The sequence below is a fragment of the Pinus tabuliformis genome, chromosome 1_2 (genome assembly GCF_031772625.1).
Source record: "Pinus tabuliformis cultivar Carrire ecotype Pingquan chromosome 1_2, CPIR1, whole genome shotgun sequence".
Classification (NCBI taxonomy): Eukaryota; Viridiplantae; Streptophyta; class Pinopsida; order Pinales; family Pinaceae; genus Pinus; species Pinus tabuliformis.
In genome coordinates this window covers 95,315,294-95,387,382 of record NC_142298.1, presented here as the reverse complement: position 1 = coordinate 95,387,382, position 72,089 = coordinate 95,315,294, and positions in this window count along the sequence as shown.

The following is a 72,089-nucleotide window of genomic DNA, read 5'->3' as shown; positions in this document are numbered from 1 at the left end:
AAGTATATATTAATATTAATATTTTAATTTTTTGAAAGCCATGTTTCTAGATGGGATTTTTAATGCTTCTATGGTTTTCTTGTTTTTTCTACGCATGGGTGCATTGATTGAATACATGGGCAGATGTGTACTCAATGAATTGAATGCTAAGAGAATTGGTATTTACCCCAAGTGGTGTTTTCTATTAACCATATAACATGCATTGATTGAATACATGGGTAGGTGTGTACTCAAAGAATTGAATGCTGAGAGAAAGAATTGAATGCTGAGAGAACTGGTATTTACCTCAAGTGGTGTTTTCTATTAGCCATATAACAGGCATCGAAATGATACAAAATATGGATGATGTCTTTATCTTTGTAATGTGTTTCAGATGCAAAATTGTAGCATGTGGTGATTTTTATGGAAACGAGCCTCAGTTACATTTTTGTAATAATAATAATAATAGTAAATACTATTGACGAGATAGATATTGGAATGATAGAAACGTTGAGATGTCAACTTTATCTTAGATACAAAGATTTCATGACATATGTCAGATGCAAAAAGGTAATAGGTGGTGATTTATAAGGAAACGAGTCGACAAGCATTTTGAAATCATTGAGAGAGAAAGGAGAGAAGATATTTTCCAATATCAATAGAATCTTATTCTAATCATTTACATATTTCGAATAATAGATTGTGTAAAGTTCTCTCTTTGTAAATTACATTTAAAAGCTTAAATTATTGCCTAAGCTTTTGGTACCTTAAATAAACTATTACCTCTGAGGCCTTTGTTGGTTTTACATGTAGTTCAAACTCATTTTGTATGGTAAACATCGGTTTCTTATTATACATATAACTGTGATATTAAATCAGTGGAAAAGTTTATCTTTGGTATGTTCAATTGCTAATTATTGAGCATGTCATGTGTAGTGGCCTTCATACAAATAATAGTAAAACTATGGGAGAATGGGTGTGCGAAGAAAGGAATATATTTTGTATGGGCGTTGTTGAATTTCATAGAAAGAATATGTCATTATAGGTTAAAATTTGAATATTGTAAACATTATGTTTTTAACAAATTTGTAAACATAATAGTCATAAGATTTTTTCCTTTTGCATAACTTATAATGAAGGTACATATGTGGGGTTTGGATACATTGTAAATGTTAGTTTATGTTCCCTCACTTGTGTAGTTTACTCGTAGTCGATGGTATTTTATTTCGAATGAATTCTAATGTTAAATGGAAACTTGCGTTGATATAGTTGTCATTTCAAATGTTTCCTGATTCGCTTGTCTAAAAATCACTACGTGTTACTATTTTTTCTTTTGAAACATGTTACGAAATATTTTTATTATCAATGATAAAGCTATCATCCGGAGTTTTTATTGTTCCAATGATTGTTCACTTGTTAACACAAAACATCATTGCAGCTAAATACTAGTGATTTTGGCATTCAATTTACCAAGCACATATGTTTGCACGTGTTTATACAATATACCGATGCACACAAGGTATCAACAATTCTCGACTTTGCTGCACACATATGTTCTCTCACAACATAATTGTTGGAATTTATTAAAAGGACACTTCATCTAATATTTCATAGTAGTAGTCAGTATTTGATCCACAAAATATTTGTTATTTCTAGTTTACAAAATAATTTTTGCAATTGTGTCTATATTTTTTGCTAAGTAAGGTTAATCTATTAAGAGGAAAAAAGATATTTACAGAGAGGAACTGGCTGTAAATGAAAACAACCTATCTCAGCTTGCCGAAGAACTAGTTCTAAGACTGCCCCAACAGAGGGGAAACCAGTTTGATAGTGTGGGAATTACAAAAAGAAGGACATCATTGAACATTTTCCTCAGTTTTCTGAAGAGAGCTAAGAAAACAACATAAAACCAGCAATTCATCCTCCTGGATGCACCTACGTGGACAAAAAAGAGGTGGAACCAAACGTTAGATGAAGTGCCACCTCGCATTGGTAATTTGGTTGATGAACTCCTCCGTGGCAGGTTCCTCCACCACCGGGCAACTCCAATCTTTGCGGTTATCTGGCTGAGATTGGTCGCCTTCTCCTCTTCCTTCAACCTGCTGCATGCTCTCCTCGGTCATCTTGCCCTCTTCCATGGCTAGCTTGACACGCTGAGGCTCTGAATCCTCTTGCCTTTCCCTCATAGCCTCCTTCCCTTTTCGCTTGGGTTGTCCACCATGCGCAATTGCCTTGTCTCTTCTTTCATTCTACTGGTCTCTGTGATGACTGGGCCTTGCTTTAGGCATATCGCCTCTAGGGCAGGGCATCTAGGCACTCTGAATCGCTTCCTCGAAGAAGGAGATGGAGATGGTGGTAGTGATAACTGGTTGGTTGAGAGTGTTGCGGAAGTGGAAGAGCCTAGTATGGGGGGAGGGGTGCTGGGGCAGAGGAAATGGAGCTAAGCGAAGGCCTGCTCTACCTCGTTCGCTTCTAGTGTTGGGGTAGCGAGGATTTTCCACAGAGGAAGAGGGAGAGCCCGAGGTGCTTCACCTCCGAACATGCTATTGAGAGCTACCACCTCTCAAACCGCCCCTTCTGCTAATTAACCGTTGTCTCACCATCACCATGATGGGAAATGGAGCAGAGAGAGTGCACAGGTACTCCGAGAGTGGAGAAAAGAGCAAATTTGGAGCTGGCGGAGGGCACGAATCAGAAGCCGAGCGTGAGCCAACAACGTCCCATAACCCACCTTCGCCCGACCAACAATGCATATGAAACTTCCAACCGAGTCCATGGCTATACATGAAATTGACTACCACCAGCTCTCCTCGACTATCCCCCGCCATAACTTCTGCAATAAATGGAGTCGAAGCCCAGCTATACCTGAAGCATGCGGAGGTGATGGTCTGGTCCAGGTTCCGATTGTGCATGTTGTCTTCCCAATGCTTGAGGCCATGTGAACGCACCCTCCTCTGTATGGGGCTCGTCCCATCCTTATCCAGGTGGTGCTGGGCTGGCAGGTGTCATCCTGCTTTGCCGCACCTCTGTCCCATCTCCTTAAATGCCAGCTGAAGCACCCGCATCCGAGGGCAATTGTGTCTATTACATGACAAAATAAAGTTTTTTTTTTCTAGTAGTCAAATTATTTTCATGTCCAAAAAATAAAAGAGTTTATAATTAAATCCATTTTTTTGGAGTAAGGTCCCTACTGCATCGAAAATGCATGTCAATTTTTGCAAGAAATAGGTGTGTCGAGTTGTTCATAAATCAAATTCAGTTCAATTTTACATAGTAGTGGGGACCAACTATCAAATCGATTTGTTGTAGAAGATATTTGAATATGTGTTGGAATAATATTTCTTTGTGAGTTTCGTTGCAAAATTTACTATTTATAGATATTATTCATAGTTTTACGATACTTAAAATTTGAACAAAGAAAATCAATGGAAATTTTGGCACGTTCCTAATATAATATGGCTGATTTTTTTTTGTAAATCCAAGTTACAGCTCTGAAATTTCACGACCTTGGGTTTCAATGGGGTTTTCAAAGGATTCAAACACTCAGTTGTTGGGATTCTATTGAAAAGGAAAAAAGTGCTGGATTACGACAATTTTGGTCGTGCAGGAAAATTTTCCAATAAGGTTTTTGGTGATGCTGAATGCATTCCCACTATAACAAAGTGTGCAGGAAAATTTTCCTGCTTGGTAGAAAAAGTATATTATTGTATATCAATATTTTCTACTTCTTGTGACACATATATCAAAAATCTTGAATCATGAGCAAAGTGCGAAGTAAATGGACATCATTCTTTTAGAATTTCATAATATTTTCCTATTACTTTCCATAAAAGTTACCTTTGGTATCTTTAATTTCTATTTATTCAGAGTATCATGTGTAAACATTTTCACATGCATAATAGTAACAATGAGTGTTTGTAAAGAAAATAAAGAATTGTAAAGTGAAATGGGATTTGAATACATTATTCATTGACAAAGTAATTTTTGTTGTAAAGCGAAAATGTGTAGGAGGTGAAGGAAAGAGTCTATTTGTTGTGATATAGTTAACTCATTAGTTGACATCAATGATAGATTTGAATGGAAAACAATGTATGAGTGACATTTGTTGGATAGCGGAGGTCCTGTGTAATGATTTTGGGGTAGAAAGCCCAAAAAGTAGGATTAAATTATTGTAAAAAGTCCGAAGTATGTGGAGTGCAAATTATAATAGGTTGAGTCAAAAGGTAGTCCGCCCGGAAAATAATATAAAGAAATATAAATAGAGTCAGCCCGCACAGGGATCACGGGCCAAGAAAGGGTATAAATAGAGTGCAGCTCTGTGAGGGAAAGGCAGTTCTTTTTGGAATATGAAATTTAATGGGTTTTTGAAGAAAATAGTCTAAAAGTGTCTGTAAGTCTGAGTCGAGGGTTGGGGTAGTAGGTAGAGGCTGTGACAGAGGCCTGGAAAGTCCGCAGCTGTGTGCATGGACCCCTACAGTTGAGTGCGCAGGGTAGATCTGGATGTATTGGCGAAGAATAATAATAAAGATAATTTGCTTCCGTAATTCTGTGTTATCATGCATCTGATTTTATGATTAACTTTTCTATAATTGTTTAATTACCAATGCAATGAATGTATGCAAATCTGGGTTCATTTAAGTACCCGAATGGTTAAAATTGTTCAATGTTTTCTTAAAGACCTTGCTAAGAAAATCTGATACGCTCCATTAGTTAGATTAGATCAGTAATAAACATGGTAATAGAAAGTGGAAGTTGCTCCATATATGCGCAATTGCAGAGCAGTGCAAAGCAGTAGAAGGGTGCACAAGTCCCCTAAACCACATCTTGACAGCCCTAGGGTGTGGAAACCTGGTTCCAGGACCCTCCCCTGCTACCTCGAGTGAGACCTCAATCCACGCTCCGCAGGCTGTTGCAAAAAGGGCCGGTAGCTAAGGGATTTGTTTGGCTAAATAACTCTTTCGAACCTGGGTCAGGCCCATATAAGCTAACAAATGCTTCCGTTTCCAGGACCAGGATCTCCATAGGGGGTGTCTGGTGTGGAATGCAGGGACTCTATAGAAAAGAACATTGAAAAATTAAAAGGATTAGGGATGGTAATAGAGTGAGGGTAACTGTGGCAAACACAATTCAGTTACCAGTGTTCAAAGGAGCAAGAGGCGAAGACCTGAAACAATTTTGATTTGTGCTAACATTAGTATGGAATGCACAACAAGTCGAAAATGATAATATCAACAAAACCATCTTAGTAAGCGCACTACAGGACTGAGCGCTAACATGGTACATGAATTATTCAAGCATCAACCTAATGGTAGGGATAGAAGATATCCATACTGAATTAAAAAATGAGTTTAGCCAGCCAAACTCAGAAGCGCAATCGATCATAGGATTCAAAGAGATCACGATGATGCCTGGTGAGACCCCATGGGATTTGGATCAGAGATTTAAAAGAACCATTCACGAGGCCAACATGACCCTGACGGATGCATAACATCGTGCTTAGTTCATCGCATCATTAATGCCATATCTGAAGTCGGCTTTGTCGCAACAGAATATCTCAACCCAAGTGGAAGCACTGGAGGTAGCAATGCAACTGCACAAAACCCCAGTACAGGACCTAGGGTTGGGAATTCAGCAAATCCAAGCACGGGTCCAAAATTTGTGCTTGGGAATATAGAAGTTAAAACAAGAATAAACATCGTGTTCAGAAGTCCAGGAGGAAGTATGGACTGACACCATTGCGACCAAAGGCACAGGCAGGGTCAAGCGCGATCATCCCACTCTGGTGTGCAATCTGTCAAGTAGGAGGAAAGCACAACACTGATAACTATCATCTATTGACAAAATACAACTAGACCCCTCAACAGCTATTTTGCAACTTTTGTAGATCAGTGGGTCACGAAGAAAGAGATTTCCATAGCTATCAAATGTTGATGGACCGGGCACCTGCCTACAAAATGCAGACTGAGGTGCGAGGTCAGGATCCAACTGCGGAGATTGTGCGCAGTGGGTTCCTGGGACGGGTTCGAGGACGGGACAGAATGCGACTAGGAAGGGGTCACAAGCAACTAATCTGTTACAACTGTGGAGGACTAGGACATTATGCATAGTATTGTACAAATCCAACCTGAATATCATGTCCTTATTGTGAGAAATTCGATCATGAGCTGCTAGATTTCCCCATGCTGATAGCATAGATTCATGAAAAAAAGATAGCGCCTCCTACAACAACGCAAAATGTGAAGATGATGAGATCTGAACCATGCGACGACGAACCCATGGTAAACACGGTATTGCGGAGTAGTGTAGCCACAAGAGAGGTCAATAGGGAGACCAATATGGAAGCTAGGGAAAGCTTCATAGGCATCTCTACACGGGGTAGTAGGGATTGGCTGGAACCAGCTAGGGATCCCTCGATGTTGACTACCTTTTTAGAGACATGCATAAAATTGCTTCGTGATAATAGGGTAGTTAAAGGGTTACAGGAATTGATTAATAGATGCATCGGGTGGGGTGAACCTCGCCTAGTCCGAAAACTAGGAAGACATGCATCATGGACGAGTCGAGAAATGAGATTAACAATGCAGATTTGCGACTACGAGATGGATCAGGTCATTCTGGACCTAGGTTCAGATGCAAACATAAGGCCTAAACATACTTAGGAGCTTATGGGTAAGCCTACACTACAATGGTCTCCTATCCATTTGCGGATGGCCAATCAGCAGAAGATCTTGCCCATGGGAAGGCTGCAAGGAATTGGAGTAGATATTAATGGTGCAAGTACTCGGACAGATTTCGAAGTTATTAAAATCATGGATGAAAATAGTCCATACCATGCGTTGTTAGGGATAGACTGAGCCATTGAAATGAATGGGGTTATTGACCTCAAATAGAAAAAAGATGATATTTGAGAAGAAGTTGCTCTATGTAGTCGTTCTACTAGATCCAACAGACGGACTGTGCTACACAGTACCTGTGTGTAATGAAGAAAGGGACGATGCATTGGATTGTATATATAAAATTGCTGCAAATAGGCTGAAGGAGGACCAAAGACTCTTGCGGGGTACGTTGGCTCATACACCAGTGATTCAGATGAAGAGGATGAGTGACGGCGAAACAGGGTGAATAGGGTAACCACATTACACTGTAATATGATGAAAAAATCCATGTATTGCATTTAAGCTCAAAACCGCGAGCTGCTGATGTATGATAGGCTGACAGTAGTGGATGAATTCCTGGTTGAATTTGAAAGTGTGGTACTAGAGTACCAACGGATTGATGCGCTAAAATGGACATTTCCTTCAACACCAACACGATGGTGGGATACCCATGAAGGAACCTTCGAAGATTGGCGAAGCTGTAGGCGCATGATGCAGATAAGATTTGGGAAGCCAGAGCTATGAATAATGGAGAAATATGATGGACAAGATGATCCGCGCATGCACTTGACCAAATGGACCAAAGCTTATGGTGCAGAGCCTCAACCAGAATGGGTGCACTTATTTTATCATACCCTGGATGTCATTCCAAGGAATTGGTATACGGAAACAGAGCTCTGACATGGCACCGGCGAGTGGGATATCCTATGTGAAGGGTTTCTGTCAACATTTCTCTTTGAAGACCAATGGATGGATACCATGGATGACGCATTACAGCTAGTAAAGATCACCATATTCAGAACACCACCAGAACTAGAAGAAGTTCTGTCATCAGATTGGTCGCGACAATTGAGACAGGCCTTAGCATGATACAATTTACAAGTAGAAGATGATGAGGATGTCCCACGTATCATCAATATACCAAAATTCGAAGGGAGTCAAGAGTTTAGACATCACGGCACCATTGAAAACAAAGCAAGTAAATATCGGAACAAAGGAAGAGCCGAAGTATGCTACACTTGGGGACTTTTGGGATGATGCCATGGTGGAAAAGGTCATCGATTTTCTCTGAGAATACCGAGATTTATTCCCTACAAAAATTATGAAGCTAAAAAGGATTCTAGGAGACCTAGGAATGATGAAGATAAATTTGAAGCCAGATGCGAAGCTAGTGAAATGGCGACCCTACTGATTAAATCCAAAATACAAAACAAAGGTTTGTGAAGAATTGGACATGATGTTGGCAGCAGGAATTATTGAACCAGTCGAGGAGTCTGATTGGGTAAGCCCTATGGTCATGCAAGAGAAGAAATAGAAGGGTGAGATCCGCATCTGCGTAGATCTATAGAAGCTCAATGAGGCTTGTGTTAGCAATGCATTTCCAACACCCTTTACAAATGAGGTACTAGAAAATGTGGGCGGGTAGGAAGTGTACTACTTCACAAATGGGTTCTCTACGTACGATCAGATCAAGATCACGCCAGAGGATCGGAGCAAGACAATGTTTGCTACCGAATGGGGTTGTTTTCAATATACAGTAATGCCCTTTGGGCTGAAAAATGTGCCAGTGATATTTTTCTGTATTGTGGTAGCCCCATTCAAGGAATTTATCCACAAGTTCTTAGAAGTCTACCTGGATGTCTGGACCGTATTTGGCTTGGTTATGAAACATGTCGCGAGCTTACGATTGATCCTGGATACCTCCTGCTGGCACCAGATTATGCTCAACGTAAAGAAGTGTATTTTCCTCGTCCCTTTCTGTAACTTGTTGGGCCATGTGGTTTGTAAGTAAGGACTGATGATGGATCCAACGAAGATCATTGTCATACTAAATCTACAAGCACCGCGAAGTGTAAATCAGCTACGCGCTACATTAGGACACACTGGTTACTACCGGAAGTTTATAAAAAGCTACGCCTAGATCACTGCTCCAATGGAATAGTTACTGAAGAAGGATGCTATGTATTGTTGGAACGAGGAATGTAAAAAAAGCCCGGAAATGCTTAAGGAAAAGATGGCATTTTCCCCTATCATAGTCTTTCCAACTCTTAAGGAAAAGATGACATCTGCCCTTATCATAGTCTTTCCAAAGTGGGGTGTTGAATTTCATGTACATGTCGATGCGTCATGTATCGCATTGGGAATGGTACCCACTCAAGAAGGAGTAGGATGGAATTGATCACCCAATTATGTTCAAAAGTCACAGGTTTTCTAAAGAAGAAAACAATTACTCTACTACTGAGTGAGTATACGTGCTCTAAAATATCTGTCACTATCTGCTCAAAGGACATTTTAAGATGTATACTGATCACTTTGTGCTCAAGTACCTAGTGAATAAGCCTGTGTTGGGGGGCGACATCTGTCAATGGTTGCTGTTGTTTTAAGAATATGACTTTGAGGTTGTTGTAAAACCGGGACATCTGAATGCAGGTCCAAATCACTTTTCCTGAATTGAGACCGGCGAAGAACCAACAAATCTAGAGGAGGGACTCCTGGAGGCCCAGTTATATGCCATATAGGTTGGATATGGCCACATTGAAGATATAATCCACTTTTTAACTACAGGCACTGCACCACAGGGGTATTATGTCCAACAAAAGAAGGAATTGGCGATCGGAGTAGCAGATTTGACCATAATTGCAGGCCACCTCTACAAGATGGGCAATGATGAAATATTGCGCAGATATGTACCAGAATTCAAGCATGGATAGATCCTAGCTTAAGCACATGGACTTGTTGCTGGCAGACATCATGTGGGCCACACCACAGCCCAGAAGATTCTTCACACCAGATTATGGTGTCCCACACTACATCAAGATTTGAAAGCATATTTTTGGGCCTGCGATGTATGTCAATGGACGGGCAAACCATCGTGGAGGGATGAAATGCCCCTTCAGCTATAGATGACGCTATAGCAATTTGAGAAGTGGGTAATCGACTTCGGCGAGCCTATTGAACCGCCAGGAAAGATGGGCGCGCGCTATATCATCATTGTGACCGAGTATTTGACCCGATGGACAGAGGTGTAGCCAGTTAAGGATTTCACGGCTGTGACAACACCAAAATTCTTGTTTGAGAGTGTAATGACCAGGTTTGGCTACCCCAAAATTCTCATGAGTGATAGGGGAACACATTTTCTGAATTAAATAATCAATGCACTTGCGGAGGATTTCTAGATATATCACCAACGAAGTACGCTCTACCATCGGCAAGCAAATGGGAATGTTCAAGCATTCAACAAAATTTTGGAGACTGCATTGACTAAGGTCTGTAATGCGCGACGAAATGACTAGGACTTGTGCATCCCTGTTGTGCTATGGGCATACCGAACTACGTGCAAGAATTTGACAGGCCAAACACCGTTTCGCTTAGTCTATGGTAAGGAGGTTGTTATGCCTATGGAATATATTATGTCTAGTCAGAAGATCATGAGAATCACAGGTATGGCAGACCGCGGGGCATTGGAAGAGAGCCTCGCACAACTAGAAGAATTGGAGGAGGAACAATTTCTGACTGGATTCCATCACAGGTATAGAAACAGCGCGAGAAAACGTGGCACGAATGCCATATCAAGGTGGGTACCTTCAAGGAGAATGATCTAGTATTGCTCTATAATAGTAAGTTTGATAAATTCCTAAGTAAACTCTACATGCACTTGTTGGGACCCTATGTCATCAAGGAAGTTACCGATGGGGGTGCAGTTTAGCTGGCTAAACTCAATGGAGACCCCTTCCCATGAAGAGTGAATGGCAGTCACCTAAAGCTCTACACAGGCGGTCCGACCGCTTGACGAGATGTTCCAAGGATAGTCTCACCACTCCAAGCAGTTGAAAGAGAGAGTGGGATGATAAAGCAACCTGGGGGACACAGGCGTGAGTACCTCCGTGCATGTACATTTGACCACACACAAGGGTCACGGTTACATGAGAAGGATCATGTGGATGCGCTGATAAAATGAATGATGACCATTAATATCACTATTCCTGACAAGATGTCTGCATTATGGCAAAAGGGAGTGGGAGATAGGAAATTAAGAGAAACAGTATGAGCGAGATGTGGAATGAGTGGCCACAGATTTTACACGAGAAGTTTACACGAGCTAGAACAGGCGGAAATCAGTGCATTCGAAATTCACATGGCTTATAAATCACCAAGGCGAATCCACTGGGAAGCCTACACTTTGGAAACACATATGGAGCTATTAATTATCTCTACACATGGCATGTGCCTGAAGGTAGTGATCTGGTCGATGGAGAAGCAGGACTCTCAGGAGTATGGTGTTTATAGCTGTTGGCATCCCGCAGGCTGCAGCACCACCAGTAGGGGATGTACCGGAAAATAGGGAACATGAAGCAGAATTGGTCTAGATGTTGTCGCCTCGCTAGGGGCAGGACAATGCACTACAACAAAAAAACGAAAGAATCGACAGACGACAACCACACATAGATATGCAGTTAATATGTCGTCTCTGATGTCCCTCGAAGATTGGGATCTTATGGATAGCAGCTAGGATCTTGCAAAATTGAAACAAAAGCTGCAACAGACGGTTCGAAGGGATAATACGAAGGTCAGAAGTGGCTACGATGGTCATATGACATCTCGTATGCATCTCAACCACTTGTGCTACAATCCTATGAGGGGATGTTCTGTGTTAACCGAGTAGAGCGGAAGCTAGAGCTGGACGCAGCGTGCAGGAGACAATGAAGGAGTAGCATGATGACGAGCGCCACTCAAAGGGAGGTGAACCCCAAAACCAAGGTAAAGTATCTAGCCGTGCTGGTGAGTGACTCGAGACAAGTCACGATGATTGTGTTTGGGGACTGTTGGGTAGCGGAGGTCCCATGTAATGGTTTTGGGGTAGAAAGCCAAAAAAGTAGGATTAAATTATTGTAAAAATTCTCAAGTATGTAGAGTGTGAATTATAATAGGTTGAGTCAAAGGGTAGTCTGCTCGGAAAATAATGTAAAGAAATATAAATAGGTTTGGCCTATGCAAGGATCGCAGGCCAAGGAATGGCATAAATAGAGCGCGGCTCTATGAGGGAAAGGGAGTTCTTTTTGGAATATAAAATGTAATGGGTTTTTGAAGCAAATAGTCTGAAAGTGCTTGTAAGTCTGAGTCGAGGGTTGGGGTAGTAGGTAGAGGCTCTGCAGCTGTGTGTGCAGAGGCCTGGAAAGTTTGCAACTGTGTGCGCGGACCCCTGCAGCTGAGTGCACAGGGTAGATCTGGATGTATTGGTGAAGAATAATAATAAAGATAAGTTGATTTTGTAATTTTGTGTTATCGCACATCTGACTTTATGATCTACTTTTCTATAACTGTTTAATTATGAATGTGATGAATGTTTGTGAATCTAGGTTCATTTTAAGTTCATGAATGGTTAAACTTGTTAAATGTTTTCTTAAATATCTTGCTAAGAAAATATGATACGCTCCATTAGTTAGATTAGATCAGTGATCAGCACGGTAATAGAAAGTGGAAGTTTCTCCAGATCTACATGATTGTAGAGAAGTGCGAGGCAGTAGAAGGCTGCGCAAGTCCTCTAAACCACATCTTGATAGCCCTAGGCTGCGGAAACCTGCTTCCAGCACCCTCCCCTACTGCCTCGGGTGAGACCTCAGTCCATGCTCGCAGGCTGTTGCTGAAAGGGCTAGTAGCTGCAGGATTTCTTTGGCTAAATAACTCTTTTGAACCTCGGTTAGGCCCATATAAGCCAACAACATGTCAATCTATCAATGGAAGAGAAAACAAGCAACAAGATTCAGAGTATTGAATTAGTGAAAGATGGTTGTGTTCTATAGGTCCTTGATTTCAGAGAAATTGTTTATCTTTCTGCAATTAATTTTGATTAAATGATGAGGACAGTTAATCTAGGAGTGACAAAGGTTCATTTATTTATAACACATTCATATGGTTACTCAAGTTACACAAACTGATCAAGCACTTATAATTGTTTTTGTGAATAGTTTCATGAATCCAAAATGAGGCAAGAATTTTGGAAGAATTCATTTCTCCAACATTTTTGGTTCCTTCCAATATTTCTCTTGTAGATATTTCTTTGTATAGGAAAATGTTTAGATATTTTTTTTTTGCCATTTACCCATGTAGTAGGGCAATAAGGTACAAAAAATATTATGAAATTCATTTTCTATGTGCTTTATGAGACAAAAAAAATAATTATATTTTCAATTAGGTTTATGTCATTTCTAATGAATAAGACGTTATGTTAGATTATCAAATAAGAAGAGATTCTTTAGGATGCCATATTTGATAACAACCCTCGTGTCAAGGCATGTGTTTGACAGTTTACCGTGTAATCCTAAATTCAATTTTTGGAAGGAACCAATGCAGTTATTCTATCCTATATTGTTGAAGGACAAAGATTATTTAAATTTTTGTTTGATTCAAGATGTGTTTGTAAGGAAAGTGGATTGCATGGTATCTGTAAAAGATCCTCCTCAAATATCTGCAGAAGTTAAGGTTTTTTTATTTTGAAAAGGGGAACATGAGGAAAGAGAAAGAAATATGGTTATAAAAAATTACGATTTAGAAGATAGAATATTGTTGTTGCCAAAATTTGTTATAGATATGTATTTAGTTTCCGAAGTATGCAGGAAATACTGTCTTTGGATACTTGCATTTGAATAGAAAAAGAAAAAACAATTTATTTCTTTTCCATTTAGTGTTTGGAAAGTCACTATGAAGAAGACAACTCACGCTAATGTTTTTGCAAAGTCTTTAAATGATTTTAACATAGTTCAAGTTGAAGATATTTTAGGCTTTGATAGAGGAATAATTTTGATGGACCACATAGAGTGTATGAGATATGGGAACTTTTTTCCAAGAACTAGAGAGCAGAGTGAGGAAAGTCATAGTGTATCAACAAAAGATCAGAAAATCCTAGTAGATGTTGAAGAGATCGAACAAAAAGAGATCATTGGCATGGGAGGAAGATATAAGAAAAGAGTTAAAATTTCTATGAGACAATCTCAATATTTCACACACAGTACTGGTGCAACACCATCTAGAAGCCAAAGAGGAAAACGAAGTATTTAAAGCGAAAAACTAGTTGGCGATAAACTATCAGATGACATGGATGTTGAGGATCCTCCTCATAGAGTAACTCCATAAATAGCGCACACAATTCAATCAACTAGATCTAGGAGTATGAGTGAAAAAGAGAGCATTGAAGAGGCCATGAACATGGAAGTTGATAGTGGTGTACTAACTTAATGGGTTTGTACTTCTATCAAAGAAAATAAGAAAATAATTGAGGAAATTATAGAATATGAAACTATTAGTGATGATCATTATGTTACATTGCGGGATTCAAATTACGATAGGGGTGACAAGAGATTGAAGATTGAAAGGGTATAACTTACCAATAAAAAGGTTGTTGATCGAGGAGAAATGAATGTTAATCTGTTTGGGGATGTGACATTATGGTTTATGAAATTGCATCAAGCTAGTGGTGAGGTGTTTGCAGATTCTCTTAGTCGACAATAAGAAGAAAATATAAACCTTAAGGAAAACTAAAATAGCTAAAATATACTCTCTGCCCGAGTCCTTTGTTGAAGACTCCATTAACAATAATGGATCATCATAGATTTGAGAAACCTGTCAATCTTCTTAATTTAGGGAAATTATATACCATTAGTAATATATCTAAGAGATTACAAATTATTGAATCTGCATGGTAAGTTTCTTTTGATATAAAACATTTAAATCAAATAACTAAGTCTCTTGTTGAGTTGGTCAAACCTAAGCTCTAGGTAGACAAGAAATTTGTAGACAATGTGTTATTAACTTTTACTCGGAAGATTGATTTACTATATGAACTAGAAAAAGATAAATAAGGGTTGTTAGCTATTGATAATATAAGGAAGACTAGAGTTGTATGGTTAAAGAAAATCAGAACATTGGAGGATATTATTTATGAGTGTTGAGGCATACAAAATTGAAGAGTGGATGTGTATCTCAAGGAAATAGAAATTGTTTTGGATTTAAATAGTTTGTACATTGGATGATTCTAGATTAATTTTGAAAGACAAGTTGATGGATGATTTAGAGCAGATGAAACAATCATAAGTAATAGAGTTCAATGATTTAACCAGTTTTACTATTGAGGAAATTAGCAAATGGATAATTAATTTTGTTAGTGTTAACAATCAGTACTATGTATTGGATTTGCAATGGAAAAAAGAAACAAGAGAAACTAAGGATGAGATATTCATTGAATGTGTTAAAGAGGACATTATTGTCAATCTGATGAAATAATTCATTGAAGCTAAAGTGAAGGAATTGATTGCAAATATCCTGATTTCTAGAGATAGTTGAGCACTAAATAATATCAAGTAGTGCTTTTGCATATTGTAAGTGTTTTAATACGTTAAAACATTTGTTTTTATTTTCAAATCATTTACTTATTTAAATTTTCTAGGTATGTTATGATGGAATAGTCTACTTCCTGAAGGAAATTGCTTGTTATTTATTACAGATGAATTTTATAGATTATGATCAATGGGATCCCAATCACAATCCAAATTGGGACGAAGCATTTAGTTTTGTGACTTAATTATTAGCATTTTCATAAATTCTTTATGAAACAAAGGCTATTTTCTAGACCATGGCTTTGTAATAATAACTTGTTTGAATTCTGATTACTATATTTTATATTTCTCAGTATGTTTACCAATTATGTAAACAATTCTAAGATAACTTTTCAGATGGGATGTTGTATAGACTTGAGTTTTGGAACATTGTGCAGAAACCACTAATTGGACATGTGTTTTCCAATATTTTCTTTGAGCTTTTATATATTAGCTAATGTTCTGTAATGAATGATAATTAAAATGGATTTATTTTTACTTTGTCCTAATACTGAAATTGTTTTCTAGTTATATCAATAATTCTTAGATGATGTTTTACATATGAAGTTGTATTACTCTAGATTCTTTAGCATTCCTCAATATCATTGATTGAACATAAGTTCATGAGACTATGATTTTGAGGTTTTATATTCTATTTAATGGTGTGAAATTGATGAAAATGAAGGTGAACGTCTAGGACGAGTTCTGGTTCAGAGATATCTATTGCATTTGTGATGTTTATTTTAATGATAGTTATAGTGATTAGGATTTGAATCTAAATAAAATTGTTGTTTCTCTAACTATGTTCATTACTATTCAAGGATTGTGAAGCACAAAGACTCATCACTCTATTCCAATTATGTTTACAATAGAAATGAGCGATCGACAAAAGTTTTGGTTGTCAGATATATGTTGCATCTGTTATGACTAGCATTTGAATATAAATACAATTACAATTGTTGTAACTATGTTGATTACTGTTGAAGGTTACTCAATGAGCAACACTGGTTATTATTCTCCAGTTGTCTTGATTTATAAATGCATGTACAAAACCAAGAATTGCACACATTAGTGTTTCATTGTACAGGGCGTATAATGTAAGTTTTCATTGTGCTTAAAGCTTTTAAACAATGTGTAGAATTTTTTTTGTGTGGAGCTTTCCTAACAATGAAATCACCACACAAGAAAAGCTTCGCACAAGTCTAGTAAATATTTTTAAGGCTTATTTCTTATCATTGGCTAGGTTGCTAAGTAAGAGATGACTATTACTATTGCAAATCTCTTTTCAATGAGAAACACTCCTTATTTTGTCCCAACTGTCTCTATTCAATAATTTATGTATAAAAGTGAGAATTTCACACATTAATGTTTCATTGTAAGAATTTTTCATTATACAAGGCTTAAAATGTAAATTTTAATTATGCCTCAATTTTTTAAACATTGTAAGGAGATTTGCATGTAAAGCAACGCGCAGAGCTTTGAATGCAAAGTTGTGTATGGGGCTTTTCTTGTGTGAACCTTTCAACACAATGAAAGCTCTGCAAAAGCAAAGCCTTGCACAAGTCTAGTAAATATTTTTAAGGTTTATTTATTAGCATGGATTGGGGAGCTAAGGAAGAGACAACTACTAATTTTATAAATTTCCACAATGGTGATGGAATTATTGAAACTATTACTTTAAAGTTTTATTAAATTCATGAAATTAATCATATTTTTACCAGTTAAATTTGTTTCTAATTTAATTTCCATGAAAAGGCATGGTAATACAATTTAAAAAACATCGAAATAAAATGATTAATGACTCCAATAATAATAAAAAATCATATAATCCAAAAACCTCATCATTTCTCTCGTTATTTTTTCACAAGGATCTTTGTCATCTCATAAATAAACCATAAAAATATTTACTAGATTTGTGCAGAGATTTGGAACCGATGCTAATAGAATTCAATAATTTTAATCAATGTGGGAGGGCACACTGGAAATGGAACGAAGTTTTGTCATTTTTATCCATGGCATAATTAAATTAATGGTTTAGTATCCTTTTGGCGAATGGACGAATCGACACGTAATCAAGAACATAAATGCTATTACCTGTAATCTGACATCAATAAAGTAGTGGATATGATTATTGACAGCCTGTAAGATAGCTGTCATTATTAAAAAGATTTTGTCTTGTACATAGAGTAAATGGTTCTTTAATTTTCATATTTGTTTTTAAATTATGTCCAACATTTCTCGAAAACGTCGAATTTTTTGTTTTTGATTTTCTATTTATTAAGAATGTCTCGTCAAACATATTTCACACACAAAATAGTAACAGATAACGGAAACAAAAAAAAATAACTTTTTTTACTATAAAAAATTACCCCAATACCGAAAATCCTTAATCTTACCAACTATAATTTTCTTTTCCAAAAATTTTTCCGAGGTTTTCTAAAAACCATGTCGAAATTTCCACTATTCTTTGGGTAGAATTGTAGTTTGTTTAGGCTATGTGAATTGATTATATTATTTCCCATAAATGTCGACTTTGCTATTCTAAATTTCTATTTATTGAGAGTGTCATGTAAAAGATATTTCACATGCAGAATAGTAACAGGTGATGGTTTTTTAGCACATTGATAAATCTATACCTAAAGCACAGTGAAAACATTGTTGATTGTGAGGATGTTTTAAGAGTATAGAGAAAAAATGGTTGTGAGGGCAATGGAATAAGATATTTTAATTGATACAATTAACTCACTTGTGCTTATTGATTAGATGTTTTAGTGGTTGATTGTGTATTAGTGATATTACAATCTATCTATGCAAGAGAAAAATATCGATAATATTTGGTCTACCAGATTAGAGAATGTTGCATGTGCTCCAAAAGTATATGAATCCAAAGAAATAATTTATTTTGTCACAAAGAAAATTGATTTGAAGATGAGAACAATTATGCTATCAAAAAAAAGTACTCTTATTTCTTTGACTTCAAAGCCATTCAAGAACATATTCAAGCTACCAGTTTCGGATATGTGCTGAAATTTTTCAAAAGTGAATAGTTTTTTGGAGTCATATGAAGGTGACTCGAACATCATACAAGAGTTTAGTTTGCCAAATTTTGAGGTTCCTTTTGATATTTCCTCCCTAGATATTACTTTGTTTATAGAACCATTTAGAAAGTTTTTCTGGTTGTATGTTTGTTTAATGGACCGAGAAACTATGACAATTGTTAAAAGATCCATTCTTTATGCACTCCATTATTCATATCTAAAACTTGTGTATTCGACCGGGCTAATATTATTTCAATTGAATTGGCATTTTAATTAGTGAATTTATTCAAAAGTAGTATATTCTTGATGAGGGCATATCTAGTAACAACCCACATATCAAGTCATGTCTTTGATGATGTGTGGAATAAACCTAACTTCAATTTTAATAAAGAATCAATGTAGTTCTACTATCCCATATTGTGGAGGAAAGAAGCTATTTCAATTTCTTTTCTAATTCAAGATATTTTTGTAAACAAAATTATTTGCATTATAACTAGACAAGAGCCCCATTGAATATCTAGCAAAGTGTAATCTTTGCTATGGGGAAAATGGATACATGAAGAAAGAGGAAATAATATGATTATTTGAGTTTATGGGTTTCGAGGTAAACCATTATTGCTTTTGAGAATTATTATGGATAGGCATTTTGTTGTTGAAGTGTGCAAGAAATATTGCTATTGGCAAGTTAAATTTGAACAAAAAAAGAAAAAAGAGTTTATTCTTTACCATTTACTATTGGATGAGTAATCATGAAGAATGGTGCCACCTTACAGAGCTTGTGAAGTATTTTCATTGTTTTAATTTTAAAAAAGTTGAAACCTAGCGAAACGTTAATGCAAAAGGCCTATTAATTACAGATCTAGGTTCTATCAAATGTGAGAGCTTGTTGAAAAGACTTGCAAATGAAATTTAAAATATTCACAGTGCTCCAAGCAATAACCAAGAACTAGGAATGAGTACTAGAGAAATTGTTGAAGAAGCAAGCATCAATGCTAAAACAGATGGAAAACAAAGAAACATAAAACCTGTGTAATCTTTAGTTTTCACATTTAGAGCTACTCTGTCTTCATATTCAAGTGAAATAAAATGAAAATATACTTAACCAGGAAAGTTTCTTCATGGTTTGTTATTAGCTGGCAAGGATTGCAAGCAAACTCATTGGACATTCATTATAGAGAGAATTCACATGAATAATTTGGAAAAGTCAAAAATTCCCTTGGAAACGAGAAGCATTCAAGGAAATATCAATGTGGAAATTGAAAGTGACCTGCTACCTAATCAGGTTATTTCTTATTTGAACTAAAATAAGAAAATAATGGAAATTTTCAAAGCAGGTTCTATTTTCGTTGATCTCTCTATCACTTTTCAACATGTAAACTATAATAGGGACAATAAAACATTGAAACTTGAAAAAGTAAGGGTGCATAGTAAAAATGTTATTGATAAAGTAGAAATGGCTCTTCATATGTCTGGAATTATAGCTACTGGTGTTATGAGATTCCATGAAGCTACTGAAAATTCAGTTGCAGTGCCTAATGAGTAACATGAAGCAGAGAACTTTGTATTGAAAGAAACAATATATGAGTTGAAAAACGATTTAAATATGGGTCCTATGTTGATGGCTCTAATTGCAATACAAACGTTTCGATTTAAAATTCCCACTGCTAGCACATCTCATGGATCTATTAGAGCTCTGAAAAACATTAATGCACTGAAATTCCATATTGTTACCAATATATGATAGAGGTTATAAATCATCGTACACGCATGTCATATCATTTATTATCTACTATGGTTAGCACAGGAAATAAACCCATTTCTAAATTTGGTGAGAAGTAATTTAGTGAATTCAAGCATTTTGTTAACAATGACTTACTTTCTTTTAGTCAACGACTTGAATTTATTTTGAATCTCGATACGAAAAGTAGAGAATTACGAAATGCTAATCAAATGAGGCAAATCAAGGCTCAATGGTCCAAAAGAATCAATAGACTAGAAAACATTATTTCTAATTGTTAGAGCATAAAGAATAGAAGAAGTGATGTGTTTCTAGAGGCAATGAAAATTGTTCAAGATCTAGATGACCCATGCATCATACAAAATTATGAATTGATCACAGAAAATATGCTAACATTTTAATTGGAAAGATAAAATATTCAATGGAAAAATAGTTTGTTGATACAACTAAATTCACTTCAGAAGAAATTATCAAATGGCTAGTTTTCTTTTTGAGTATTAATGATAAGAAGTTTGTCTTAACTGCTCAATTACAAGAAGAGGCCATGGAGATCAAAAAGTAATTATTCAATCAATATGCTAAGCTACAAATTAATATAGGTCGAACGAAAGAATTCATTGAAGATAAGTTGAAAACATTGGTTCAAGCGACGGTCGATGCAAAAGATAGATCATAGTTAAACAATTAGCATATATGCTTTCACATATTGTAAGTGACCTTAAATCTTCACATATTCAATTTTTTTTACTAGTGTTTAGTCATCAGAATTAGTTAATTTTATTAATGTCACCTGGCCTAGTTGTTCAATGCAATTGCTTTTTTTTTGGAGTTTCCTCTTTCCATATAAACAGTTTACGGGAGCTAAATCTCAGTTCATATTGGGATGAATGCATTTACTTTTCTAGAATGCAAACGCTGGTAGTTAAAGGGAGGATTCTAGAATAACATATTGGGTGAGCCAATGAGCATTTTCATTACCGATATAAGTGATTCCTACTGAGAATCAATGTTCTTAATGGTTTTCATAAGATCTTGCATGCATTTGTGTTTTTTCTATTTATTTTAATTGTAGCTTTGATGATTGAAATTTGAAATTTGAAATAGTTCTTGTCACTGTGATTCTATTATTTAATGTTAGAGACGTATTCTTCAAGGTCATGTATTATGTCATCGGTACATATATTCCAACAATATGAAACATGAAAGTGGTTTTTTACAATGTGAATGTTGAATAATGTTGATTTTCTTCATATTTTAAATTTGTCTGAAGTGTTGTGCTGTGGAAAAGGATTTATATTATGCTTTCCTCATATCTCTCTACTATAATAATGGAAGAAATTTACTGTATTTCAAAATGAAATTGATATATTGATTTTATGCAATTTTTATTTTGATTGGTTTCATGCGGCATTACACAACCTTTAACCTATTAATTAAAGGTGGAGCTTTATGCAGAGAGCTTTCATTGTGCAGAAAGATTGCATTATGCGGGGAGATTTCATTATGAAAAAAAAAAATATTTTAGCACATTCTACCATAACAACGTAATGCATTGTGCACAGTGAAATATTTACAGAAGGAAGTTCGCTATCCCTCAATCTATACAAAGAAAACATTGATTTTCATGTCGCATTATTAAGTCCTCTACATCTCCACATTTTCCTATAATTCTATGGCATATTGTTAAGTGGATACATGTGTGAAGTGGGTAACTATTGACAAAACCTATATGCAAAGGCAAAAAAAAGTGCCAAAAATGCTTCATACAATAAAAATTTTGAATCCACTCCCACACTCCGCACTAGACTCATATCAACATTAGAATATTAGTATACAAATATTAACATGTTGATGGTTCTAGACCTACCAATATGTAAGGGGATATTCCCGATAATAAGTCTCAACTAGACCTCAGATCATTTGATGTAGCAGTCCCAGTAGTGGGTCTTACAATATCGCCTTGACCACACGATACCCTGTTAGTAGCAAGGGTCTGACATGCATAGAAAGTAGAGGAAGGTGCATGAATGGTTCTAACACATGGAATGTGGAATGACTGTGCCCCTTGAAAACCTATGTAAGCACGCAGCTTGGAAGGGAACAGACAAGAAAAGATGCATCACAAGATGGAAGGAAGGTGAACCAAAAATCCAAAGTGATGGTTAAGCCAACAACAGATCTTAGTAAGATTCATAAATACATATACATAAAGAGTTTATACATACACGCGTAAGAAAAAATATACATATATTGTTAGAGTAAACAAGTTAACTAAAATACAGTAGCAACATATGCATGAAACATGTTGGGCTATTATATTAAGAAGTGAAAGTTCCAATCACATAGCACAACCATGAACAACCACTAGTCCTAATAATGGAACGTTATAGTCACTATTGCCTTGATCCGAATTGGATCCATCAAACACTGGCAAAGAACCATGACTATATCAAGTCAGGACGAGTCTCTAAAAATTCCAAAAACATCGATCAAAGACACCCTGAACCAGTGGCAATGGCAGCCAGCATGGAATGACGAGGACCTCGGTCAAAGTACACTGGCTGAGGCCCATGGAGACTGCGTAGGAGGTCAAAGTAGCCCCTGGGAACCCGGGATTGGGAAAAGGAGGTGATTTTTGATGAGCGATTAATCATGCATCGCTGGGCGAATAGGGCCGAAATGGGGGAAGCCTGAGCACTTGGATGCATGGTGAACCAGAGAACCGTGAGCGAGAAAGGCAAAAGAACTAATCATACAAGGCAGGACCCACGCTCTGGAAACCGGCAGTATTGATCGGGGCGCCCTCAAACGGTAAACATTTACGGAGAGTGTTATCACCTAGAACTACAGTCACATGTATATAATTTTTGTCCAAAGTTCACTGTCAAAAATTGGTGTCAAATGGGTTTTGTCCTATGTTTCTTACTTAGGGGTCATGTTTCTAAAGGGTCTTGATGTGAATCATTATCTAATACTATTGGTCATCCTCCATCATGATTGCATAAGCCATGTCATATCTTGTACATGTCACTGGTCCTTTCCGTATTTTCGCAGCGCAGTCTTATTGGTTGATTTTGCAGCGCAATTATGTTTTAGCCATTTCGCAGCGCGTCAGCATCCAGTCGTTTCGCAGCGCATTTTGCTAATTTATAACTATCTGCGCTACGAAATCACAGATTCGGGCATTTTGCAGCGCAGATTCCTAAAGGGTCACATCTGGGGATGAGTCATTGTCTCCGTCCAGTTATTGTCAGTTGGCGTACCTCCCAAACACTTATGAGCCATCACTCCACCAATAGATTCATAGGCATGCACATAAAAATCATTCAAACGGTTTTATCATGCATGGATGTTTTATGATGTTTGTAAATGATGCATAAAGTGGCCAGCTTGTGTGATAAGATATTCGAATTGCAAATGAGCCTGAGTTTCTTTTTCAAGTGAGCCTGATTACAAGCGAGCCTGCGTTCTAAAAAAATGAATTTGCCATTTGAGCTGAGGCTGGGGGTCATTCTCTGTGCAAAAATTTCGAAAGCAGAATGGAGAGGAAGGAGCATAGGTCTGGAAGATGTCAGAAAACAGAGCCTGAAGGATTGGACCTTGCATTGAGAGATGAAGGTGTGAGGAAAGCTTTCAAGGATGTTGGCTGTTGGAATTTCTGTGAGAAGCTGCAGGGTGGTCATGCTCAGGTAACAAAAGAGTTTGCCTTAAACTTTACAGGTTTAAATTCTAAAGTATCTATGTTGGAGGTTCAAGTATCTCCAAGGGAAATTGCTAATGCAACTGAGATTCCAAGAGGGGGGCAGGAATGGTTCAAGAACTTCAAATTTGATATGAACCCCTGCAAAGAGTTCTTGAAAGAGGCATATGTGAATGAAGATCTAACAAAGGCTGTGCCTATAAATTATGTTAAGGAGCACTATGCCCTTCTTCTTACTTGTATTCAAAAGTATTTAACCTGTGAGGGGAGATATAATAAGGTTTACTCCTATCATTTTAAGTTGTTGTTGCATTTTACGGGTAAGGCATCTATAGATGTTCCATTTTACTTGTTTCGTAGTCTCAGCAAGATGTGTGACAAAGTTCAATTAAGAAAGGATGACTGTGAGACATCATTATTTCACCATGGTTTAGTGAAACTGTTAGTGTTGGATGGTCTTCAGAAAATTGGTAGGGATTGGAACTCTTTTATCTTTATGGCTGGTTTCTAGAGTAAAACAGGCCTTACTCCACAGCCGGTTAGAGAAAGAGAAGAATCAGTTGAGGAACCCACAATAGCTGAGCTTAGAAAGGAGGTAAAGGATAAAAAGAAGACCAAGTCTAAATTGAAAAAATCAGTGAAGCCCTTGGTTATTAAAGAGCCACCTCAGCCATCATCAAAAGAGGAGGTCAAGCACAAGAAAGATGTACCTAGATCAAGTGGGTCTGAAAAAGTATCAAGAGTTAAGACCAGGAGTCAAATAAGCAAAGAAAAGGGTAAATCAGTAGCTGTTGAGGAAAGTCCAATATCTAAGGCCAGCTTGAGTGATTTGCTTGAGGCCATTGAGTTTGAGCAGGTTGAACCAGTGCATATTGAACCAATGCACATTTATTTGACTCAATCATCACCGTAGAGCACTAAAAAATCCAAAGCTTCAAAGAGACTAAGGTTTGATGAACCTGGTGAGGAATTTATTTTCAAAGCACGAAGGCTGGTTACAAGGAAACAAGTAAGGGAAGCGGAGAAGCTGCATAAAGGAGAGAAAATTGTAAAGGTGCCTAGAACAGAGCTAGTTGAAGAATTGTCTAGAACAGAGGAGGCAGAACAAATCAAGCAAAAAGGCAAGAACAGAACAATCATTATTTCCCAAGGGGGTAATATTGTTGGCATTATGGTTCAAGTGTTGTCCTTGATGGCAACTCACTCAGTGGATGGTACAGGTGCTCAAAGGTTAGTACAGGTGATGGCAACTCAATCAGAAGACAGATCTCAGTACAGCATGGCAAGAAAGCTCATACACGCTCTTTCGTTAAGCCCAAGTCGCGTATACACGCAAGTTAGATTCAGAAAAAGCGCGTGTATGTGGAAAGGTTCCTTTGGTTCATGGTGGTTAGACCTTGGAAGTTGTGCCTATGATTTCGGACCATTATGTCTCGACAGGCGTGTCGATCCCTAGTTTTAAAGTTGATGGTATTGTGTTACTATGGTTTTGGCTCTTGGTATTGAGAAAGGCCTAAGGCTATATAAGGAGAAGAAGATCATTAGGCAAAGATCATCTTTCGACAAGGCATGAATATCTAAGAGAGAAAGAGATCTGATATGCAGGTTCTGAGTTGGTTGATCTGAGCTAAGGAGAGATCTCATCGGTTGATGGAGAACTAGATCTAAGGAGAGATCGGGATCAAATGGTTTGAAATGCACTATCATGTTATGGTTGATTATGCGTATTTCTAGATCTGCATATTGTCGCAATGTTACGTTCTGAGTCTAACTAATATCTGGTACAGCTGCAAGTTGAGAAAGTTTATTTTTAGATCTGTACGCAGGTTGGCTTCGGTAAAAGCGCGTGTATACGCGGTTTCTGCTCATTAAAGTAGCGTATATCTTTTGAAGCTTGATTTGGGTTTACAGTGGGATCTGACTGTTATTACAGAGTTCTGTAGTATGCTCTGTGTTCTGGTAACTGGTGATTGACAGGGTTCAGTGGTTCAGTGATTCAAAGTTGGTTGTTTTATGCTTCAATGATCTGTTGTGAAAATTGAATGAATTGTGGTCTTCAGATTGTAATGTTGTGCTTCAGGAATATCCAAGTCTGAAAATGTATGAAAAGTGATACCTGGAAGAAGGAAGATTGTAGGTCAGCACCTACGTACTAGTATCTTGGCTAGTACAAAAGCAAAAGGGGGTTGGAGCTCCCTTCCAAGGAAGTTTGGAGAACGAGAGAAGGTTGAAGCCTTCTGCAGGTTGTAGCCTGCGTACTGGTATAAGGCTGCACCAGTACAAAAGATTGTAAACTGAAGTTTCATATTAAGAAAGATAGAGACAACTTGCAGCAGGTGGTTTTCACCCACATTGGGTTTCCACCTTATATCTTGGTGTTCATGTGTGTGGATTTTTATCTGTTCTGTTATACTGCACATGTTTACTGTTAATATGATGAATAATGTCCTGATGCACTTAATTGAAGAAAAAGCCAACTAAATTGTGAGTTTTCTGCTTATACGCTGTTTTACTTCGTCACAGTAGCGTGTACACGCTAGTTCACTTAACTGAAGTAGCGTATATGTTTTGGGCATTTGAAAAGTTTGATTAATCTGATAATACTGATTCACCCCCCCTCTCAGTATTATTTCCAACAATTGGTATCGGAGCAGGTCCTTCAGAGAAGCTTGATCGCTTGAAGGAAGATCATTCATCATGAGCAACTACGAGAAAGAAGCATCAATCAGGCCACCGGTTTTTGATGGAACAAATTTCAATTATTGGAAGGTAAGAGTTACTGCATATCTTCAATCTCTTGGTACAGAAGTTTGGGACATTGTAGAAAAAGGCTATGCTTTTCCTTCAGCTACTCCTACAGATCCAGATGAAAAAAAGGCATATGAAACAAATGCAAAAGCAGTCGCTACCCTATTAGGAAGTATATCTCAAACAGAATTCATGAAGGTCATGCACTTCAAATCAGCAAAAGAAATATGGGACAAAATGATCACTAGCTATGAAGGAGATGAACAGGTAAAGGAAGCTAAACTTCAAACACTCAGGATTCAATATGAGACTCTCAGGATGTATAATGATGAAAGTGTGGCTAATTATTTTCTCCGGGTAGATGAGATTGTTAATTGTATGAAAAACTTGGGTGAAGAAATAAGAGAAACTATAGTAGTTCAAAAGGTTCTAAGATCTTTATCCCCCAAGTTTGAATCTAAAGTATCTGCAATAGAAGAAAAAGAAAATCTCCGTGTTCTCACTATGTCTCAGCTACATGGAATTCTAACCGCTTATGAAATGAGAAAGGGAGGTCCATCTGACAGAAGGGAAGCTGCTTTTAAGGCATCAGGAAAAGAAGATTACTATGAAGCAAGCCATGTTCCAGAAGAAGAGGAAGAAGAATCAAATTTTGTCAGAAATCTTCAAAGGGGTTCTGGAAGGTTCAGAGGTAAGCTACCTTTCAAATGTTTTGCTTGTGGGAAAGTAGGTCATTATGCTGCAAAATGTCCTTATAAGGATAAAGGAAAAGAACCTGCTAGATGGAACAAGAAACAAAGTGCAAATAGGAAAAGCTACTACACCCATGAAGATAGTGATGGCTTATCAAACAGTGATGAAGATGAACAAGGTAATAAATATAAGCTGTTAATGGCATTTGAAGATGATGATTATGAGGATGCTATAGATGTGGATAATCTCTATAATGAAATCACTAGACTCAAGAGAAGCATAGAAGAAAGGAATGTGATTATTGATACTTTGCAATTTCAAATTGATGAAAAGGAAAAACATCTTGAAAAACTAGAAGGTGAAATTGTTGGTCTCAGAAAAGAAATTGAGAAAACAAAAACTATTAATCTTAAATTTGTCAAAGGATCTGAAACCTTGGATGAGATTATTAGTGTGCAGCGGTCTCCTCTAAACAAAACAGGTTTGGGCTATAATGGAGAAACCTCTCAAGCATCCACCTCAAAAAGTTATCTTGATGCAGCAAGAGGAAATGAGCGGAAGAACAATGAAGATAATCAGGTAAAGCAGGGACGAGTTACAAACAGAAACTATCAGGGACAATCCTCCTTAAGGATGAACAAAAGCTACAACCAACCACAGGTAAAATCTTCTCAGTTTGGCTCAAGAATAGATGAAAATAGAAATTACAATCAGTTGGCTGGTAGATTCAATAACCGCAGAAGCTTCTTCAATGGACAATGCTTTTCTTGCCACAACTTTGGTCACAGAGCAGCTCAATGTGTTGCATATAAAACAATCATGACTAGGGAAGCTCAAAAACAAAGAAGTATGACAGGGATTACAAAAAGGACCTATAACAACTTTTCGGTGCTTGAAAATGAAGTTGAATGTTCTATTTGCAATAATTTTGGTCATAAAGACTCTGAATGCAGGAGCAGGTTTCAGGAGAAAAAGGAACAAGCCACAAGCACCAAAACATGGAGAATAAAGGAACCTCAAACAGAAAGATGTGGGATAGCATTTTATGCAGAAGGACAGGAAAATCTATGGTACATTGACAGTGGATGTTCGAAACATATGACAGGTGATAAAGAAAAACTTGAATCTTATTCTACTTTAGAAAAGGGAAAGAAAGTCTCTTTTGGAAATGATACTCCTGCTACTATAAAAGGAAAAGGTATTGCTCCTTTAAAAGAAAAGGTCAAGGCTGGAAATGTTTTGTATGTTGATGGATTGAAACATAATCTTCTAAGTGTCAGCCAGATGTGTGATCAAAAAACAGAGGTTATTTTCAGATCGAATGGATGTCTTGTTCGTGATCTTGATACAGGTAAAACAGTTCTCAAAGGCAAAAGAACTCCAAATAATCTGTACATATTTGAAGAAGAACAACAACAATGCTATCTTAGCAAGGATGAAGAGCACTGGTTATGGCATCGAAGGTTGGGACATCTAAGCTTCTCACAAATAAGGAAAGCATGCAAATATCAGGCAGTTCGCGATCTTCCAGATATCAAAATTCCAGACAACACCATATGCAAATCTTGTCAGTTTGGAAAGCAGACCAGAACTAACTTTCCAGAGAAGGAAGGGTCAGCTAGCTTGCCTCTTGAGCTAGTCCATACAGATGTATGTGGTCCATTTAGGAAAAGGTCACCTCGAGGAGAAGAATATCTGATATTATTCATTGATGATTTCTCAAGGTTTGTTTGGTTAGGGCTTATGAAGCACAAAGATGAAGCATTCGAAAAATTCAAATCCTTCAAAGCATTGGCCGAAAATGAATCAGGACACAAAATCAAGTGCCTCAGATCTGACAGAGGTGGGGAGTTCACATCAAATGAATTTTTTGATTTCTGCGATGAACATGGGATAAGAAGAGAATTCTCTACAGCTAGAACTCCTCAGCAAAATGGGGTTGTGGAAAGAATGAACAGAACTATCCAACAAATGGCTCGTGCTATGCTCGATGAATCAGGTACTCCTGCAACCTTCTGGGGAGAAGCCGCACATGCTGCTGTTATCATTCTTAACAAAACAAATGTCCGAGTAAACAGCACTCAAACACCTCATGAGCTTTGGAGTGGTAAAACTCCTTCCGTGAAGCATTTCAAAATCTTTGGGAGCAAATGTTATATTAAGAACACTGATGAGCAACTTGGCAAACTTGAACCTAGAGCAGATGAGGGCATTCTTCTTGGTTATTCTCCACATAGCAAAGCATACAAGTGCTACAATAAAAGACTTGGCAGAATTGTTGACAGTATTGATATAGTGGTTGATGAGAAGGGATATATTCCTAGGCAAGTTCATCATGAAGAAGATGAAGGTTACTCTCAAAGGCGAAATGATGAAGAAGAAGAACCTCAAGAAGAAGAAGAATCTCAAGAAGAACCAGAGGAGCAGACAAGAATAGAAGAGAAGACTCCATCCAGATATGTCCAAAAGAATCATCCAGAAACTCAGATTGTGGGGCAGAAAGAAGCAGGAGTACAAACAAGAAGGACACTTGCAGAAGCTTCAAGCTACTTGGCTCTACTCTCCTCCATTGAACCACAAAATGTGAAAGAAGCATGCAAAGATGAATGTTGGGTCAAAGCAATGGATGAAGAACTTGAGCAAATCGAAAGGAACAACACTTGGGAATTGGTTCCTAGACCAAAAGATAAGAATGTAATAGGAACAAAATGGGTCTTCAAGAATAAGTTAAATGAAAATGGAGAAGTAATTAGAAACAAGGCCAGACTTGTTTGTAAAGGGTATGCACAGCAAGAAGGAATAGATTTTGAAGAGACCTTTGCTCCTGTGGCAAGACTAGAGGCCATCCGAATGTTCCTTGCTCTCTCAAGCTTTCAAAACTTCAAGGTATTTCAAATGGACGTGAAATCAGCCTTCCTGAATGGAGACTTAGAAGAAGAAGTATATATTGAGCAGCCAGATGGGTTCATTCTTGGGAATGATCCAAACCTTGTATGCAGATTGAAAAAGGCTCTCTATGGGCTCAAACAAGCTCCAAGGGCTTGGTACTATCGGTTGGACAAATATCTTCACCAACAAGGCTTTTCAAAAGGATCAGCAGATAGCAATCTCTATATAAAAGTTGAAAATAACAAATTGCTAATTCTTGTTGTTTATGTAGATGATATTATTTTTGGCAGCAATGAAGAGACTATGAGTCAAAACTTTGCCTTGGTTATGCAGAAAGAATTCGAAATGTCACTTCTTGGAGAATTGACATATTTTCTTGGATTGCAAATCCAACAAAATGAAGGAGGTATCTTCTTGTCTCAAACCAAATACCTCAAGCAGATCTTGAAGAAGTATGGCATGGAAGAGTCAAAACCAGTATGTACACCCATGGTTACAGGATGCAGCCTCAGTGCAAATGATGAATCAGCAGCAGTCCACCAACCCACTTATAGATCCATGATTGGGAGTTTGCTTTATTTGACAGGTACTCGACCAGATATTACACATGCAGTAGGAATGGTTGGAAGATTTCAAGCCAACCCAAAGGAAACTCATCTTCAGGCAGTCAAAAGAATCTTCAAATATCTTCAAGGGACCCAAAACTATGGCTTATGGTATCCTAGAAATACTGATCTCACTCTTCATGCTTACACAGATGCAGATTGGGCTGGAAGTGTGGATGATAGGAAAAGCACAAGTGGAGGTGCTTTCTTCATGGGTTCCAGATTAGTATCTTGGTTCAGCAAGAAACAAAGTTCGATTGCCTTATCTACAGCTGAAGCAGAATATGTAGCTGCAGCATCTTGTTGTACACAACTTCTTTGGATGATGCAGACCTTGCAGGACTTTCAAATCACTTGCACTCCACCTGTCTCTATCTTATGTGATAATACAAGTGCAATCAGCATTTCAAAGAATCCAGTCATGCACTCAAAGACCAAGCACATACCAATCAAGTACCATTTTCTTCGGGAACAAGTGCTTGAACAGAAGGTCAAGTTGGAGTATGTTCCTTCTAAGGAGCAAGTTGCTGATATTCTCACAAAACCACTGCCCAGGGAAACTTTTGAATATCTCAGACAAAAGCTGGGAGTAGTTAATGCTTCATCCTGTTGTTGAAATTTGTTTGTTCTACAGAAAAGTTGGTATACGCAGGTTACGGAAGTAATATTAGCGTATACACGCGGATTCATGGTGGGAAAGTCGCGTGTATGCTGGACGCTTGTTGCAGAAAGAATATCCGCGTACATACGCTGTTTTATACAGGAGAAAACGCGTATATGAAGTTCTGAACAGCAAGGGAAAACTCTGAAGTTCTGAACAGCAATAGGAATGTCAGAATTATTCAGGCACAGTTTCAGGGAGTGCAACAGGCACAGGTTCAGGGGGAGCAGCTCAAAAGTCTCATAAAGCATTGTTGGCATTCAGATGTTTTTGGTTGTTGGTTTCAGGAGAAGGAGCTCAGAAAGAAATTCTAGTTGCTGATCTAACAAGATGTTTATCAGATGCTGCTGATGTCTTTCCTAAGTCTTGGTCTAGATCTGTTGTCTCTATGTCATGTATCTCTCTTGTCTCTTTTATGGTGTCAAGGTCATGTAACGGCCTTTGTTGGTTTCCCCACTATGCCTGGGATGATTGATGCAATGTGTTTGGTTGTTAGATGTAAATTTTTGTATCCCCACTTGGTTGGGTGGATGAGTCATTTTTTTGTATATCCTCACTTAGTTGAGAAATGGATGTATGTATGAGTCTTTGGTGATAGGAAGGTCTTTTATGATGTATAGAGTCATGTTCTTCTTGAAGAACATCTTTTGCAGATCTTGCCTACAGTCAAGGGGAGCATGAACAGCACTTGGTGAGCAGGATGGATAGATTGTTACTCTTTGGCATTCACAAAGGGGGAGCACACTTGGAGATTTCAGCATGTACTCAGGGGGAGTATGGACAGCAGAAGGATTACCAAGGAAGAGAATATCTTGGTCCTCCCTTTGCCCTTGATGTCAAAGGGGGAGAGTGACTTGGTGTGGTGGTTGCCATCAAGTCCAAAGGGGGAGATTGTTGGCATTATGGTTCAAGTGTTGTCCTTGATGGCAACTCACTCAGTGGATGGTACAGGTGCTCAAAGGTTAGTACAGGTGATGGCAACTCAATCAGAAGACAGATCTCAGTACAGCATGGCAAGAAAGCTCATACACGCTCTTTCGTTAAGCCCAAGTCGCGTATACATGCAAGTTAGATTCAGAAAAAGCGCGTGTATGTGGAAAGGTTCCTTTGGTTCATGGTGGTTAGACCTTGGAAGTTGTGCCTATGATTTCGGACCATTATGTCTCGACGGGCGTGTCGATCCCTAGTTTTAAAGTTGATGGTATTGTGTTACTATGGTTTTGGCTCTTGGTATTGAGAAAGGCCTAAGGCTATATAAGGAGAAGAAGATCATTAGGCAAAGATCATCTTTCGACAAGGCATGAATATCTAAGAGAGAAAGAGATCTGATATGCAGGTTCTGAGTTGGTTGATCTGAGCTAAGGAGAGATCTCATCGGTTGATGGAGAACTAGATCTAAGGAGAGATCGGGATCAAATGGTTTGAAATGCACTATCATGTTATGGTTGATTATGCGTATTTCTAGATCTGCATATTGTCGCAATGTTACGTTCTGAGTCTAACTAATATCTGGTACAGCTGCAAGTTGAGAAAGTTTATTTTTAGATCTGTACGCAGGTTGGCTTCGGTAAAAGCGCGTGTATACGCGGTTTCTGCTCATTAAAGTAGCGTATATCTTTTGAAGCTTGATTTGGGTTTACAGTGGGATCTGACTGTTATTACAGAGTTCTGTAGTCTGCTCTGTGTTCTGGTAACTGGTGATTGACAGGGTTCAGTGGTTCAGTGATTCAAAGTTGGTTGTTTTATGCTTCAATGATCTGTTGTGAAAATTGAATGAATTGTGGTCTTCAGATTGTAATGTTGTGCTTCAGGAATATCCAAGTCTGAAAATGTATGAAAAGTGATACCTGGAAGAAGGAAGATTGTAGGTCAGCACCTACGTACTAGTATCTTGGCTAGTACAAAAGCAGAAGGGGGTTGGAGCTCCCTTCCAAGGAAGTTTGGAGAACGAGAGAAGGTTGAAGCCTTCTGCAGGTTGTAGCCTGCGTACTAGTATAAGGCTGCACCAGTACAAAAGATTGTAAACTGAAGTTTCATATTAAGAAAGATAGAGACAACTTGCAGCAGGTGGTTTTCACCCACATTGGGTTTCCACCTTATATCTTGGTGTTCATGTGTGTGGCTTTTTATCTGTTCTGTTATACTGCACATGTTTACTGTTAATATGATGAATAATGTCCTGATGCACTTAATTGAAGAATAAGCCAACTAAATTGTGAGTTTTCTGCTTATACGTTGTTTTACTTCGTCACAGTAGCGTGTACACGCTAGTTCACTTAACTGAAGTAGCGTATATGTTTTGGGCATTTGAAAAGTTTGATTAATCTGATAATACTGATTCACCCCCCCTCTCAGTATTATTTCCAACAAATATCATAGCCATAAAGAACCAGATGGAGGCAGCAAAAGATGAAATTGCCAAGGCAAAGAATGTCACTAGGGAGCTTGCAGTCAGGTATGCCAACTATCGAAGAGCTGTGTTAAAAGGTAGTAAAAACCTAGTGGGTCAAGTGGATTCAGTGGCTGATGTATATACATGGACAGTTCCAGCTCTCAAACAAGCTAAACTCATCAGAAAAATGAACATGCGTTTAAGAGCTGAAAACAAAGCTTTAAGGAGAGAGGTTGCAGATTTAAAAGCACAGCTAGGTTAACTGGCTGCTCATTGATGGTGAGAAAGGTCATATTCTAAATTTTGTCAAATTTTGTTTAAGTTCCATTATTCTGAAGGCATATAGGTCTCTGCCACCTGTAAAGGAGGTTTAAAAAGTCAAAAGTCCAAGCAAAAAATTCCTTAAGGCAAATACACTCTGTTTTAGCAAAAACAGCAGTTTCGTAGCGCGCTACGAAACTGCTGTAGGTGTTGTTTTATGATGAAGACAAACAGTTTGATGGTAGGATCAGAAAATTATCAAAGGAAATACCTAAGGAACATTAAGGAGACCACATGAGGCTAGCATAGCCATTCAGATAATGACAAGTGTGCCTTTTTGTAAAGGTGAAATATTTTGTCTTAAGTTAAAGCTTTGATAAAGGTACTTTATTACCGGTTGTTAGGGTTTTGGAAGGAGATGCATACGAAGAATTTTGGCTTATACACCTGTTCAATCAACAAAGCTTCTAGCACATTTGGGAATATGGTGATGCTCGTTATTTTTGGGGTATTAAAGAGCTGGGAACATGCTGCTTAATTTTTGAAGAATGGTGGGAGACAAGGACCGGAAAAACAGGGGTTTTATCCTTATGATTAATGAACCATCAGCGCATTCAGTATCCAAAGCTAGCTTGTTCATTGCATCCTTCTCTCAGTTATCTCGGCCAAACTGAAAGGAAACAGGTGTAAAGGATCAAGAAAGAATCATGTTACGAGGAGGATAGAATTAGAGTTTTAGTTTAGTTGGGACTCTTTGTAATTACAGCTCAGCACTTAATGTATTTAATGAGTTAGTTAAATAGTAGATAGGGGTAATTAGTAGCAGTCATCGAGCTCCCCTCATGCTGGAGGAGGAAGCTCAAATTAGTTAAGGGTGTATCTCTATATATAGATCAAACTTTGATGTAATGGAGGTTGGATGTTTTTGAGAAACAGAGTTTATTTTGGCTTATGTAAGAACTTGTTTTCAGTAATACAAATGACTGCTTTTTCTTCTCAGGATTCATACATTGTTTCAGATGCTCAAGATATATGTGGTTTTGTTTTATCCTTTATGTTTTACAGCTTTATAGATACACAATCACTCAGAATTCACTCTGCTGCTCTGATTTCCTGTGTGTATTTGTAAGTTGAGGTTTATTTGAGAGGTGTCTTGAGTGTTTAAACATTACATGCCCTGACTTCTATGAATGAGTGGTTTTATAGTTTGCTGAAATAATGATTAACTCCATGAGCCCAATGGAAATCTTTGTAAGGTCTGTCCAGCCAATTTATATGTTAAATTTACTTTGCAAGAGTTAGCCATCTCATCAATATTTAAAATCAATAACCCTTTGAGAGAGCCCTCTCAGGCTAAGGAGGCTAAGCCTTAGTCAAAAGTCTGGTTTGAAATAGTTACACAGAGTCTGACTGATTAGCAGCCTTCAGTGCTTGATTTTGTGATAACAGAGAGAGCGGAGCGATCCCACTTAACGATCAACACGTAGCGGCGGAGGTGAGAGAAAACCACCATTGATCGCGTGTTATTGGTCGAGCAGGTCAACCACGTGGGATGTGCGTATGACGTTGGTTCTGGGGGACCCAGATCGGATGGAGGAGATTGTGCATGATGGACAAAGCGGAATTGATGAAGGATTTAGCCGCGTTTGTAAAGGTTTGAGGTTCGTTTGACTGCCCCAGTGGGGGAAGAATGCATCCATAATGCAACTGAAGAAATGAACCAAAGAGAAAGTTGGCGCTGTTCAGGTGGGGACACGTGGCTACTCCCTCAGCATTCATGCTGATGCCGAACAGGGAACTCCAAGCGCAGCTGCAGAAGATGAATCGACAGAGGCAGAAGAGGAACTGAACGAGCATGAGTTTGAATGGCTAAAAGCCATGAACAGTGAAACATAATACACAATTGAACACTAAGAGACAGAGACCAAAGAAGAAGATAGTAAAGCAATAACAGGAAGAGACAGAGGGCCAAGCTGACTAGTGGCAACATCGAGCAGCAGAGCTTGAAGATTCAAGCCATCCCATAGAGGAAATATGTCCGGATTGAGCATCATATTTGGCTCTATCCATTATAGACCTGAAGGTCAAAGAACTGGTAGGAAGAAGAAGAGTATGTGTACTCTAGTGGCTTGGGGAATCCAAGAAACACCCTTCCAAGCAAACCTGCTTTAGGAGAAGTTACATTGAGTCCCTGCATTGTAATTCTCTGCTCAAAGAATCAATAAAACAAGGCAACCACTGAAAGCTGGACCGGAGACATAGCCTTGGAGAATAGGGTGAACTCCTTATTAAAATTGCTTGTGTCTTTATGGTTGCTTGCAGTATTTCTATGTTGTCTTCCCATTAAATGTTTGTGTATTGGCAATATGATCAATTCGTTGCTTAAATTACACATAACACACACTGGCACATGAGTCTGTAATACCTTTTGTTTGATAAAACTTCAACTGATGTTACTCATAGGGTAATTATCAGATCAAGTGGTATCAGAGTAGTAGGTTGTAAGGTTAGAAAAGCTTGTGTTGGTTTAGCTGTGAATGCTCACTAGATCAAAGCTCAAATTAGGAGAGGAAGAGTTGGTGGAAACTAATCCTGAAATTGGGAGAGTCTATCCTCAAAAGACAATGTCAGAGGAAGGTTCTATGGAGCCCGACCCTCATTTCATAGAAAGTTTCCTAGCTATAGAGTCTATGGTAGAAGAAATGTATAGGGACTTTAGAAAGCATAAGGATGAAGATTCATCAGGTTCTAAACAAGATAAAGAAAAAGATGAGTCTCATTCCCATGACCACTCAAAAGGAAAGGGGAAAGAGGAAAGCTTTCTCACACCTCCTAATAGCCCTGTGCATAATAAGAAGGCATATTTGATTAAGTTAGATGTTAAATTTGATTTGCCTATATATGATGGAGAGCTAAATGCTGAAAATTTGGACGATTGAATTAGACAAATTGATGTATATTGAAGGGTACAAAACATAGACTCGGGCAAGAGTAAGATTTAGTTGGCAAGCCTATGCCTGGGAGACACTGCCTTGGTTTGGTGGGAAGGTAGAACCCAAGCTGATATGAAGAAGCATGGTAAGACCATATCTATCTGGAGTGAATTTGTTGCTGCAATCAAAAAGTAGTTCTATCCATTGGCCTACATGCAACAAGCCATGATGAGTTGGCAAACTCTTTGGCAGTTGAAAGGGAAAAGTGTGCAAGGGTATACTCAAGAGTTCAAAAAGAGAGCATTGATGTTGGGTATCTCATTAGACTGACTAGAAACTATTTTGAAGTACATTGGTGGTCTACACATCTACATGAGGCATACCATCCTCATGTTTAATCCCACTAGTATAGATGAGGTATCTGTACAAGCTACTCATATAGAAGCTAGAGGAAAGAATGGAAATCTAGAAGTTGGGGGACCATCCCAACCCACTGTAAGCAAGATCAAGGAGAAAAGAAAGTAGAAGTGGAAACCAAGGAAGGCTAACACTTCACAGAAAAGAAAAGCTTGGTGTACTCACTATAAAAAGGATGGGCATGATGATGAGCACTGTTGGATTTTGCATCGAGAGCTAAGACCTCAGAAGTCTGAGGGCAAGAAGAAGAAGAAGATTGTTGCAGCTATTCAAAAATATTTGGGATCAGACTCTGGAGATGAAACAATCATTGTAGCCACAGGTATAAAACGTAAGAATTCTGAAGCATCTACTAGTAATTCTTCTCAATCTGTTATTGATGAAGAACATGAGAGAAAAAGACATGAGCTTTTCCATATTTGAGTTTTTTCCAAAAATCAAAAGATTGATACTTTGTTTGATAGTGGCTCACAAGTGAATCTAATTTCTGAAACAATTGTAAAGAAATTGGGATTAGCAACTACACCTCATAAGAAACCATACCCATTAGGATAGTTGAACAATAAATCACAACTACAAGTGACTAGATAGTGCAAATTCAAGTTTTCTTTGGGTTAGCATTTGTAGATGAGGTTGAGTTAGATTTAATTCCTTTGGATATATGTTGATTTTTTAGGAAGTCCTTACTTGTATGATAGAAAGGCTATTTTCTATAGAGCTAAGAACAAGTATCTACTTTTTAAAGGTGGAATTGAATACTTTGTAAAAGCTCACAAGCTCAAGAATAATTATACTCTCATAAACTCATGATAGATGAAAAGAATGATAAATTCGTGCAAACAGTTCCTACTGATGGTTGTAAAGGAGAAGAAACCTCATAAAAACAATGTATTTGAGGCTTGTAATGCTGATCAGCAAGCTGATATAGAAAAGATTGTTTCAGAATATGATGTCTTGTTCCAAGAACCTAAGGGTTTGCCACCCAAAAAGGGAATAATACATGATATTATTTTGCAGCAAGATGTTCCATTGCCAAACATTGGGATGTACAGGTTTTCCGCTTTAGAGAATGCTGAAAGCAAGAAGGAGGTGCAAGAGTTGCTCGAGAAAGGGTTCATCAGGCCTAGCACATCACCATGTGCATCACTGATTGTTTTGGTGAGAAAGAAAGATGGCTCGTGGATAATGTGCATTTACTACTGAGAACTGAATAAGATAACAATCAAAAATTGTTATCCCCTTCCTCGCATAGATGATATTTTAGATCAATTAGAGGAAGTTGTTTATTTCACCAAGCTGGATTTGCACAGTGGATACCATCAGGTCAGAGTTGCAGAGCAAGATTCATGGAAGACTACATTAAAAAAAAGCAGGGATTGTATGAATGGTTGGTTATGCCTTTTGGCCTAACTAATGCTCCTGCTACTTTCATGAGATTAATGAATGATGTACCCAAACCTTTTCTTGATGATTTTGTTATTGTGTATCTGGATGACATTCTGATTTTTAGTAAAACGTGGGAAGAACATTTAAGGCATGTTAAGCAGACATTAGATGTTTTGAAAAGAGAAAAAATTTATGTTAAACTCTCCAAATGTGAATTTGGCAAAACCTCTCTAAATTATTTGGGTCATATAGTAGGGGGAGGTGAATTGAAAATAAATCCCTCTAAAGTGGCAGTGATTGTAACTATCCTAAACCCAAGTCTGTTATAGAAGTGATAAGCTTCTTAGGAGTAGCACAATATTCGAGGAAGTTCATTTCAAAATTTTCCTCAATTGCAACTCCCTTGCATGCCTTAACAGGATTGAAAAATATGTTTCAGTGGGGAGGCAGACAGCGAAAGGCCTTCGACACCATGAAAGAAAAGATTAGTACAACACCGATACTAGCACTTCCAGATCTACAAAGACAATTTGAAATCCAAACTGATGCCAGTGACTATGCCATGGGAGCAGTGTTGACACAGCACGGTAAACCCATATGTTATAATTTTGAGACTTTTAATCCTGCAGTAGTTAACTATCCTACATGTGATAAAGAATTTTATGCATTATTTCAAAGTGTAAAAAAGTGGAAACATTACTTAATGGGCAAAGAAATAGTAATACATACTGATCATCAGCCACTTCAATACCTACACTCCCAAACTAAGTTGCAGCAATCAAGACTTTACAGATGGATGGGTTTCCTACAACAGTTTCATTTAGTCCTCAGATATAAAAAGGGCATACATAACAAGGTTGCAGACATGTTATCTAGACCCATTATAAATGCATCTACCATACTTAAGCATAATTCTGTGCTGCATGAAAGCTACATAGAACAGTATGATTAGGACATGGACTTTAAAGATGTATATGCAACTTTGATTCAAGGAAAAAGAATAGAAGAATTGGACTATCACATGAAGGACCAACTCTTATATCATTGTGGGAAACTCTGTATTCCACAAACTGAGAGAGTAAAGATAATTAGGGAAGCACACACTTCTCTGATATCAGGTCACTTTGGGGTAAGTAAAACAGTTTCACAGCTGCAAAGGTTCTGCTATTGGCCAAGAATGAAAGAGACAGTTTCTAGATATGTAAAGGGATGTGCTATGTGTGCAAAAAGCAAGCCCAACAATAGAAAACTATGCTTGTACACTCCATTGCCATTCCTTCTCACCCTTGGGAAAGCATTTCCATGGATTTTGTTGGAGGACTGCCTAAATCTAGGAAAGGTCATGATTATCTATATGTCGTTGTGAATAGGTTCAGAAAAATGTGTATTTTGATACCCTGTAGTAAACAAATTACAGCTAAACAAACTGCAAAATTGTTCTTTGAACATGTATGGGTTAATTTTGGATTACCGACTTCTATTGTATCTGATCGAGACACCTGATTTGTGGGGAAGTTTTGGTCAAGTATGTGGGAACTAATGGACACCAAATTAAAGAAAAGCACAGCTTTTCATCCACAAACAGATGGCCATACAGAAGTAGTTAACAGGATGGTGATCCAGTTACTAAGAGGATATTGCAGCAAACACCCCAAGCTTTGGGATGAAGACTTGTGCTATTTGCAGCATGCTTACAATAGAGCCAAACACTCTTCTACATAGAGATCTCCTTTTGAGACCTATTTTGGTTTCATACCAAGGTCTCCTTTGGATTTTGTCCTTGGTAAAAATACCATGTTTGATAGACACAGTGATGTGGACAAGGAAACTAGGTTCATTGAACAGATCCAGGAGATCCACAAGGCAGTACAGGAACAACTGGAAAAGAGCCAAGCCAAGTACAAGGCTAGGCACAATAAGCATCAGATGGAGCATAGCTTTCAAGTTGGAGACCAAGTCTGGTTGTATATCAGCAAGGATAGAATGCAAGGTGAAGGTAAAAATCTAAAACCTATCAGGTATGGACCCTTCAGGATACTTGAGAAGATTGGTGAAAATGATTTTCACCTTGATCTACCAACTCACATGCACATCTAGTCAGTCGTAAACACAGATTGCTTGAGGTTGTTTGAACCTTAAATGATTGAGGACCCTGAAGAGCAGAGTCAATTACCTTCTATTGATGACCTGCTACCTGAATATCTTAATGAATTACCGGAATACATAGTGCTGGATAGGAAGGTAAGGACAACGCATAGTGGACAAGTGGAATACCTCAGGATTGGGCTGAAAGGTTTGAAGCCAAGCAGTGCAAAGTGGATTGATATTGGACAAGTGAGAAAGCAATACCCTCACTTAGTTGATGCTTCAAAACCAAATTTTGGTGGTCCAAAAGCTCTTTCAGTGGGAAGGTCGTGATCCGAATTAGATCCATCAAACACTGGCAAAGAACCATGACTGTATCAGGTTGGGACGAATCTCTAAAAATTCCAAAAACATTGATCAAAGACACCCTGAACCAGTGGCAATGGAAGCCAACATGGAATGGTAAGGACCTTGGTCAAAGCGTGCTAACCGAGGCCCATGGAAACTACGCAGGAGGTCAAAGTAGCCCCTGGGAGCCCCGGATCAGGAAAAGGAGGTGATTTTTGATGCGTGCTTAGTGCTAATCGCGCATCGCTGAGTGAACAGGGCCGAAATGGGGGAAGCTCAAGAACTTGGACGCATGGTGAACCGGAGAACCGTGGGCAGGAAAGGAAAAAGAGCTAATCGTACAAGGCGGGACCCGCGCTATGAAACCGGCGGTATTGATCGGGGAACCCTCAAATGGTAAACAGTTTGGAGAGAGCGGAGTGATCCCACTTAATGATCGGCGCGTGGTGGCAGAGGTGAGAGAAAACGTTCGTTGATTGCGCGTTATCAATTGACCAGGTCAACTGCATGGGACGTGCGTATGACGTTGGATCTGGGGGACCAAGATCAGATAGCTGAGATTGCGCCTGATGGAGGAAGCGGAATTAACGAAGGATTAAGTCGCATTTGTAAAGATTTGAGGTCCATTTGACCACCACGGTGGGTGAAGAATGCATCCATGACATAACTGAAGAAACGAAACGACGAGCAGGTTGGCGCTGTTCAGATGGGGACACGTGGCCACTCCTTGAGCGTTCAGGCTGACGTCAAACAGGGAACTCCAAGCGCAGCTGTAGAAGATGAATCGACAGAGGCGGAAGAGGAACCGAACAAGCATGAGTTCAAATGGATAAAATCCATGAACAACGAAACAGAATACACAGTTGAACACTAAGAGATAGAAACCAGAGAAGAAGATAGTAAAGCAACAACAGGAAGAGACAGAGGGCCGAGCTGACCAGTGGCAGCATCGAGCACCAGAGCTTGAAGATTCAAGCCATCCCATAGAGGAATCTATCCAGACTGAGCATCATATTTGGTTTTGTCCATTGTAGAACTGAAGGTCACAGAGCTGGTAGGAAGAAGAAGAGTCTGTGTACTCCAGTGGCTTGGAGAATCTAAGAAACACCCTGCCAAGCAAACCTACTTCAGGAGAAGTCACATTGAGTCCCTACATTGTAATTCTCTACTCAAAGACCTAATAAAACAAGGCCACCACTGAAAGATGGACTGGAGATGTAGCCCTGGAGAATAGGGTGAACTCCTTATTAAAATTGCTTGTTTCTTTGTGGTTTCTTGCTGTGTTTCTCTGTTGTCTTCCCATTAAACTTCTATGTATTGGCAATCTGATCGATTCGTTGCTTAAATTACACAGAACACAGACCGGCACATGAGTCTGTAATACCTTTTGTTTAATAAAACTTCAACTGATGTCACTCATAGGGTGATTATCAGATCATGCCTGCTCCTCCAAAGACATGTACTATCTCTCCATTGTGCACAAACCAAGGCTCATTACAATATTGTCCAAGCTTTCTCTAAGATACTCCTATCAAAAGCTTGGCTGACCAAAATCCTCTACAATGTGTTGTGAGATACTATAAATAGAAAAGGGTGGGGTGACCATTGAAATTCCCCTTTGTGACTGTTCACCTACCCTCATGACTCTTCAACTACTCTATCACTGTTACATTCAACTATCGACACTTGAACTTCCGGTTACAGGATGTTACATACAATCTACACATGAACCCATGTGACATAAAATAGGCTTAAGCAAGCCATGCAAGACGTCACTAAGACTCACACAACTATGACAAGACCAATTCTTTAACATCCTCATGATGGTCAATAGTGGCGAACTAATCCCAAGCTTGGTTTTCTGTGGTGGTGTCTGTGTACTCTGTGGTGACATCTTTCTGGAAATGAACTCTTGCCTCTATTGCATCCAGGTACACTGAATTGGCTCCTCTATCCAACTCATCTAATAATATGCACATCATTTCCTTGAGTGCGGCTAGACCAACAACATACTGATGCATAATGTCTACACTGATCCCCAAGTCTGCACTAATGGTTATGCACATCAACTCATTAAAGTATGAGTTTAGCTCTTGTTGGACTTGACCCTTTATCTCTGCCTTCGTGAGTTTCCCAATAGATGGGATCGTATCTAAATGCACAACAACATCCATGCTTATGAGCAGGCGTGCATGGGAACCATCCAAACTAGTGATGAGCTGCAAGAGTTCCTCATAGTTTCAGATCTCACTCTGGATGCATACCTTCAACTTAACCACCATGGGCTTCATCATCTTTGGAAAGTGTAATGGTGCTCCCTTGTATATCATTTTCCATGATTTCATGTGGTCGACAGTAGCATGCAAGCTTGACAAGATACGTGCTCCCCTAACACAATGCTACTGCCAACTGTTGAGATGGACAATTGCCTTATGCACGGTATGAAGTCTGGAATACATCATCCGCATGAATGTCTCAAGCGATGATACTTCATCCAGTATCGCCTTCTTCAAATCCGCTCTAGTAGATGTTGTAACCATTTCTCCTCCCTACTTGGCTGTCTATAACTCTTTAGCCATTCGCTTGTTCTCTGCTATCAAAAAGTGAACAATCAAGCTAGTGGATTTGGCATATGCTCAGATAGCATTGGCTAATGCTGGTGGATGATTGCGCACATCAGATACGACCACTCATTCCTCAAACTACACAGGAGACATGCGGTCATCTAGAGTAGACACTCTGCGTTATTGCACAACTCTATGTTGTGACTCTTTGAATGATATGTTGTGCATATCTTCTTCTGGATTGTTTCCAAGGATCTCAGTATCACCTTGGTTGCTCGAGACTTTCTCTACCTTCAGATCCAGTGAAGCCAATGGGTCGACCTCTTGGTGATAAGACATGAGGTTTATGTCTTGTTCTAAATATAGCTGCTTCATCTCCATATCCATCTGCTCAAGTACTTGTTCAATCTCTTGAGTGAAGTCCTGCTCCTACAACTCCTCACCCTATCTACTTTGTGCCAGCTGCTCGAATGAGTCTACTACCTATATGGGCAGAGTTTTATCAATCTATACATGTTTCGTCGCCTGCTATGTTTGTCCTTGTTGTGCTTCCTTATCCTATCTACGCAACTCCTATTCTTTACAGAGTTGCTCCTTCAACTCTTGCAACTCCTTAATTATTTCCTCCATCCTCTATTTATCTCTCTGCCTTTGTGCATTTCTCTTGTCGTGTTGTCGCCTCTTTGTCTCTATTTCAAAATCTCCTTTGTTCACAAGTGGGTCTACTCTAAACTTGCAACTTTTTTCTACATCTGCATTGTCACCAATCTTTCTCTTACCTTTGTCACACGCAAGTATGTTACCCTTTGTTGCTGCTAGTGTTGGTTCTCTCCTAGATTTTGCTTCGCCAACCATTCCACAGTGACGCCAGTTGGTTCATTAGGCTTGGAGAAGCTATGAAAATATCTCCACTGGTCTTCCTCAACCTAATGACATGCCCAGTGGATCTAATGAAATTGCGCTCTCGCGTAATGATACTTCACAAAGAAATGCAGGTCATACAGATTGAAGCTTTTGGTGGTGAAAGTAAATATTTTGAACTCTTTTGTCTCAGCATCCGCTTGCTTGAGATTTTGTATCCCGTACAACTCAATCCGCAATGAAAGAGTGGGCCAAGGTGGCTTCTTCTTTTGATGTAGTCTAGCTGATAGTCCTACCGAGATGTGGTACGACACTTCTTGCTTGACAAGCTTGTCTGTGGAAAACTTTAGTAAAACATGTGGAGGCTTCTCCACACTGGACCTTCGTATGAAGGTGCCAAAAGGTGAGGCATCCCAATCTGTTATGTCGATCAGTGCCTCCATTGATGCGTTCGACATGCAAGGTGGATCTTGCTCAAATATCATCTTGTACCTTGGGGTGAAAAAATTGTCTAACAACTCTATGATGACTCCATGGAAGTTGCATTCAGAAGACAGTCTACAACAAGTGTTCACATAGGTTTTCGTTGATGTGCATGCCCACTTCAAGCCCCAGAACTTATGACGGGGAGATATTGCATCCGAGATATATGTAGGCATGTATATTTTTTTCTTGCTGACCTTTGGGTGATTTCCAAGGTCCTGTTATGTACTCCTTCAGCCTGTGAGCCAACATATATGACCAGTTGCATGCTTTGCCTTCACTAGTCAGTTGGTCCAATGCGATCACCCAACTCTATAGGAAGCTCTAGTGCTCTCTTGGCCAGACAAATTGCATGCGAATATGACCAAGTACTGATATGCCTTCTGCAGTATTTTCATCTTGTAAATTTGGTTGGGTGTCATCCTGAACTTGGCTCGCTCCTTCACCTAGCTCTTCAAGATATCCCTAGAGTTTGCATTGTTGTTGTGTTATGCTCTTGACCTGCGAGAAGATAGAAAAATACAAAATATGTGAATAAATATACCCAAAACACTGAACAATAAGAAATAACAACAAGTATTTTATTATTCAAAAAGCAATGTTCACTTGCCTCTTTGAGGGGGCAACCTCCAATAGAGCTAGGCTCAATTACAAAATCAGACACGATGCTCCTCAAGGGGAGTTTCTATCCTTTATATAGGATTCATACATGCAATACCATGGGTCAATACCATGGTTCTTATTAGTACCATCTATCTAATACCACGGCCCATTTACAACTAATTGTGGTCCCTTCTTTAAATGTGGGTCAACCACTTACAATTATTAATATGGGCTTTATTGACTCTTTACTTAACTATAACTATGACTTGATCCTATTACATAAATAAGGGGATTAGGGTTGGACCCTAACATACCCTCCCCCATAAGAATATCCTTGTCCTCAAGGCTAAAGCTGTGGAAACTGCTGAAGGATAGTGGCTAGTTCCCAGGTCGCACCTTTCAAAGACGTGTCTTCGCACTTGACTAGGACTTTCTTGATCGTGCGGTTGCGTAGGTGCCATTATCGTGTGTCAAGAACCTGTTTAGTTTGGAGCAAGATTGACCCTTCTTCATCTAATTTAGGTAGACTAGTTTGAATTTGGAAATGGTTCCCAATCACTTTCTTGATGCATGAGACATGGAAGACTAGATGGATTTTTGGAGTGGGTGGCAAAGCTAGCTTGTAGGTGACTTCTTCAATGCGTTGAAGTACTTGATCCAGTCCGTAGAATTTTGGAGATAATTTCTGAAAACCCTTGTCTTTGAGTGATGTTTGCCTATATGGTTGCAGCCTCAAAAATACCTGATCCCCTTCTTAAAATTGGCGTTATGAGTGATGTTGATCTGCCTGTTGCTTCATGCAATTTTGGGCTTGATGAAGATTCTCTCTAAGGTGGGCCAGCATGGTTGTGCGATTATGTAGGGGTTGATCCACTGCTTGTACCTTCGAGCATCCGTTGATATAAGAAGTAGGGAAAGGAGGGAGTTTCCCATAAACTGCTTCATATGGAGTCATTTTGGTGGTGGCATGATAGTTGGTGTTATACCACCATTCAGCTAGAGGTAACCACTGTACCCATAGATGTTGCTTTTTTGAAGTGAAACACCTAAGGTAGGTCTCTAAACATTTGTTGAATGCTTCAGTATGACCATCAGTTTGTGAATTATAGGAAGTACTGAGTTGAAGTGGGCTACCTTGTAGCCTAAAGAGTTCCTACCAAAAGTTACTGTTGAAGATTGGGTCACCATCAGATACAATGGAGGTGGGCATGCCATGCAATTTGAATATCTCATCCATGAAAGATTGAGTGACCAAAGTTGGTGTAAAAGGGTGGGGTAGGGCGCAAAAATGAGCATACTTAGAAAGTCTGTCCACAACCACCATGATGACTGACTTGTTTCCTAACTTCGGAAGACCCGTAATGAAATCCATAGAAACCTCTGTCCACATTGAGGTCGGGATGGGTAATGGTTGTAATGTGCCTGGGGATTTGACTGTTTCTCCTTTGTGGAACTGACAGATGTCTCACTCAGCTACAAAGGTAAGAATGTCCTTTTTCATGCCTATCCAAAAGAATGATCGTCAAGTGCGAGCATAAGTATTTTGAAAGCCTGAATGTCCTGCAGTGGGAGATGAGTGCAACTTTGCCAAAATGCGGCTTTTGAGGGTGGATGTTGGTGATATCATGACTCTATCCTTATAGCGAAGAATCTCATCCTACCAAGAGTAGCCTGCTATGGAATTTGGATCCACCTACAATTGATTGATGAGTTGGGAGATTCAGGGATGTGAAAGCCATTCCTTGCAGGCCTCTTCAATCCATTTTGGAATGGGAAGGGAGATTGCGAGTAGGGTGCTTTCCTCCTCAAATTGGCATGATAAAGCATCTGCTAAGATATTTTCATGCCCTTTCTTGTAAATTATCTCATAATCATATCCCAACATTTTGTCGAGCCATTTATTTTGTTGTGGCGAGGATAGGTGTTGCTCCAAAACTTATTTAAGGCTTTGATGGTATGTGCGGATTTGGAAATGTTGCCCCAATAAGTATGGTCGCCAGGTGTCTACTACATGTAAGATGGCCATCATCTCCTTCTCATAGGTAGATTGTCCCAAATTTTTCCCACTAAGTTGTTGGCTAGTGAAGGCCAAGGGTCGACCTGCCTGCATTAAGACCTCGCCAATACCCATACTTGAAGCATCACATTCAATCACAAAAGGTTTGGTGAATTCGAGTAGTACTAATACGAGAGTGGAACACATGGAATGTTTGAGAGATATAAAGGCCTGTTGCGCTTCATCATTCTAGAGAAATGAATTTTTCTTGAGGAGTTGAGTGAGGGGTCTAGCAATGCAACCATAATTGCTAACAAATTTGCGATAGTAGCTTGTGAAACCCAAAAATCCTCTCAAGCTCTTCAAGGTCTTTGGTTGAGGCCAATCCAGCATTTCCTGGATCTTTTTTAGGTCAGCCCTGACACCTTCATGCCCCACAATGTGGCCCAAATACTCAACTTCTTCCATGCAAAAAGAGCACTTGGAAATATTGACAAATAATTTAGCTTCCAGAGCAGTTGCAAGAGCAGATCTACATGCTGAAGATGTGTGGCTTAGGTGCAGTTGTAAATGAGGATGTCATCAAAGAAAACAAGGACAAATTTTCTGAGATATGGTTTGAGCAGGTGGTTCATAAGGCTTTGAAAAGTGGATGGGGCATTAAAAATACCAAATGGCATGACCAGGAACTCGTAATGGCCTTCGTGAGTTCGGAAAGTAGTCTTTGGAATGTCTACTTCTTTCATGCGAATTTGATGATAGCCCGAGTGAAGGTCAAGCTTAGTAAATAATTGAGCCCCATTTAGTTCATCCAAAAAATCATCGACAACAAGGATAGGAAATTTATCTTTGACTGTCAACTTGTTGAGGGCCCTAAAGTCTGGACACATATGCCATTCCCCATCTTTCTTGAGCACCATGACCACAAGCGATGAATAAGGATTAATGTTGGGACGAATGAGTCCTGCTTCCAAGTGTTCCTTGATGATCTTTTCAATTTCATTCTTTTGGGCGAACGGATATCTATGTGGGCGCAAGTAGAACTCATCTTGTAGACCTCCTATGTGCAAAGCTAAGGCTTCAAAGGCTATAATATATTCGTTCATTGTTCCTGTCTATCTAAGCTTAGTCAGATGACCCAAAAATTTAGATTCATGGTCAAAGCGATTCGTAAGAGCTTTTGTGAATGTTTGCCAAGTCACGAGCCTTCCATAGCAACATTGATGCCACTGCCACCATTGCCATCTTTCATTGTCCAAGTACATGCTACCCATAGTAAGCTGAGTCACATCATCTCTGATGTGATTTAGTGTGAAATATTGCTCCATTTGTGCTATCCATGTGGCTAGATGAGAGCCATCAAATTTATACATGTCAAGCTTGGGTGGTCGCATCTGGGATTGTTGATGGCTACCAAAGAGGCGAAGAGAATGGATAGACTCGCCCTAAATGTTTTCATTGACAATATATGCTTCCACATGTTCCTCTAGCTTGCCCTTTGTGATTTTGTCAGTTAAGGTCTTCAGTGATGACAATATGTCATTCAATTTTGATTCAAGGTTGTCGATCTTCTCATTGGCCATAGCTTGAGCTCTAGTTTGTACCATGCACCGATCAGATGCACTTAAATTTTGGGATCGCCCAAATTTTTATTTATTTTTTATTTTTTTACGCTAACAATTGAATGGTACCACCTTGCTCGGCTCATCAACCTGATTCTGATGGGCTAAGTCTCCTATAAGCATCCGGGAGGGTCTCAGATTAATTTTTTATTTTTTTACTCTGAAAGGATTTTTACTCGTCGCTCAGGAATACTACAATAGTTGAATCCCAGAAAAGTCAATGCTGCCCAAAGTCCTGTGAGAATCACGCCCAGGTATAGGAGCCCACAAAAATAGTCAGATCTATCGGTGAACCCTCCACTACAAAGTATGAGTAGGAATGTGGCAGTGATCGAACCCCTACTACTAGATCTGAATGGCGGATTTGATTGTTGTGACTGCTACAGAACCCAAACTGCTAGATCTAAATGGCAGATATGATAGATCTGATTGATGGATCTAGTGGATCTGAATGGTGGATCGGATAGATCTGAATGGCAGAATTGATTTTTGTTGCTGCGACAAATCCCCACCTGCTAGATCTGATCTAGCAAAGATGGTGCGTGATCCAGAGAGAGACAAGGGAACTATGGTCACAAGGAGTGTCAAGTGCTACTGATTGCAATATACATAAGGGTCTAATAGTAGTACTCGGCCTAATCTTTCAGGGCACTAACCAAGGAGGATCAACCATACCCTTAGTCGTACAACCTGACTACCCTATCATACAGGCAAGTAATCTCCCTGAGTGTTGTTCTCAATGCACTGTAGTAGCAAGACAACCAATGGTTTAGCTATGACTAGGTTTCAAGAGAGCCAAGGGGGCTTCCGATATACCCAGAGGGTACTTGGAAGATAGTCCGTGCACAATTCTATCTAATGCGCTACTACGCAAGGGCTTATCCACTGGGGTTACAAGGGAGTCCAATAAGCATGACCACCTCTTGTATTTCCTAGGTGCATGCCTCCCAAAATTTGCAGGTTTATGCGCTCAACAACAGATCCCATAGTTTAAAGATGCCGAAACATGTCTCTAGCTAAAAAAAATTGCTAAAAATTGGAGATCCCACCAGCCCTAGAAAGTTTTCTGATACCACTTGTTATGCTCTTAACCTGCGAGAAGATACCAGAATACAAAATATGCGAAGAAATATACCTAGAACATAGAACAATAAGAAATAAAAGCAAGTATTTTATTATTCAGAAAGCAATGTTCACTTGCCTCTTTAATAGAGTTGGGCTGAATTACAAAATAAGACATGATGCTCCTCGAGGGGATTCTCTATCCTTTATATAGGATTCATACATGCAATACCATGGGTCAATACCATGGTTCTTATTAATACCATCAATCTAATACCATGGCCCATTTACAACTAACTGTGGTACCTTCTTTAAATGTGGGTCAACCACTTACAATTATTAATATGGGCTTTATTGGCTCTTTACTTAACTATAACTATGACTCGATCCTATTACATAAATAAGGGGGTTCGAGTTGAACCCTAACATGTTGGGTATGATGATGGGTGTTTCCATTGCGATCACTAGCTTCGGAAAGTGGTACATATGTTTATAGTATTGTGCCTTGAAGGTAGCAATCTCTATCTCACTAACACTGCTCAAAACCATCATCTCGGGATTGGTGTGCGAGACGATCCAATGTGTCATGTCAGTGAATGGAAAAGAGGGATACCTGCATACAATCCAATACAAGCCAGACTTGTGAATGTTCACATAGACCTTGCAATCTTCAATATCTTACTCAAATGTGCCTTCGAATGCATCATTGATATCCTACCATTTGAGCTTGATGTATTTGTTTACGATCAGCTTGGTGTCTTCATAAATCGGTAAACTTATAGATAATCATTCAATTTCTTCTCTAGTTGTGCTTTTGTTGATGTCCCTTGACTCTGCTCTCTTGGAGGCCATTGATCTTGAACTATTGAGAGACAGATGAACACCTTCTATATTTGGAGACATAGTGAAATGCATGGCAAGAAATCTATCCGTTGAAAACAAAGAAAACTTTGAGGGTTGACATGCAACATACTCGGGAGCCTGATGGAAAGGATTGCGCAGTTTTCACTTAGAGGCCGATAGACTGACTACTGGAACTGCATAAAAGGTAGTTCAGACTGTCAGGAGGTTGTTTGACTACTGGAATTACACAATGAGTAATCCAGAGTGACCTGTTGGGTGTTGAGATTGGGCATTGTGCAATTTCACTTAGCAAATCATGTAGGCCCGAGGACTGCATTGTGCAATTTTCTGGGCCAATAGACTTTGCCTCCCAGAATTGTGCAAATAAAGTCTTGAGGACAATGTCTAGCCAGATTTGCACAAGTTCTTGGAGGAAGGCAGAGTCTACCCTCTCAGATATGTGCAACGTTGTCCGAGGAAGGCAAATTTTGGGCCAAGGTTGCTGAGACCCATTGACGGGTGATTGAAAACATATGAAGATATGAATGCATGGAGAAATTGAGTGTAGGAAAGGTTGAATGATCAGCCATCCAAACAATGAATGCAAGATTCAGAAAAGGGGAAAATATGCATGTGTGTGAAATGAGTTGTTAAATCATGAACCATTCCTAGAAAGTAGTGTCATGAATGTAGAAAAAGTGAGATGCAAATGAAAAATGAAATGGTGCTTGTGTAGGCTAACATGCATGAAAATGAGAGAAAACATTTACAAAAATCAAGCAGATAACACTCACACAAGCCAAAACACAAAAAGCGACAAAAATTCCGGAAAAGACAAGTAAAGCGGACTTACCGGGAAATAGCTAAGCTGGATGTGACAAAGACTCTTAAATGTGTTGTGGGATGTTAGAGCTCCAAATTCGATATGAAGAATGATCTCTAAAGTGTTGAATAAATAAGTTTGAGGCTTATGATGTGCACGCCACAAATCTAGGAAAAAGCGAAATTTGGAGGAAAGTTTCTGAAATGATCTATGCATGTAACCTCGAGCTGTTAAAAATAGATCCCTAAAATCTAGGGATTCTTTTTGCATGTTTCTTTTTTTCTCTTTTGAGAAAAGTAGCACATGCATCAAAATCAAGTTTGATGGATCCCGGGTGGAACTGGTCAGCCTAAAGGCACATGCAACAACCTGCAAGACTGAGAGAGGGTTTTGAGAAATTTCTTAGAGGAGTTGGGTTGGCTTTCCTAGAGGGATTGCAAAATTTTTGGGGTTAGTAAGTGACTGATGCCCATAATTACAAAATCTCTGGGATGAGCTACAGAGCTGCAGTGCTGGGCTACATTGTACAATTTTCTCAAGGAATCCTATCTGACTGCATTGCGGAATTTCTAAGCCCAGCAGACTTGTGCAATTTCTAGAGGGAAGGCTAGTTCCCCTCCAAAATTGTGCAATTTTCTAAGGGAGCTACTCAGCCAGAAACTACCCTAAGTTTGGAATGGCAGCCTATGAAGGGAGTGAATAAAACTAACATGGATAGTTTGGCAAGCCAATGAAAAACCAATGAATCCTATGTACTTGAAAATGAAATATATGTTGCTAGGATGGTTGGTAGCGAGGCTCCAAATGAAGCTAAGGAAAATTTTGGATGGTGGCTGTAGCTGCTACAACACTTGGCAACACACTAGTAGAACTCCAGCTCTTTGAATGAACCTTGTTCCTGAAAAGCAAGTCTAACACCTTCCAAATTATTGTTCATTTCTCTATTCATCTTGGTTTCCACACTTGCTCGATTGTAAGATGTAGCATCTGCCTAGCTCTTGGTTAGTCGACACACATTCCAAGCCAAGCCAACATAGATTTTTTGATTCGGATGAGGCATATGGTGAGCACCAGTATTGCAGTAATAATGCTGCAACTCTTGGGCTACCTACTTTACTCTTATCAACCTGATAGTTCGTAACAAACTTGGAAGCGACGGTGTTGTATGCACAAGTACTAGTTCTTACTGCAAGTTGTCACTTGGTCAGCCGATGCAAGATCACTAGGAGCTCAAACCAACTTCTATGGATTCTAGAAGAAGCTTTATATGTGTTGAAGGGAGAGAAAGACTACTCTATAGATACTACTCTAACTGCACAAAGGAGAAAGAATGAAATGTAAAGCAAACAAAGTAAATCCTAACTAACCAATGAATCCTACTTTTGCATAGAGCACTATGAAAACCATGAAAAGAATGCCATTACCTACTCAAGGAAGTAAAAAACATCTAACTAAGCTATTCCTGGAAGTAAATGAGAAAAAAACATGTTTTTGGACTTTTATGTATTTTTATGTGGATTTGACATGCATGTGATTTATTGTTTATGAAGGTGGCAACGAATATGTGGTGTTGAAGGGTGGTTTTGGGACTTGAGAGGATGTAGGATGGTGTGGTTGGGTCCTAGGAAGTTTCAAGTGGCCTTCTGGAGTCTTTTCCCACACTCAACCTTCAAAATAAAGCCTACAGGAAAATCTACAGGAGGACACAGGAAATCTACAAGAGGAAAAATAATGTTCTACAGGAGGCCTACAAGAGGAGGCCAAAAGGGGTATTGGTTGTTTTGAGGGTGTGAGAGTCAATGGAAAAGGTGGATGAAGGTTCGAATGAAGTTTTATGGCACCTAGGGTCTACCAAGAATCATTAGGAGAGAGAAAGATGATTGGATTTGCTCAAGCAGAGAGGAAGAAATTCTATGGAAAATGTAGGAAAGTAAGGCAGATTTTGAGGGGAGACTTGGGTGACCTGTAGGGCATGGATCAAATGGAGGGTGGGGTGGCTGATAGGCTAGCCTACTATTAGAAGATCTTTGGTACATAAAAAACTGACAATCAACCAATGAGATTAAGCAAGCAATGAAATAAGTGTATATAGAAAAATAGAGTTTTGCATCAGACCAATCTAAACTATGATCTATGAAAGGAAATGCCGATAACTACTGCAAGAAAGGAAAGCATGGAAGAAGACTATGGTAAATAAAGAAGTGAGAATGAAGAAGAGGTTTTGAAGCAAAGAAAACTAGACTATTAACCAACTAAAAAGCTGTAAACACTAGAAGTCCTATGATTGAGGAAAATCTGTGTTTGTGGGGTAGCAAGAGGGTCTTTCCCTCAAATCATGGTACCAGAGGGAGGAAGAGAGGGAATTGTTTCTAGCCCTTCGTATCTTTTCTTTATCACTAGTTAACCTACTATAGAAAGCACAAATGGAAGCAAACTATTGAATCATCAAAAGCAACCGATTCATGACCATAGAAGAAATTCATCTAACAACAACCTAATCTACAAACTAAAATAAAACGTAACAAGTAGAGAGGAGATTGGCTCCTTGTATTCGCCCCTAATCAAAGAGCTTCAGCCTTCTGAAGTAACTCAGTGCTAACTTAAATAGGATTCCATCTTTAATCCAAAACAATAACAAGATTACATGCAACTGTAAAAAATAATAACCTCGAAGTTGAGCAGAATTTACATAAGCAAAAGTACAACAAAAATCCCACAAAAAATCTAACCCTAGTGAAGCCTTAGGCCTCTATACTTATACAAATTAAGCTATCAATAGCTTCCTTAAAATCAGGGAGGCTTGGCTCCCAACACTCAAGATAGTCATTAGTTATCCTCCACTTGCTCAACTGCCTCCTAGTGCATGACTTGGTTGCTTGTACTCTGAGATGAATGAAGGGGAATTCAAAGTGAGGAGTAATAAATGAGGGGGAATCCCTCCTATAAGTCCTCTCCTTTGTCCGCTTCGATTTATTGCTACCATTTTTCCACTGGATCCTTGACTTTGACCACAAAATTCATCAATAATATGCATTAAACACATATTAGACCACATGGCATCATAACTAACTCAACTCACTCTATAAGCATAAATATAATTATAAAATCATACAATAAGCTAAGAGAGTGGTTGATTTGACTACGTTAGGAGGTAAAATGAGCCCATATAATTACCCATTTATGATGCTCATCATCACCCCCTACTGAAAGTGTTACTCATCCTCTGAGCAACTTAGTCCATATCCTCATCTTTTATGGCCTTGGTGGCCTCCCTAGCATCCCATGCTTCTGATGTGGTCTCCTCTTCCTTCTCATAGAATCCTACCTTCCTATCTATTTCTTCCCACTGTTCCTGCTCTTCTTCTTCTCTTCTGCCTTCCATCATGCCTAGCAGCACTGGGGGACTCAATTTGAGGCCAATCTAATTGACCTTCAGCCTCTACATGGAGCGCTTATACATTGTTACTCTCCTTAATGACTCCTTCATCCTCATTGAGGAATGATATTCCCTGATCTACAAACTGGGTGGTAAGGTGTTCCATCTCCTCATACATGCATGCACACAGTCATCCCCAAGTAACCTTTCCATATCCTCAAAATGTGCAATGGCATGTGACTGATCACTGATATATCTAGCGACAATTTGAGGATTATTGGCAAGCAGGTTATGTGTGCTGATGAGTGCCATGGGATCTGATGGCTCAGCTATGATCATTAATGGCTCATTCTGCTCCTTTATCATCAACCATCTTATTTCTGCTACCCTTAACTCTTCATGGTTCATCCATGAGGCAATGGCCATTAGTTGTAGGTCCCCTAACCTAGCATTGGGGTCCCACACATTCATGTCTGTGAGGGCCATGTTATGCAGGTAGAATTCTGCCATATTTTCCTTATCTTCTGATGTGCTTTGGTCACATAGGCCCATAAACTACTGGTAATCTTGGAAAGGAATTTTGCATCTTTGTGCCAAAGTCTTTATCTGAAATTGAAACCATTGGTCCTTGAGATACAGGCCATAGGATTTTGGTGGTGTCCTACATTGCAATGTCTCAATGGACCATCTGACCATCCATGCCAGTTGGGTCTCTTTCTCTTTCAGCTATCTTTTTAGCAATTCATTTTCAGTTTCAAGGTGGCTTCTTGTGATTTCTTCTCTGTGCCTAATAACACTTAACTCTCTGCCCAATCTCTGAGTTTGTTCTCCATATGGCCAATATAATCAGCCCCTTTTGATTTGGCTATTTGCATCCACCTATGGGTCCTTATGCTTTCTTTCTCTAATTGAAAGAATAGTGGAATTGCAAATTTTTGTGGAATTATTCTTCCTCGCTCAAGAAGACTGTAGTAGGAGCCAAAATTGGGCTGGGGATCAGGTTCTTATAGTTTTGTTACTTCCTCCTTTCCTTTTGGCTGTCCTTCTATCCTTTTCTCAAGCTTTTGGGTCTCCTGTAGTTTTGACAGTGTCTCCTGTAGAACTGTCTGTGCCTCCTATAAGACTATTTTTGTGTCCTGTAGTTCTACCTTTTCTTTCCATGTGGGAGATCTAGGAGTCCCCCTTTCATATGTGATAGGTGCTTTAGGAGGGTATTCTTTCCCTTCGGTAGAGGGTGAATCTTCTATTATAATTGGCACTTTTGAAGAAGGTTGGGGTTTCCATATTTTGATTCTTGTGCTCTTCCTAGCCTTGAAATACATTGAGGTCTGCCTCTTCCTCTTCTGTTTTTGCTTAATTGGTGTGCTGAGGTTAGTGAGAGTAGTTGTTGCCTCTCTTTCTAGAGTCTCTATGGACAGTTCTTCCTGTTCTATCTTTTCTGCCCCTTTTTCTCCTCCTTATGTTTCTCTTTCTGTCTATGTTTGATTTGTTTCTTCCTACTCTTTTTTTTCAGCTTTCTTCTCCTCTATCTTAGTTTCTTCCTCCTTCCCTTTTTTTCTGCTAAGTCACCAATTGCCTCACCTTCTCCCCCTTACTGCTTTTCCTCCTCACTACTAGTAGGACTGATATCATAGGTTAGGGCTTTTATGTCATCTTCTGTTGTCATGTTTCAGAAAATTTCCCATGCTATAGGGAGTGTAAATGTATGGAGGGCTTCTTCCACTAAAATTTTGATTAACCCATAGTGAGCAAGCTACTTTGAATTCCCTACTTGAACTTTAATGCTAGAGTCAATGAGAGACTATGGGAGGAAGTAGGGGATGTTGAGCCTCTGAGCGGCTGGAGTGTCCATGCCATATCTTAATTCATGAAGGATTCTAAAATGGTAACCATAGAAAATGTTGTACCTCCCCTTATAGGAAATGTATTTGATTATTTGGTACCTGACCTCATCCTAAGGATATGGTATGCTAGCCTTTCCAATGCCATCTTTATCCTCTATAGGGGTTTCATTGTTTTGGAAGAAGTTTTTCTTGGCAGCCTCGCCAATTGGTTTTTCATCCTTACTCCAGGGAAATCCAAGAGGAAGGGTAGTGACCCGGCTAATAAATTCAGGGGTTATCTCCATCGAAATACCTCTAAAGGTGATAGTGGCATGTGTTCTAGTGTGAGGGACCAAAGAGTGGGAAAATTCTTGAACAACTTCCTCATCATGGAGCCTAGAGGCGTTGGTGGACTCCTTCCTCATAAAACCTCCTGTCATTTTTTTATTCTTATTTGGGAATCCAAATGTGGAGAAGGAGACAACAAATTTTTAAGAAAAACAGAGAAATTTCAAGACTGTGTTTTTTTTCAAGAAATAAGCAGAAATCCTATTATGTATTTCCTCCACTTAAAGGATTTATTTCCTCCTCAGAATTAAACCATTGCTTGCATATTTTGATATTCAATGGGTTTATGCATAGAACCTACCTCCTCAGCCCGAGAATTATGCTAAAACCTGTGTTTTATCCTTTCAAAACAACTCACTGGCCCTCATGTAGAATTCCTGTAGGTTCTATTGTAGAACCTATAAGAGCTCGTGTAGAAAATGACGAGAGTAGGAATATGGGAGAGATCAATGGAGAATGATGGTTATGAGACTGTGGGGGCACGATGAGATTGCAGGAGTGGATTTTTGAGGAGAGAATGAAGGACAAAGTGGTGAGATTTCTCAGGGAGGAGTCCTTAATGCCTTTTATGGATATTTCTAGTGATGAACGGTGAGCTGGCCAAGTGTACATTGGCCATATTTAGACCATTGGTCCCCACCTACCTTGTCATAATGGCCCTTTCCTTGTAATCGTCCCTTATGTTGCATCAGAGTTCACACTTCCTCCACTACTTGTCCTTGACATCTTTCTTGAGTTGATTATGCGCACGTGTGGGTGACATCTTCGGATGAGTGGAGTCACTAGATGAAGATGGCCAAGTTAACTGGCCATCTTTCCCTTGTTCAACCTCAACCATCTCATTACTTTTGCATGCCTTTGTTTCCTTTGCGACATGATGTCTGCTTGCTGATGTGTGGTTGTGGCTTGTGTAGGTTCTTCTCTGGATGGATATGAGCTTCAGGTGTCTTCTTCAACTTCCATATTTGCACCTTCTTGCTGCTGATGCTAGATTTTAATGGGATCATCTGCTACAAGAATTCCTACAGGAGTTGTTGTCACTATTTCTCCCCTTGAAACTTCAGCTTCTTTCTATGCTTTGAGTTGTGAGGATGATGCCAGAGATGTATATAGAGATGGAGAGGTAATAGGTAGGCTTCAGGTGAGGTTGATGGTGCTGCCTACTCCTTATTTTTTTTTTTGTTTTTTTTTTTCCTTTTCCTAAAGAATTTTTTTTCTGTGTTTTTCTTGGACAGGAAGAAGAATGATGCTTGGGGTGTGATGTAGGTTTGGAAATGATGGCAAGGAGGTTTGAAGACTATAGGAGGATTTATAGATTGTTTATGAAGCTTCCATGTCCCTCAAACTGCCTTTTATATCCATTTCTGGCTCTCTGTAATTCCTACAGGAGCCTCCTATAGAAAACACAAAGCCTCCTAGAGAAAAAACAATTTTTGAAAAGTAAACATAGTGAGTTAAAAAAAAAATGCCAAGAATGATGGAGAAAGGTGCAGGAAGGTAGGATAGGTGTTGTTGTTGGTTTCAAGGTTCCCTTGGCACCTTCTGTTTCTTCCTATAGTCCTCCTGCAAACCTACAATGCAACTGGAAATTCATTTTTCTTTTTCTTTTTTATTTATTTATTTATTTGTTTTTTTTTAAACAACTAGGGCACCTCAGGGAGGTTTTCACCCTAACTTCCTACCCTAGGCACCTCCAAGGGAGGTTTTCACCCAGGGATCTTATTTTTCTCTCTTCCTTTTTTTTCTGACATCGTTGGGTCGCCTCAGAAGAGGTTTTTAACACAATGATGGGACTCAAGCATCTCATGGATTTTTTCAATTGAATCCTTATTTTTATTTTTTTCTTTTTCTTCAATGAGTGGGTGAAGTGGAGGCTAAGACATGCTCCACTACCATCACTGTCTTATTCAAATCTTCAATGAACTCTCACTTGGAGAGGGGTTTCTTGTAGACTTTCAACCAATGTCCATTGACAAGCATGGGTATAGCTTCATCATCAATGGTTCTGATCAGAACTGAACCATTATCATTGCATTTCCCCATGGTGTAGGGTCCCAGCCATCTTGTCCTTAACTTACCCTTGAAATCTTTATGTCTTGAATCATAGAGTAGTGCCAAATCTCCCTCTTGGAATTGCTTCTCCTTAATGTTTTTGACATGCCATATCTTTCTCTGAAGCCAAATTACCTCTATATGGAGAAGGGCCTGCATTTTGTGTTCATCCAATACATTGAGCTAAAGTAATATTTCTTTTTGTGCATGGCTGAGGTCTAGGTCCAGCTGAGCTGCCATCCTTAGGGTATTGAATTCAAATTCTATTAACACTTCCCATATACCAACTCATAGGGTGTGAAACCTATAGTGGTCTTCCATGTTGTATTGTGGGAACAAGTGACCTCAACTAATTTGTCTGCCCAGTCTTTTCTGTTGCTACTCACTACCTTTGTCAAGATCCCTTCCAATGCTCTATTAGTGATCTCCACCTGCCCATTGGTTTGTGGATGGTAAGGGGTTGAAATCTTGTGCTTGATTCTATGATGTGTGAGTAGGTCTTCAATCAAATTGGAAGTAAATTGACTACCTTGATCTGTGACCAATTCTCTTGGATACCAGAACTTGTAGAATATGTTTTCTCTCAAAAATCCAGCTACTTTTTCCTCCATCGCTGCTTTGATTGCTTTTTTCTCTGCCCTATTTGTCAGGTAATCAGTGCACACAATGATGTATTGCTTCTGCTTTGAAGGAGGGCTGATAGACCCACAAATTCCATGCCCCACTTCTCAAACGGCTCAAAGGTCACTTGAGGTTGCATGGGCATTTCATCCTTTGGAGTAGGTTTCCTCATCCTCTGACACCGATCACACTGGCTGGTATATCTCCTCACATCCTGATGAAGAGTGGGCCAGTAGTAGCCCGCTTGTAGTATCTTGAAGGCAGTTCTTTTTGCTGCAATATGACCTCCACAAGGCCCATCATGACAGGTCAGGAGGATGTCAAAGACTACCTCCTCCCTGACACATCTTCTCAAGATCTGATTTGGGCCATGTTTGAAGAGATTTCCCCCAATCCAGGTGAGAGGGGTGCTTTTCCTCACTATATTTCGCTTCTCTTTTGAGGATAGATGTGGTGGAAACTGTGTTGAAACCAAGTAATTTACTATATCAACAAACCATGGAGATAGTACTGATATAGAAAATAGGTTTTCAACTGGCATTTGGTCATCCACCATTCCTTCTTCACCTGCAGGAAAATTTACTCTAGACAAAAAGTCAGCAACAACATTTTCTTTACCAGGCTTATCAATAATGGTCAAGTTAAACTGTTGCAGTAAAAGCAACCATCTAATAATGTGAGCATCCACATCTAGTTTGTTCATTAAATATCTAATTGTAGCATGATCAGTGTGCACAAAGGTTTGATAGCCTGTGATACAATTTCTAAATTTGTTTAAGGAATGCACGACAGCTAAGAGTTCCTTCTCGGTCACCATATAGTTTAACTTTGCCTTTGACAATTTTTTGCTTATAAAGTATATGGCATAAGGTAACTTTTCATCAATTTGTCCCAAGGCTGCTCCTATTACTTTGTTCAAGGCATCTATGTGAGTGTGCAAAGGTAGGGACTAGTTTGGGCCTCTCAGAATTAGGGCAGTCACGAGCTTGTTCTTCAAGGTATCTTGAGCTTCTTGACAATTTTCCAACCATATAAACTCGACACCTTTACCTAAAAGGCTAAACAAAGTAGAGGCTAGCTTGCTGTAATATTTAATGAATATCTGGTAATACATAGCTAAATCTAGGAAACTTCTGACATCTCCCACATTTTGAGGAGGTGGGACCCTTTGGATGATGGCAATTTTGTTGGGGTCCACCTACAGTCCTTGTTGAGATATTACATGACCTAGCACAGTCCCTTTAGTCATCAAAAATTCACATTTTTCTAGACTGAGGGATAGGCTCATCTCAATACATTTGTTTATCACTTTTCCTAGATTAGATAAGGCTTCCTAAAAGTCAGAGCCACGAGTAAAGTCATCCATGTATATCTCTACTGTATCATGAACTAATTCAGAAAATATACTTAGTATCGCTCTTTAGAAAGTAGCTAGAGCATTACACAAACCAAAAGGAAGGACTCGGTATGCAAGGGTACCACAAGGACAAGTGAAAGTGGTCTTATCTTGGTCCTCTAGGCTAATTTGAACCTGATTGTACTTGCTAAACCTGTCTAGGAAAGAGAAAATTTTTTTTCCTACCAGACCGTCAAACACTTGATCTATGAAAGGTAAAGGAAAATGATCCTTTTTAGTGGCTTTTTTCAATTCCTGATAGTCGACATAGATTCTCCACTTACCATTTTTCTTTGGCACTAGCACCAAAGGAGAGACCCATTCACTATCAGAGATGGGATAGATGAATCCTGCATCAAGCAATTTCTGTAGTTCTTCCTTAACAATATCTTTAAGTGCTAGATTCATCCTCCTTTGAAACTACCCAACTAGCTTACAATCCTCCTTGATGTATATATGATGAGTACATACTGAAGGGTGCATTCCCTTCATCTCCTTATAACTCTAGGCAAAGGCATATAGGTGTTTTCTCAGCAAGCTACATAGTTCTCCTGGGAAATGGATAGGGATGGATTGATTTTCAAGGTTCTTTCTGGGCCAAGCTCTATACTCTTAACATAGAGAGGAGTGGAATCAGCCACACAGAGATCAATTGGGGGGTTTTTTTGGGTTTCTCTTACTATGTCCTCTAATGGTGATACACTCGGGGGTGGATTCTGAATCAGATTTTCAATCATATCATCATCATCTTGCAATTTGCCCCCATGGTGATTTATAATGAAGAAAGCGGTGTAGAATAGACTTCATCCTCATCTTCCTCCTACAACTAGAGAGGTAGATCATGTTCTAGCAAGGGTTGGGTAGGAGGATATAGGGTTAACTGCTTAGACATATGACCATTCTTTATGTTCATGTTCCCAGCTTGAAAGCTGATGTAGGCATCGACAGTAACCAACCAGGGTCTTCCCAAAATGAGAGGATACCTAATGAGCTTTGCCTTGGGCTGGAGAACTAAGAAATTAGCAGGGTACTCCCAAGAATCAATGGAGACCATCAAATCTTCCACAATCCCCTTAGGGGTCATGGTGGAGCAGTCTGCAATCTCTAGGACGGTCATGGTCTTCCTTAAGGAGCCTTGGAGTTTGAGTTTGAGCATTATGTCCTTTGTCATCACATTAATGGTAGCTCCTAGATCAATCAAGGTGTGTGGGATAATGGTGCCATTAATGTGGACATCAACTACTACGCTTCTAGGGTCCAAATATTTTGGACAGATTACCTACCCCAACATTAGGTCGGACAGTGCTCTATGACATTGATGGTTGGGGCATCCCTCTTGCACCTTCCTAGATGCCTAAAGCACTTCTCTTTGATCAACCTATTGTAGATGTTAAGATATTTCGACACATAGGAAATAGTTAAGTACAACATGGTCTAGTATAGAGTTAGGTATAGAGTTAGGTAAATTGTGTTTCTTTACCTTGTACATTTTGTAACTTACAATCTGGCGGTCATGATATGTAGTGATCTGATGGTTCATTCTCTCCTCGGTATTACCGACACTTGATCCGTGGCTTAACACCCGATTGGTACATGATTTCTATTTAAAGCGCATGGAGGGTCATTTGTAGGGTAATCCGTTTATGAGAGAAGCTTATGTAAATTTTCATTCTTTTATCAATAAATTGCCTGAAGTGTCCGCATTGGCTCAGGCCGTGGACTGTTTCCCTCTTTGAGGGTTTTAACCACGTCAAAAATACTGGTGTATTGATCAGTGATCTAGTTGTGAGCGGTGTCCTTTGGTTATGTGTTCACTCTTGGTTCAAGACCTATTACATGGGCTTGCAAGAAACAAGGTGCCATTTCTCTTCTTCAGCAGAAGCAAAATATCGTGGTGTCGTAGAAGCTAGTAAGGAAGCCTTGTGGCTTCGTCAGATCCTGTCAGAGTTTGGCTTTCAGCAGCAGCATCCGACTACACTTTGGTGTGATAATCAAAGTGCCATTCAGCTACGCAAAGATCCAGTCCAACATCAATGCAACAAACACATTGAACTACACATGCACTTCATCAGAAAGCTCATTCATGACCATGTTCTTGAAGTGCAATATTGTTCAACAGATGATCAAGTTGCAGACATCTTTACAAAGGCTCTCACAAAGGCGAAGTTCACTAAACTTCGATTTATGGTTGGAGTTCAGGAAGTTGTCACTAAGGGGGGATAGGCTCTAGTGCCTCCTTCCTTCTCCTATTGTGTCATATTCGTAAATCCTTCAATCCTATCCCAAGTTGTTCTTAATGTTAGGATATTCCGACACATAGGAAATAGTTAAGTAGAAATTGGTCTAGTATAGAGTTAGGTATAGAGTTAGGTAAAGCGTGTTTCTTTACCTTGTACATTTGTAACTTACAATTCGACGGTCACGATATGTAGTGATCCGACGATTCATTCTCTCCTCGGTATTACCGACACTTGATCCGTGGCTTAACACACGATTGGTCCATGATTTCTATTTAAAGTGCATGGAGGGTCATTTGTAGGGTAATCCATCTATGAGAGAAGCTTATGTAAATTTTCATTCTTTTATTAATAAATTTCCTGAAGTGGCCACATTGGCTCAGGCCGTGGACTGTTTCCCTCTTTGAGGGTTTTAACCATGTCTAAAATACTGGTGTATTGATCTGCGGTTTGGTTGTGAGTGGTGTCCTTTGGTGTTCTGTCTGAGGAACTTACCCTGTAAATTGCTACAGTAGATAAGCACATCTTTTATGGCTTGGAGAAGTGGTATATTCACACATAAATGTTTCAATTATCCCAGGACTTCAATTTCTTCTGGGGTAGGCTAGACTGTTGCAGATAGTCTCTCAGGAAAGGGTGGATTTGCTTTAGGTTCGCTTTCCTCTTTATCTTCCTCAACCTCCCTGGGTGGAGGCTCGCTATTTGGGAGAACTTTCCTAGATCGCAAGTTAATTTCCTGAGTCTCCACAGCATAAGTTGGACATAATGGTTCCCCATTATACACTTGTTGAGTCTATCTATTGTTCAAGTTTAGATTTGGTTGGGCAAGCATTTGGGGTTACTTTGGTGGAGCAGGAGGTAATAGTTGTGGTTGGGCAGGTGGTGGAGGCAAAAGAACGGGAGGAGAGTTCTATTGGGGCCTCCACCCCTGATCAGATGCATTCCACTAAGGCTACAATTGAGCAGAGGATTGAAATGAATGGGTGGCTAGTTGGGCATGATATGGAGATGTGAAGGACCAAGGAGGAGGTGTGGACTAGGTAGGATGAGAAGGGTGGGGGCCAAGAAGGTATGGAAGTGACTTGGTTGGGGTTGTAGTATGCCTGAGATGTCCCTTGCATCCCCTGCTGATATGGTTTAGGTCCATGCGGCCTCCTTTGGTTTATGTAATAGATTTGTTTAGTGACTCCCTCAGCCCCTTGATATATATCGTTAAGTCTGGGTAAGGAAGGGCACTTGTTTGTAGAATGATTTTCTTCACAGACTAAACAAACTTCTATAAAGTTCAATGGGAATTCATTCCTATGATGCCTCATGGTGCATCTAGGGAAAAAAAATGGCCAAAGCCCTCTCTACTTCCTCTTGTTTCCTTTTGATATGTAAGGTATCCATTTGCATGCTAAGAGTCTGTAGCATCTCACTCCTGAAGTCTTCCAGTATGTTTCCAATTTCTCCTTTAATGGATGAGCTAGAGGAAGAGGTACTGGCTATGGGTTGACTCCCCCTACCTTTCTTTCTGGCTGCTATAGAATGGTTTCTAAAAACAGTCCTTATGTCCTCATAGGATAGTTGGTAGATGCCTCCTGCGGCCAGAGGATGGAGGGTGTCCAAAAGAACTTCCCGAATTCTCCTGAGAAGGACCAGCTTCAGAGACTCAGGGTCAAGTATACACCCAACCCTTTTGTAACTGAGCTGGAACCTCTCTTCATAGTCCTCCAGGTACTCATCACTTTCTATGGTCATTCAAAAAATTTCTTCTTTAGTATTGTTTGACCTACAATAGTCTCGATAGTTTTTGTTAAAGGCTTGCTGCATCTAAGCCCAAGTTGTGATGTTATTGCCAGGTAATCCCATGAACCAGTGCAAGGCTACATCCTTGAGAGTAGAAGGGAAAAATTTCAACTTTTTCTCATCTTTTGCATAGTCATAAGTTCGACAAATAACAACAAACTCAAAAAAAAAGGTGATAGGATCTTCTGTAGTCAGACCGTGGAAATGAGGTAGGGCATGAGGGCTTATATTCTTCATTTTGGTGTCCCCATTGGTCTCCGGAATGAGAAAGGTACCCTATATTCTCTCTCCATTCTCCTAGCATTTCTTTGCTCAACCATTGGCTCCAAAGGAATGTTTTCTTCTTCTTCTTCCCATATAGGTTCTTCAAATATGTCTGGCTATTCCTCTAAGGGTTCTTCTTGATCACAGCCACCGAAGAAGAGAGAAGATTGGTTGTGTGAAGCAGTAGGGGTGCTGGGCAAGAATTCTCTTGATTTATCTCTATTCCTATGAGGCGCGAAAGGAAATATTTTTGGTTGGTTTTTGTTTCTTTCCCCACACTGATAGTATCTGCAAAACTAAAATTGATTGAACAAAACAAATTGTGACTAGCTGACATAAACTTGCTGAATGGAAATTTGTAGAATTGAAGAGGAAAGAAAGGAAATGGAGAACTTGAAATAAAAAAATGACTAGTCTACTCTCGCTGAAATGAAATTTGCAGAATTGAACAGGAAATCAAATAAATGCAGAACTCGAAGGAAAAGAAAGGATTGGTCTACTTTTACAGAAATAAACTATTATAACAATGTTTGCAATAGAAAATAGAAGAAAGCAATAATCATAGAATATTCTGACGCTTCCCCGAAAAAGGCACCAAAAAGTATGGTGAGTGCCAGTATTGCAGCAATAATGCTACAACTCCTGGGCTACCTACTTTACTCTTATCAACTCGGTAGTTCATAACAAACTTGGAAGTGATGGTGTTGTATGCACAAGTACTAGTTCTTATTGCAGGTTGTCACTTGCTCAGCTGTCGCAACATCAATAGGAGCTCAAGAAGACTTCTATGGATTATAGAAGAAGCTCTATATGTAATGAAAGGAGAGAAAGACTACTTTATAGATATTACTCTAACTGCAGAAAGGAGAAAGACTGAAATGTAAAGCAAGCCAAGTAAACCCTAATTAACCAATGAATCCTACTTTTGCAGAAACCACTATGAAAACCATGAAAAGAATGCCATTACCTACTCAAGGAAGTAAAAAACATCAAACTAAGCTATTTCTAGAAGTAAATGAGCAAAGAACATATTTTTGGACTTTTATGTATTTTTATGTGAATTTGACATGCATGTGATTTATTGTTTGTGAAGGTGGTAGCGAATAGGTGATGTTGAAGGATAGCTTTGGGACTTGAGAGGATGTAGGATGGTGTGGTTGGGTCCTAAGTGGTCTCAGGTGGCCTTTTGGAGGATTTTCCCACACTCAGCCTTCAAAATAAAGCCTACATGAAAATTTACAGGAGGACATAGGAAATCTACAAGAGGAAAAATAGCGTTCTACAGGAGGCCTACATGAGGAGGCCAAGAGCAGTTTTGGCTGTTTTGATGGCCTGAGAGTAAGTGGAGAAGGTGTATGAAGGTTGGAATGAAGTGTTAGGGCACCTAGGGCCTACCAAGAATCATTAGGAGAGAGAAAGATGATTGGATTTACTCAAGGAGAGAGGAAGAAATTCTATGGAAAATGCAAGAAACTAAGGAAGATTTTGAGGGGAGACTTGGGCGACCTATAGGGCATGAATAAGATGGAGGATGGGATGGCTGATAGGCTGGCCTACTACTAGACGATCTCTGTTGCATCAACAACTGATAGTAAACCAATGAGATTAAGCAAGCAATGAAATAAGTGCATCTAGAAAAACAGAGTTCTGCATCAAACCAATCTAAATTGTGATCTATGAAAGGAAATGTTGATAATTTTTGCAAGAAAGGAAAGCATGGAAGAAGACTATGGTAAATAAAGAAGTTAGCCTGATGAAAAGGTTCTGAAGAAAAGAAAACAAGACTATTAGCCAACTAAAAACCTGTAAACACTAGAAGTCCTATGAATGAGGAAAATCTGTGTTTTTGGGGTAGCAATAGGGTCTTTCCCTCAAATCATGGTCCCAGAGGGAGGAAGAGAGGCCGAGGCACTATTGCTAGCCTTTTGGATCTTTTCTTTATCACAACTTAACCTGCTATAGAAAGCATGAAAGGAAGCAAACTATTGAATCATCAAAAGCAACCTATTCTTGACCATAAAAGAAATTCTTCTAACAACAACCTAATCTACAAACTAAAATAAAACATAAAAATACAAGTAGAGAGGAGCTTGGCTGCTTGGATTGGGCCCTAACCCAAGAGCTTCAACCCTTTGAGGTAACTCAGTGCTAACTAAAAAATGATTCCATATTTATTCCAAAACAATAACAAGATTACATGGAATTGTCAAAAATAATAAGCTCGAAGTTGAGCAGAGTTTACATAAGAAAAAGTACAACAAAAATCCCACAAAAAATGACCCTAGTGAGGCCCTAGGCCTCTTTACTTATACAAATGAAGCCACCAATAGCTTCCTCAAAATCAGGGAGGCTTGGCTCCCAAAACTCGAGATATTCATCAGTTATCCTCCACTTGCTCGGTTGCCTGCTAATGAATGACTTGGCTGCTTGTACTCCAAGCTGAATGAAGGGGAATTTGAAGTGAGGAGTCATAAATGAGGGGAATCCCTCCTATAAGTCCTCTCCTTTTTCCACTTCGAGTTATTTCTGCCATTTGTCCACTGGATCCTTGACTTTGACCACAAAATTCATCAATAATCTACATTAAACACATATTAGACCACATGGCAGCATAACTAACTCAACACACTCTATAAGCATAAATATAATTAGTAAATCATACAATAAGCTAAGAGAATGGTTGATTTGACTAGGTTAGGAGGTAAAATGAGCCCATATAATTATGCATTTATGAGGCTCATTAGCATATATGGCACACAAGCTTTATGGTCGTCAGAGTTTTAGTTTCATCCCTAGTGTTGCTCTGCTAGCAGCAGGCCTGAACAGTACCTTGATGGAGTCACATAGGAGCAAAAGAATCGCTCTGCTACTAGCGAGCCTAGTCAATAACTTGATGAAGTTACTTGCATCACCTCTCTGAGCAGGAAGCCTTTCTCTTCTTTTGCGTTATTCATTTTTCATTTTTTTGAATTTTTTTCTTTTTCATTTTTTCATTTTTCATTTTTTGTAACTGTGCATAACACTTATTCATTTCAGAGGTGGAAGATGGATTCTGATATATTGAGAGTAGAAGAGGTTGTTCTTTCAAATAAGTAGTTTATATATACCTTTGGCGTGCTTGTTAAGGTTTTCACCCTCAGCTTACTCTACTTGACTGAGCTAACAAGGACTAACCCAAAAGCAACTAACTAGAGTAGCTGCTACTAGTTAGCATGCAAGCATTGTGTTTTCACCAAGGTTCACTTCGAACAATACATATTTTCCATTGATGTATCATGGAATGAAGACAAAAAATTATTCATAAAGAGGCAAGATGATAGATAACCAAGTATTGGTAACTTCACAATTCCTCTTGTTCTTTACTGGGCTTGTTTCAAGAGTCGTGCATGGTTTCATGTAAAACTAACCTACAATCATAAACAAGCAAACAAAAAATAAAACAAAGCAAAATAAGAAGTGAATGTGTAAGAAAAGTGAGTAAGAAAACAAGCAGGAAAAAAAACAAACAAGCAAAGTAAGAAGAAAACTTGCATGCAAGCAAACTAACCCAAAGCAACCACTACTCCTAATCCTAACTTGATAGTGAATGGGTCTGCTCACATGAAGTGATAGTCCAATGCAACCACCAACACATTGGTCAACCCATGTTGGTAAATACATGGTTAGTGAGAAACACACTTGTGCGAACCAGAAAACTAGAAAGATGTAGCAATGAAGATAGACACACTCTCAGTTTAAATGCGTCCATAGAGCATAAGTGAGTGCAAGTGCATGACATGCAATCCATGGACTTACCATGATGTTGTGCGACATTGCATGTGGATTTTAAGCATACACATACTCTTGAATGTTACATGTAAGCAAACGAAAGAAGAAATAAAACTTGTGTTGTGCACGTGTGCTTGTTATGCAATATTCCTCCAATGCATGAGTGAAGGGATGAAGCATGATCTCTATGTGATATTGATATTCAATGTAGACAGATTAGTGCTGAGGAGTCTCGCATGTTTCAACAATTCCCTAAGTGGAAGTGAAACCATCCTTAGGACAATGAGGACCTAACATAACCATTAATTTGGGCTGAAATGCCTCGATAATATGCAGGGTTTCAACTTTGTCGACCAATAGATCATCATAAATAGTTGGCTTCGAAAAATAAATTGTGATAAAATCATCATCGTGATCGAATATGGGGCTAAATAAATCACGACAACTATGATCAACAAAATCAATTATTTCATTAGCATCCTCATGATCTGATGAATGAAATAGAGGGGTAAATGAGAAGTGGAAAAATTCACCCTCTGCGTTCTTGGAAAAGATATATGAAAAATCAAGTGGATTTTCAACCAATGATTTTTCCTCTCTGTTGTCAGATGTTGAACTGACATCTAGTGTGTTCTGCGAATGATAAAAAATGGGTGCATCCTTAGACAGAGATACACATGTGAAATCAGGGATGACATAATCACCTAATATGTTAGGGAAAAATAGAGGAGGCCGGGCCAAAAGGGAATCATCCTTCGCTGTCAATTGCCACTCATGCTCCCAATCATACTCTTCATTTATTATAGTGCAGGTTGGTGTGCAACACCAACTACATCGACATCCTGATCCTTGTTCACAATAGGTGTAGAGTACACAATGGAATCACATAAGACAGTGTAATCGTGAGGATCAATAGAACATGAAGACGAAGGTTGAGGTAAGACATTCAGGTGACAACCCATGGGCTTTGCAACCAAATCTGCATGAAACTTGAGACAAGTGATGTTTGGAGGATGTGACAGTTGAACGAATGTGTGTGCATGTTCTCCTACATTACTCTGTAGTGGTTGAGTTGTTTGACGAGGGACTAGTGGACAATCACTTGTGACAACGACTGTGTCTGTCTGTGATTGCGCAACTCCATCATCGAAGTATGTTGAGTGGGGCTTGAGCTTCAACTTCTTTTTAGGATTGATAGATTTTGTAAGGAAATATTAAAATCTGTCCATGAGATACTATAATTTCATATGACTTTTCAGAGATTGAAACTGTAACACACGGAAGTGGTCCCAAAAATTCATATGCAATTCTTGCGGACTTTTCCATTGTTGTAGCATTTTTTGGTCAAGAGGTTCGAGATCAAAATTATGGAAAGTAGATTCAATGAGATCATATAACTTCTCAAGCGAGTGCACGCTACCGGGTGGCAGACTCCAGCACCACCATTGTGGTCATTCACGAAGTTTATATGAAAATGATAGGCTAACCTCTTCCTCAGAGCATTCATGTGCATTATCAAGAATTGACAAGAAGTGTTATAAGTGCGCAGGCCAGGCTAGTTTGCCTTCACCATCATACATGAATTCAAACAAGAGATCAGAAAATTCCCTCCTAATGTTGAGAGGTTTGACATGAAAAAAACATCATGGAGGGATGAGTGTGACAGTATCCATGATAGATGTGTGAATATTCAAAATGGGATGAGAGGATACAACTTGTCATCTGGCCCTCCTTATAGCACCAGAAATGTTGACAGTGCTGGACTTGCAACATGTCAGGGGATCTCCCGGTTAAGAAGTCCCAACTAGACCTCAAACCATTTGGTGTAGGAGTCCCAACAATGGGTCGTACGGTATCAACTTGATTGTGGTTACATGCAGAGGTAAGTAATATTTCCCTGTTGGTAGAAATGGTGTGACATGCACAACAAGCCAAGGAAGGTGCATGAATGGTTCTAACACATGGAAGGTGGAATGCATGTGCCCTTTAGAATCATGTGTAAACAAGCAGCTTGGAAGGGAAAAGATGAGCAAATATGCATCACAAGCTTGAAGAAAGGTGAACCAAAAATCCAAAGTGATGGTTAAACCAAAATCACATCTCAGTAAGATTCATACATACATATACTGAAAGAGTCGATACACACATGTGTAAGCAAAAAGATACATATATCATTAGAGTAAACAAGTAAACTCAAATACAATAACAGCATATGCATGCAACATGTTGGATCTGTTATATTAAGAAGTGAAAGTTCTAATCACACATTACAACAATGACCAACCACTAGTCCCGATAAACGAAAACTGCAGTCATTACCGCCTGCTCCTCCAAAAGAGATGTACTAGCTCTACACTGTGGAGAAGCCAAGGCTTATTATAATATGCTCCAAGATTTTTCTGAGATACTCCTATCAAAATCTTGGCTGATGAAAATCCT